Source organism: Staurois parvus, unplaced genomic scaffold (assembly GCF_062004578.1).
Source record: "Staurois parvus isolate SC_StPar_1 unplaced genomic scaffold, SC_StPar_1.0 ptg000333l, whole genome shotgun sequence".
Classification (NCBI taxonomy): Eukaryota; Metazoa; Chordata; class Amphibia; order Anura; family Ranidae; genus Staurois; species Staurois parvus.
In genome coordinates, this window is record NW_028318129.1 from 613,387 (window position 1) to 667,959 (window position 54,573).

At 56.1% G+C, this 54,573-nt stretch overlaps 17 non-coding genes and 1 pseudogene across 17 annotated transcripts; all 18 read right to left on the minus strand.

Annotated features, from left to right (window-relative positions):
- Positions 1-5,223: 5,223 nt before the first annotated feature.
- On the minus strand, positions 5,224-5,342 carry LOC149457183 (5S ribosomal RNA). Its single transcript, XR_016313701.1, has one exon. It is a non-coding gene; the product is annotated as a 5S ribosomal RNA (ribosomal RNA).
- A 2,762-nt stretch (positions 5,343-8,104) lies between these two features.
- LOC149457184 (5S ribosomal RNA) lies at positions 8,105-8,213 on the minus strand (annotated as a pseudogene).
- Positions 8,214-10,975: 2,762 nt separating this feature from the next.
- Positions 10,976-11,094, minus strand: LOC149457185 (5S ribosomal RNA). Its single transcript, XR_016313702.1, has one exon. It is a non-coding gene; the product is annotated as a 5S ribosomal RNA (ribosomal RNA).
- Positions 11,095-13,856: 2,762 nt separating this feature from the next.
- Positions 13,857-13,975, minus strand: LOC149457186 (5S ribosomal RNA). Its single transcript, XR_016313716.1, has one exon. It is a non-coding gene; the product is annotated as a 5S ribosomal RNA (ribosomal RNA).
- Positions 13,976-16,741: 2,766 nt separating this feature from the next.
- LOC149457187 (5S ribosomal RNA) lies at positions 16,742-16,860 on the minus strand. Its single transcript, XR_016313703.1, has one exon. It is a non-coding gene; the product is annotated as a 5S ribosomal RNA (ribosomal RNA).
- Positions 16,861-19,622: 2,762 nt separating this feature from the next.
- LOC149457188 (5S ribosomal RNA) lies at positions 19,623-19,741 on the minus strand. Its single transcript, XR_016313681.1, has one exon. It is a non-coding gene; the product is annotated as a 5S ribosomal RNA (ribosomal RNA).
- Positions 19,742-22,503: 2,762 nt separating this feature from the next.
- Positions 22,504-22,622, minus strand: LOC149457189 (5S ribosomal RNA). The gene has a single exon (XR_016313704.1). It is a non-coding gene; the product is annotated as a 5S ribosomal RNA (ribosomal RNA).
- A 2,769-nt stretch (positions 22,623-25,391) lies between these two features.
- On the minus strand, positions 25,392-25,510 carry LOC149457190 (5S ribosomal RNA). Its single transcript, XR_016313706.1, has one exon. It is a non-coding gene; the product is annotated as a 5S ribosomal RNA (ribosomal RNA).
- Positions 25,511-28,274: 2,764 nt separating this feature from the next.
- LOC149457191 (5S ribosomal RNA) lies at positions 28,275-28,393 on the minus strand. The gene has a single exon (XR_016313707.1). It is a non-coding gene; the product is annotated as a 5S ribosomal RNA (ribosomal RNA).
- A 2,764-nt stretch (positions 28,394-31,157) lies between these two features.
- Positions 31,158-31,276, minus strand: LOC149457192 (5S ribosomal RNA). The gene has a single exon (XR_016313708.1). It is a non-coding gene; the product is annotated as a 5S ribosomal RNA (ribosomal RNA).
- A 2,762-nt stretch (positions 31,277-34,038) lies between these two features.
- LOC149457193 (5S ribosomal RNA) lies at positions 34,039-34,157 on the minus strand. Its single transcript, XR_016313672.1, has one exon. It is a non-coding gene; the product is annotated as a 5S ribosomal RNA (ribosomal RNA).
- A 2,769-nt stretch (positions 34,158-36,926) lies between these two features.
- Positions 36,927-37,045, minus strand: LOC149457194 (5S ribosomal RNA). Its single transcript, XR_016313709.1, has one exon. It is a non-coding gene; the product is annotated as a 5S ribosomal RNA (ribosomal RNA).
- A 2,764-nt stretch (positions 37,046-39,809) lies between these two features.
- On the minus strand, positions 39,810-39,928 carry LOC149457195 (5S ribosomal RNA). Its single transcript, XR_016313710.1, has one exon. It is a non-coding gene; the product is annotated as a 5S ribosomal RNA (ribosomal RNA).
- A 2,764-nt stretch (positions 39,929-42,692) lies between these two features.
- LOC149457196 (5S ribosomal RNA) lies at positions 42,693-42,811 on the minus strand. The gene has a single exon (XR_016313711.1). It is a non-coding gene; the product is annotated as a 5S ribosomal RNA (ribosomal RNA).
- Positions 42,812-45,573: 2,762 nt separating this feature from the next.
- On the minus strand, positions 45,574-45,692 carry LOC149457197 (5S ribosomal RNA). Its single transcript, XR_016313673.1, has one exon. It is a non-coding gene; the product is annotated as a 5S ribosomal RNA (ribosomal RNA).
- A 2,781-nt stretch (positions 45,693-48,473) lies between these two features.
- LOC149457198 (5S ribosomal RNA) lies at positions 48,474-48,592 on the minus strand. The gene has a single exon (XR_016313734.1). It is a non-coding gene; the product is annotated as a 5S ribosomal RNA (ribosomal RNA).
- A 2,765-nt stretch (positions 48,593-51,357) lies between these two features.
- Positions 51,358-51,476, minus strand: LOC149457199 (5S ribosomal RNA). Its single transcript, XR_016313654.1, has one exon. It is a non-coding gene; the product is annotated as a 5S ribosomal RNA (ribosomal RNA).
- A 2,766-nt stretch (positions 51,477-54,242) lies between these two features.
- Positions 54,243-54,361, minus strand: LOC149457200 (5S ribosomal RNA). Its single transcript, XR_016313727.1, has one exon. It is a non-coding gene; the product is annotated as a 5S ribosomal RNA (ribosomal RNA).
- Positions 54,362-54,573: the final 212 nt, after the last annotated feature.

Genomic DNA, 54,573 nt, shown 5'->3' on the forward strand with positions numbered 1-54,573 from the left:
CGTAATTTATGTGGCTCTCATCACCCACTGTGTTTGGCAGGCCACACCGCACAATGATGAAAGTGGCTTTTCTCTCCCTGCACACAGTAGCTAACACAAGTCAAAACAAAAAGAGGGGTTCTTGGATGTTACTTAGGGGTCACTGGTTGGGCAGAAACCTGCTAACTGACCTTTAGGAAATTTGTGTAAAGAAAAAACTTTCCTAATACACACAGAAAAAAAAAACTCTTTTCAACCTGAAAAACTGTTAAAAAGGACAAAGTGGATCCTTATGAAAAACACGGGACGTTTCACAGTAAAACAATTACACCGAGGTAAACCGAAAAACTGCGCCAAAAGTAACCTTGTTGCTGACGCAAAAATCACTCCTATCAGCACCGCTAAACGATCCACGTTATACACGCAATCTTTACTGCAACCACCTAGAACCGTTTACACAAAAAGTCTGCTGGACGTGAAACACGCGACACAGCAGGTTAAAACAAACCCGCTTTACAATAAGGAACTACTTTTAACAGGAAAAACACAAGAAAAACATAATCACTATACAAGAAATCTATGTGCAAAAACCCAGACTACACCGCGCTCAATAAATGTGGAACACGTGAGGGAAAACTCGCTTAATACACTTTAAATTGGCTGGCAATACGCAAATTTAAAGCTAAAAGCAAACAAATGAAACTGTAAAAAATTTGGATTAAAAACACAATATGGGTCAAATGCATATAGGAAACTTCATGCACATTGCATAGAGATTACTGCACATTTGGTAGCCAACGAAATGGCCACCAAACAAAAGGAGTCCATGTGGTTTAGTCAAGAAAATGACCCCCCACAGAGGAGCACATGGCAGATACTAGAATGACCCCCCACAGGGAAGCACATGGTAACACTAGAATGGCCCCCCACAGGGAAGCACACGGCAGCCTCTAGCCTCAAAATTGCCTCTTACATAAAACAGACGTTTGGACAGAACATACACTGGACAATTACACAACAATATGAAGTACACATACAACACAATTTGGGCACAATCACAGAACGGACATAAAACACCAACATATCACACTAACATGCACATGTAACAGAAAGGACCCCCTGCTGCATGCTTGCTGGGAGCAGTAGTTCCACAAAACATTGTACACAGATCTTACAACAGTTAACAATTAACCTAAGCCTTTCAGCACTGTAATAATTACCTCACGTGGAGGGGGGTAAAGCAATCACCACAGTACCTACAGCCCACAAATACTTACCTAACACTATGCAACAACTTTTACCCACTAAAACATATACCCGTTTAATTTTTGGTTGGAAGATTTTTAAACTTGACCAAATCCAGCCAACCAAACCCACCCCTCTGCTGCTCTCCGCAGAGACAAACCCTCGTCTTTCACCCACAAATCAAGAGTTTAGGACAAAAAACGAGGTCCTTGTTAAGCGGTATTTCTTGTTAGCTAACAGAGAGCGAAATCAGCCACACGAACACGCAAAAAGCGATCCTCTTAATGGCAGAGAGACCTGAAATGTGCCGGCATACTTTTTGCTAGTTCATGATGGCTCATTCCCCCCTCGTTCTTGGTTAGCTACGCAAGAATACGCGTTAGTATCCACCAGGCTCGCCAAACTGTCTTGGAAATTCGCTTTAACGAATTTCTCCTTACCGTGAGTACTCGCAGTTGGATGCGCAGAAATCCCCCATAAAGCTGTGCGAATCTCGCTTACCACGACTGCAGCCAAACTACACGATTCCTGCCCATCCAAATACTTTGGTCCTGTTGAATTTGTGGGTGATTGGAGCTCCGCTACCCTAGAATGATCACACGACACTCTAAGGCTGGTGTTGCAATCCACATAAGGGCTGATTTTAGGCTCAGCTCTCTGTTTTATTAAGAATACACACATGCCCCCCACATGAATAAAGTCAATCCCTCCCACCGAACAATGCAATGGGGAGTACCTATACAGAGGATATACATTCCAATTGGAGCATAGCCTTTGCTATTATCTATCACTGGTCCTCCCCCATGAACCTTCTGAGGTCAGCAGACTTCCTCCCCTTCCCCCCTATGAGCCATCTGAGGTCATATTTCCTGTCCTACTAGCTTCTATTGGTATGTAAAATTCTCTGCACAAGGACTCCCTAAAAATATCAGTCTGTACCTGGATGGGCCCGATACGATCTTTATTAAAACACATCCATCCGAGATACAGTTCAGATTAGTAATGGGTTGTAAGATATGCACAAGCCTACACGTGGAGTTCACACCGCTTGCGCATTGCGTTATGAAGCCCACGTGGTACCATGCTGCTGATATGTGGATACAGGCCCACGGTCTACTGACAGCAGCATTCGCATGGAATGCCGTGGTGGTATACACGCCGGTCTATAAGCGCAGATCTGCCATCTCATCCATTACCAAGCCGAGTACTGTAATACATACATTGTACATGCGCATGGCCCAATTGCAGCCTTCAGAGCTTTAATTAAGCCACACGAGAGACATATGAATAACACGAATACATGACACATTTAAAGTTCGACCAACAATACAAAATTTCCATGACACTTTTCACCCACCGGCACAACTGACACACACCGCCCCGTCTCTCCTCTCTCACTCACTCTCCTCAAACCCCTGCCTCCCTCCCTCCCGCTGCTTTGCTCCCTCTTTAACCTCTTCCTGACCGCACCTCCTCACGCACAAGCACACCACACCAGCCTGGCCTCAACCGCTCCTCCTTCTCCTTCCCGCCTTCCCCTGGCCTGACTTCAAGCCTTTGGCTCGCAGGGCTGAGCAGCACACCAGCCGCAGGGAGCAAGCTTTGGACACAGCAGCCGCAAAGCGCACCGCAAAGCAAGGGGCCAAGCTCGCTTGCCAGCCAGACCTCTCGGGGCGCCGCACAGCGCTCCCGCCTCCCTGCCCCTGACCCAAACCAAGGCTAGGGACCCTGCTGGCACCGGGGCCTACAAACGCCAGTTCCTTGCGCTCCGGCCCTCGCTCTTTTTCACCGCCCCAGTGGCCGGCTCCCCCTTGCGCACACCACAGGGCCCTGACGCTCAGGCCCCTGCCTCCAGCAGCGGGCCCAGCGCTCTAACCGCCTCAGGGAGCAGGTATCGTGGCCTTCGGCGGCTCTGTTGCTTCTGGCTGGCTTGGGGGGCCGGCGCGCGTGCCTTCCCCGCTGCTGTCCCCCGGCCTGGGGAGCGCAGCGGAATGTGTCGGCGCAAGGCGACTGGAGAGCAGGCGTGAGAGCGCCAAAGCGGCTGAGGAGAGCGCTGGCAAAGGGCTGGGCCGTGGAGCCTAAGCGGGATGCAGGACGGGGCTAGCTGGCTGGGGGGTGGCGTCTGAGCGTTGCTCCGCTGCCGGAGGGGACTGGATGCGTGGCCAGCTCCTGAGGGACACAGAGAAGAAAGCCAGCGTGTTTTGAAAAGAGCGGGCCGCAAAAGGGAAGCGGGCTCACAAAAGCCTAGGCTGGCCTGAGGACTTTGGGGGAGCTACAGTGAAGGAAAGGAGTATTTCACCCCCTGCTGATTTTGAATCTTTGCCCGCTCACAAACAAATGATCGATCGGTCTAAAAATCCAATGCTAGGTGTATTGACTGAGAGACAGACTAGCAAGAAAACATTCAAAAGCACTGCATGTCTAACCAATGATGCGCTGATTCGCATGTTCCTGAGGGAAAGAAGTATTCCATCCCCTATCATTCAGCAGCATTTCTGGCTCCCAGGTGTCTTTCACACAGGTAACAAGCTGAGATTAGAAGCAGCCTCTTAAAGGGAGAGATGCTAATCTCATTTTCTTACCTGTATAAAAGACACCTGTCCACAGGAGCAATCAAACCATCAGATTCCAAACCCTCCACCACGGCAAAGACCAAAGAGCTGTCCAGGGATGTCAGCAACAGGATCGAAGACCTACACAAGGCTGGACTGGGCTACCAAACTATGGCCAAGCAGCTTAGTGAGAAGGTGACAACAGTCGGTGCAATCATTCGCAAATGGAAGAAACACAAAGCAACTGTCAGTCTCCCTAGGACCGGTGCACCGAGCAAGATCTCCCCTCGTGGAGTGTCAATGATCATGACAACAGTGAGGCATCATCCCAGAACTACGAGTGAGGATCTTGTCAATGATCTCCGGCCAGCTGGGACCGCAGTCACCAAGAGAACAATGGGTTACACACTACGCCGACGAGGATTGAAATCCCGCAGTGCCCACAAGGTCCCTCTGCTCAAGAGAGCACATGTCCAGGCCCGTCTGAAGTTTGCCACTGAACATCTGAATGAGGCAGAGCAGGACTGGTTGAAAGTGTCCTGGTCAGATGAGACCACCAAAATGGAGCTCTTTGGCATCAACTCAACTCGCCGCGTTTGGAGGAGGAGGAGGAGGACGAGGAATGCTGCCTATGACCCCAAGAACACCATCCCAACTGTCAAACATGGCGGTGGAAATATGCTGCTTTGGGGGTGTTTTTCTGCTAAGGGGACAGGACAACTGCACCGCATCAAGGGGACCATGGACGGGGCAACGGAGCGGCAAATCTTGGGCGAGAACCTTCTCCCCTCAGCCAGGGCATTGAAAATGAATGGCGGGTGGCTGTTCCAGCATGACAAGGAGCCAAAACACGCGGCCAAGGCAACAAAGCAGCGGCTGGAGAAGAAGCACGTTAAGCTCCTGGAGTGGCCTAGCCAGTCTCCAGACCTTCATCCGGCTGACAATATCTCTGTGGAGGGAGCTGAAAGTTGGAGTTGCCAAATGTCAGCCGCCAAACCTTCATGATTTGGAGAGGATCTGCCAAGAGGAGTGGGCCAAAATCCCTCCTGAGATGTGTGCAAAGCTGGTGGCCAACTCCAGGTAACGCCTGACCTCTGGGATTGCCAAGAAGGGATTTGCCAGCAAGCACTAGGCCCTGTTTGGTGAAGGGGGTGAGATACCTGTGTTCCCTGGTGAAGCTGCAAATGAGCGCCTGATTTGTTAGCCATGCATTTCTTGTGAGTTTTTTCTTGCTCTTCTGTCTGTGAGTGTTCCGATGCAGCAGCTAGCATTGTATTTTGAGAGGGCTGATTTGTTTGTGAGTGGGCCGAGCTGGCAAACGAGCAGGGGATGAAAAGGTTGTTTGCTTGAGTGCAGGTGTGCAGCAGGAGGGCTTGGAGAGCGGGGAGGTAAAAGCGAATGTGAAAGAGCCATGGAGGAGAGTGACCCCTGCTGGAGGAAAAGCAAAAGCCTACAGCACCTGGTATTCCCAGGCGGTCTCCCATCCAAGTACTAACCAGGCCCGACCCTGCTTAGCTTCCGAGATCAGACGAGATCGGGCGCGTTCAGGGTGGTGTGGCCGTAGGCAGTACTCAGGCTCTCCTTCAAGCCTCTTCTACTTGTCACGGGCAGCCTGGCCTCCGCCTTTCCTCGGCTCTACTACCCAGGACAAGCCGCCTGCTGCTAATGCTGTTTCCTTTTCACCCACCGGCACAACTGACACACACCGCCCCGTCTCTCCTCTCTCACTCACTCTCCTCAAACCCCTGCCTCCCTCCCGCTGCTTTGCTCCCTCTTTAACCTCTTCCTGACCGCACCTCCTCAGGCACAAGCACACCACACCAGCCTGGCCTCAACCGCTCCTCCTTCTCCTTCCCGCCTTCCCCTGGCCTGACTTCAAGCCTTTGGCTCGCAGGGCTGAGCAGCACACCAGCCGCAGGGAGCAAGCTTTGGACACAGCATCCGCAAAGCGCACCGCAAAGCAAGGGGCCAAGCTCGCTTGCCAGCCAGACCTCTCGGGGCGCCGCACAGCGCTCCCGCCTCCCTGCCCCTGACCCAAACCAAGGCTAGGGACCCTGCTGGCACCGGGGCCTACAAACGCCAGTTCCTTGCGCTCCGGCCCTCGCTCTTTTTCACCGCCCCAGTGGCCGGCTCCCCCTTGCGCACACCACAGGGCCCTGACGCTCAGGCCCCTGCCTCCAGCAGCGGGCCCAGCGCTCTAACCGCCTCAGGGCGCAGGTATCGTGGCCTTCGGCGGCTCTGTTGCTTCTGGCTGGCTTGGGGGGCCGGCGCGCTTGCCTTCCCCGCTGCTGTCCCCCGGCCTGGGGAGCGCAGCGGAATGTGTCGGCGCAAGGCGACTGGAGAGCAGGCGTGAGAGCGCCAAAGCGGCTGAGGAGAGCGCTGGCAAAGGGCTGGGCAATGGAGCCTAAGCGGGATGCAGGACGGGGCTAGCTGGCTGGGGGGTGGCGTCTGAGCGTTGCTCCGCTGCCGGAGGGGACTGGATGCGTGGCCAGCTCCTGAGGGACACAGAGAAGAAAGCCAGCGTGTTTTGAAAAGAGCGGGCCGCAAAAGGGAAGCGGGCTCACAAAAGCCTAGGCTGGCCTGAGGACTTTGGGGGAGCTACAGTGAAGGAAAGGAGTATTTCACCCCCTGCTGATTTTGAATCTTTGCCCGCTCACAAACAAATGATCGATCGGTCTAAAAATCCAATGCTAGGTGTATTGACTGAGAGACAGACTAGCAAGAAAACATTCAAAAGCACTGCATGTCTAACCAATGATGCGCTGATTCGCATGTTCCTGAGGGAAATAAGTATTCCATCCCCTATCATTCAGCAGCATTTCTGGCTCCCAGGTGTCTTTCACACAGGTAACAAGCTGAGATTAGAAGCAGCCTCTTAAAGGGAGAGATGCTAATCTCATTTTCTTACCTGTATAAAAGACACCTGTCCACAGGAGCAATCAAACCATCAGATTCCAAACCCTCCACCACGGCAAAGACCAAAGAGCTGTCCAGGGATGTCAGCAACAGGATCGAAGACCTACACAAGGCTGGACTGGGCTACCAAACTATGGCCAAGCAGCTTAGTGAGAAGGTGACAACAGTCGGTGCAATCATTCGCAAATGGAAGAAACACAAAGCAACTGTCAGTCTCCCTAGGACCGGTGCACCGAGCAAGATCTCCCCTCGTGGAGTGTCAATGATCATGACAACAGTGAGGCATCATCCCAGAACTACGAGTGAGGATCTTGTCAATGATCTCCGGCCAGCTGGGACCGCAGTCACCAAGAGAACAATGGGTAACACACTACGCCGACGAGGATTGAAATCCCGCAGTGCCCACAAGGTCACTCTGCTCAAGAGAGCACATGTCCAGGCCCGTCTGAAGTTTGCCACTGAACATCTGAATGAGGCAGAGCAGGACTGGTTGAAAGTGTCCTGGTCAGATGAGACCACCAAAATGGAGCTCTTTGGCATCAACTCAACTCGCCGCGTTTGGAGGAGGAGGAGGAGGACGAGGAATGCTGCCTATGACCCCAAGAACACCATCCCAACTGTCAAACATGGCGGTGGAAATATGCTGCTTTGGGGGTGTTTTTCTGCTAAGGGGACAGGACAACTGCACCGCATCAAGGGGACCATGGACGGGGCAACAGAGCGGCAAATCTTGGGCGAGAACCTTCTCCCCTCAGCCAGGGCATTGAAAATGAATGGCGGGTGGCTGTTCCAGCATGACAAGGAGCCAAAACACGCGGCCAAGGCAACAAAGCAGCGGCTGGAGAAGAAGCACGTTAAGCTCCTGGAGTGGCCTAGCCAGTCTCCAGACCTTCATCCGGCTGACAATATCTCTGTGGAGGGAGCTGAAAGTTGGAGTTGCCAAACGTCAGCCGCCAAACCTTCATGATTTGGAGAGGATCTGCCAAGAGGAGTGGGCCAAAATCCCTCCTGAGATGTGTGCAAAGCTGGTGGCCAACTCCAGGTAACGCCTGACCTCTGGGATTGCCAAGAAGGGATTTGCCAGCAAGCACTAAGCCCTGTTTGGTGAAGGGGGTGAGATACCTGTGTTCCCTGGTGAAGCTGCAAATGAGCGCCTGATTTGTTAGCCATGCATTTCTTGTGAGTTTTTTCTTGCTCTTCTGTCTGTGAGTGTTCCGATGCAGCAGCTAGCATTGTATTTTGAGAGGGCTGATTTGTTTGTGAGTGGGCCGAGCTGGCAAACGAGCAGGGGATGAAAAGGTTGTTTGCTTGAGTGCAGGTGTGCAGCAGGAGGGCTTGGAGAGCGGGGAGGTAAAAGCGAATGTGAAAGAGCCATGGAGGAGGAGAGTGACCCCTGCTGGAGGAAAAGCAAAAGCCTACAGCACCTGGTATTCCCAGGCGGTCTCCCATCCAAGTACTAACCAGGCCCGACCCTGCTTAGCTTCCGAGATCGGGCGCGTTCAGGGTGGTGTGGCCATAGGCAGTACTCAGGCTCTCCTTCAAGCCTCTTCTACTTGTCACGGGCAGCCTGGCCTCCGCCTTTCCTCGGCTCTACTACCCAGGACAAGCCGCCTGCTGCTACTGCTGTTTCCTTTTCACCCACCGGCACAACTGACACACACCGCCCCGTCTCTCCTCTCTCACTCACTCTCCTCAAACCCCTGCCTCCCTCCCGCTGCTTTGCTCCCTCTTTAACCTCTTCCTGACCGCACCTCCTCACGCACAAGCACACCACACCAGCCTGGCCTCAACCGCTCCTCCTTCTCCTTCCCGCCTTCCCCTGGCCTGACTTCAAGCCTTTGGCTCGCAGGGCTGAGCAGCACACCAGCCGCAGGGAGCAAGCTTTGGACACAGCAGCCGCAAAGCGCACCGCAAAGCAAGGGGCCAAGCTCGCTTGCCAGCCAGACCTCTCGGGGCGCCGCACAGCGCTCCCGCCTCCCTGCCCCTGACCCAAACCAAGGCTAGGGACCCTGCTGGCACCGGGGCCTACAAACGCCAGTTCCTTGCGCTCCGGCCCTCGCTCTTTTTCACCGCCCCAGTGGCCGGCTCCCCCTTGCGCACACCACAGGGCCCTGACGCTCAGGCCCCTGCCTCCAGCAGCGGGCCCAGCGCTCTAACCGCCTCAGGGCGCAGGTATCGTGGCCTTCGGCGGCTCTGTTGCTTCTGGCTGGCTTGGGGGGCCGGCGCGCGTGCCTTCCCCGCTGCTGTCCCCCGGCCTGGGGAGCGCAGCGGAATGTGTCGGCGCAAGGCGACTGGAGAGCAGGCGTGAGAGCGCCAAAGCGGCTGAGGAGAGCGCTGGCAAAGGGCTGGGCCGTGGAGCCTAAGCGGGATGCAGGACGGGGCTAGCTGGCTGGGGGGTGGCGTCTGAGCGTTGCTCCGCTGACGGAGGGGGCTGGATGCGTGGCCAGCTCCTGAGGGACACAGAGAAGAAAGCCAGCGTGTTTTGAAAAGAGCGGGCCGCAAAAGGGAAGCGGGCTCACAAAAGCCTAGGCTGGCCTGAGGACTTTGGGGGAGCTACAGTGAAGGAAAGGAGTATTTCACCCCCTGCTGATTTTGAATCTTTGCCCGCTCACAAACAAATGATCGATCGGTCTAAAAATCCAATGCTAGGTGTATTGACTGAGAGACAGACTAGCAAGAAAACATTCAAAAGCACTGCATGTCTAACCAATGATGCGCTGATTCGCATGTTCCTGAGGGAAAGAAGTATTCCATCCCCTATCATTCAGCAGCATTTCTGGCTCCCAGGTGTCTTTCACACAGGTAACAAGCTGAGATTAGAAGCAGCCTCTTAAAGGGAGAGATGCTAATCTCATTTTCTTACCTGTATAAAAGACACCTGTCCACAGGAGCAATCAAACCATCAGATTCCAAACCCTCCACCACGGCAAAGACCAAAGAGCTGTCCAGGGATGTCAGCAACAGGATCGAAGACCTACACAAGGCTGGACTGGGCTACCAAACTATGGCCAAGCAGCTTAGTGAGAAGGTGACAACAGTCGGTGCAATCATTCGCAAATGGAAGAAACACAAAGCAACTGTCAGTCTCCCTAGGACCGGTGCACCGAGCAAGATCTCCCCTCGTGGAGTGTCAATGATCATGACAACAGTGAGGCATCACCCCAGAACTACGAGTGAGGATCTTGTCAATGATCTCCGGCCAGCTGGGACCGCAGTCACCAAGAGAACAATGGGTAACACACTACGCCGACGAGGATTGAAATCCCGCAGTGCCCGCAAGGTCCCTCTGCTCAAGAGAGCACATGTCCAGGCCCGTCTGAAGTTTGCCACTGAACATCTGAATGAGGCAGAGCAGGACTGGTTGAAAGTGTCCTGGTCAGATGAGACCACCAAAATGGAGCTCTTTGGCATCAACTCAACTCGCCGCGTTTGGAGGAGGAGGAGGAGGACGAGGAATGCTGCCTATGACCCCAAGAACACCATCCCAACTGTCAAACATGGCGGTGGAAATATGCTGCTTTGGGGGTGTTTTTCTGCTAAGGGGACAGGACAACTGCACCGCATCAAGGGGACCATGGACGGGGCAACGGAGCGGCAAATCTTGGGCGAGAACCTTCTCCCCTCAGCCAGGGCATTGAAAATGAATGGCGGGTGGCTGTTCCAGCATGACAAGGAGCCAAAACACGCGGCCAAGGCAACAAAGCAGCGGCTGGAGAAGAAGCACGTTAAGCTCCTGGAGTGGCCTAGCCAGTCTCCAGACCTTCATCCGGCTGACAATATCTCTGTGGAGGGAGCTGAAAGTTGGAGTTGCCAAACGTCAGCCGCCAAACCTTCATGATTTGGAGAGGATCTGCCAAGAGGAGTGGGCCAAAATCCCTCCTGAGATGTGTGCAAAGCTGGTGGCCAACTCCAGGTAACGCCTGACCTCTGGGATTGCCAAGAAGGGATTTGCCAGCAAGCACTAGGCCCTGTTTGGTGAAGGGGGTGAGATACCTGTGTTCCCTGGTGAAGCTGCAAATGAGCGCCTGATTTGTTAGCCATGCATTTCTTGTGAGTTTTTTCTTGCTCTTCTGTCTGTGAGTGTTCCGATGCAGCAGCTAGCATTGTATTTTGAGAGGGCTGATTTGTTTGTGAGTGGGCCGAGCTGGCAAACGAGCAGGGGATGAAAAGGTTGTTTGCTTGAGTGCAGGTGTGCAGCAGGAGGGCTTGGAGAGCGGGGAGGTAAAAGCGAATGTGAAAGAGCCATGGAGGAAGAGAGTGACCCCTGCTGGAGGAAAAGCAAAAGCCTACAGCACCTGGTATTCCCAGGCGGTCTCCCATCCAAGTACTAACCAGGCCCGACCCTGCTTAGCTTCCGAGATCAGACGAGATCGGGCGCGTTCAGGGTGGTGTGGCCGTAGGCAGTACTCAGGCTCTCCTTCAAGCCTCTTCTACTTGTCACGGGCAGCCTGGCCTCCGCCTTTCCTCGGCTCTACTACCCAGGACAAGCCGCCTGCTGCTAATGCTGTTTCCTTTTCACCCACCGGCACAACTGACACACACCGCCCCGTCTCTCCTCTCTCACTCACTCTCCTCAAACCCCTGCCTCCCTCCCGCTGCTTTGCTCCCTCTTTAACCTCTTCCTGACCGCACCTCCTCACGCACAAGCACACCACACCAGCCTGGCTTCAACCGCTCCTCCTTCTCCTTCCCGCCTTCCCCTGGCCTGACTTCAAGCCTTTGGCTCGCAGGGCTGAGCAGCACACCAGCCGCAGGGAGCAAGCTTTGGACACAGCATCCGCAAAACGCACCGCAAAGCAAGGGGCCAAGCTCGCTTGCCAGCCAGACCTCTCGGGGCGCCGCACAGCGCTCCCGCCTCCCTGCCCCTGACCCAAACCAAGGCTAGGGACCCTGCTGGCACCGGGGCCTACAAACGCCAGTTCCTTGCGCTCCGGCCCTCGCTCTTTTTCACCGCCCCAGTGGCCGGCTCCCCCTTGCGCACACCACAGGGCCCTGACGCTCAGGCCCCTGCCTCCAGCAGCGGGCCCAGCGCTCTAACCGCCTCAGGGCGCAGGTATCGTGGCCTTCGGCGGCTCTGTTGCTTCTGGCTGGCTTGGGGGGCCGGCGCGCTTGCCTTCCCCGCTGCTGTCCCCCGGCCTGGGGAGCGCAGCGGAATGTGTCGGCGCAAGGCGACTGGAGAGCAGGCGTGAGAGCGCCAAAGCGGCTGAGGAGAGCGCTGGCAAAGGGCTGGGCCGTGGAGCCTAAGCGGGATGCAGGACGGGGCTAGCTGGCTGGGGGGTGGCGTCTGAGCGTTGCTCCGCTGCCGGAGGGGACTGGATGCGTGGCCAGCTCCTGAGGGACACAGAGAAGAAAGCCAGCGTGTTTTGAAAAGAGCGGGCCGCAAAAGGGAAGCGGGCTCACAAAAGCCTAGGCTGGCCTGAGGACTTTGGGGGAGCTACAGTGAAGGAAAGGAGTATTTCACCCCCTGCTGATTTTGAATCTTTGCCCGCTCACAAACAAATGATCGATCGGTCTAAAAATCCAATGCTAGGTGTATTGACTGAGAGACAGACTAGCAAGAAAACATTCAAAAGCACTGCATGTCTAACCAATGATGCGCTGATTCGCATGTTCCTGAGGGAAAGAAATATTCCATCCCCTATCATTCAGCAGCATTTCTGGCTCCCAGGTGTCTTTCACACAGGTAACAAGCTGAGATTAGAAGCAGCCTCTTAAAGGGAGAGATGCTAATCTCATTTTCTTACCTGTATAAAAGACACCTGTCCACAGGAGCAATCAAACCATCAGATTCCAAACCCTCCACCACGGCAAAGACCAAAGAGCTGTCCAGGGATGTCAGCAACAGGATCGAAGACCTACACAAGGCTGGACTGGGCTACCAAACTATGGCCAAGCAGCTTAGTGAGAAGGTGACAACAGTCGGTGCAATCATTCGCAAATGGAAGAAACACAAAGCAACTGTCAGTCTCCCTAGGACCGGTGCACCGAGCAAGATCTCCCCTCGTGGAGTGTCAATGATCATGACAACAGTGAGGCATCATCCCAGAACTACGAGTGAGGATCTTGTCAATGATCTCCGGCCAGCTGGGACCGCAGTCACCAAGAGAACAATGGGTAACACACTACGCCGACGAGGATTGAAATCCCGCAGTGCCCACAAGGTCACTCTGCTCAAGAGAGCACATGTCCAGGCCCGTCTGAAGTTTGCCACTGAACATCTGAATGAGGCAGAGCAGGACTGGTTGAAAGTGTCCTGGTCAGATGAGACCACCAAAATGGAGCTCTTTGGCATCAACTCAACTCGCCGCGTTTGGAGGAGGAGGAGGAGGACGAGGAATGCTGCCTATGACCCCAAGAACACCATCCCAACTGTCAAACATGGCGGTGGAAATATGCTGCTTTGGGGGTGTTTTTCTGCTAAGGGGACAGGACAACTGCACCGCATCAAGGGGACCATGGACGGGGCAACAGAGCGGCAAATCTTGGGCGAGAACCTTCTCCCCTCAGCCAGGGCATTGAAAATGAATGGCGGGTGGCTGTTCCAGCATGACAAGGAGCCAAAACACGCGGCCAAGGCAACAAAGCAGCGGCTGGAGAAGAAGCACGTTAAGCTCCTGGAGTGGCCTAGCCAGTCTCCAGACCTTCATCCGGCTGACAATATCTCTGTGGAGGGAGCTGAAAGTTGGAGTTGCCAAACGTCAGCCGCCAAACCTTCATGATTTGGAGAGGATCTGCCAAGAGGAGTGGGCCAAAATCCCTCCTGAGATGTGTGCAAAGCTGGTGGCCAACTCCAGGTAACGCCTGACCTCTGGGATTGCCAAGAAGGGATTTGCCAGCAAGCACTAAGCCCTGTTTGGTGAAGGGGGTGAGATACCTGTGTTCCCTGGTGAAGCTGCAAATGAGCGCCTGATTTGTTAGCCATGCATTTCTTGTGAGTTTTTTCTTGCTCTTCTGTCTGTGAGTGTTCCGATGCAGCAGCTAGCATTGTATTTTGAGAGGGCTGATTTGTTTGTGAGTGGGCCGAGCTGGCAAACGAGCAGGGGATGAAAAGGTTGTTTGCTTGAGTGCAGGTGTGCAGCAGGAGGGCTTGGAGAGCGGGGAGGTAAAAGCGAATGTGAAAGAGCCATGGAGGAGGAGAGTGACCCCTGCTGGAGGAAAAGCAAAAGCCTACAGCACCTGGTATTCCCAGGCGGTCTCCCATCCAAGTACTAACCAGGCCCGACCCTGCTTAGCTTCCGAGATCAGATGAGATCGGGCGCGTTCAGGGTGGTGTGGCCGTAGGCAGTACTCAGGCTCTCCTTCAAGCCTCTTCTACTTGTCACGGGCAGCCTGGCCTCCGCCTTTCCTCGGCTCTACTACCCAGGACAAGCCGCCTGCTGCTACTGCTGTTTCCTTTTCACCCACCGGCACAACTGACACACACCGCCCCGTCTCTCCTCTCTCACTCACTCTCCTCAAACCCCTGCCTCCCTCCCTCCCGCTGCTTTGCTCCCTCTTTAACCTCTTCCTGACCGCACCTCCTCACGCACAAGCACACCACACCAGCCTGGCCTCAACCGCTCCTCCTTCTCCTTCCCGCCTTCCCCTGGCCTGACTTCAAGCCTTTGGCTCGCAGGGCTGAGCAGCACACCAGCCGCAGGGAGCAAGCTTTGGACACAGCAGCCGCAAAGCGCACCGCAAAGCAAGGGGCCAAGCTCGCTTGCCAGCCAGACCTCTCGGGGCGCCGCACAGCGCTCCCGCCTCCCTGCCCCTGACCCAAACCAAGGCTAGGGACCCTGCTGGCACCGGGGCCTACAAACGCCAGTTCCTTGCGCTCCGGCCCTCGCTCTTTTTCACCGCCCCAGTGGCCGGCTCCCCCTTGCGCACACCACAGGGCCCTGACGCTCAGGCCCCTGCCTCCAGCAGCGGGCCCAGCGCTCTAACCGCCTCAGGGAGCAGGTATCGTGGCCTTCGGCGGCTCTGTTGCTTCTGGCTGGCTTGGGGGGCCGGCGCGCGTGCCTTCCCCGCTGCTGTCCCCCGGCCTGGGGAGCGCAGCGGAATGTGTCGGCGCAAGGCGACTGGAGAGCAGGCGTGAGAGCGCCAAAGCGGCTGAGGAGAGCGCTGGCAAAGGGCTGGGCCGTGGAGCCTAAGCGGGATGCAGGACGGGGCTAGCTGGCTGGGGGGTGGCGTCTGAGCGTTGCTCCGCTGCCGGAGGGGACTGGATGCGTGGCCAGCTCCTGAGCGACACAGAGAAGAAAGCCAGCGTGTTTTGAAAAGAGCGGGCCGCAAAAGGGAAGCGGGCTCACAAAAGCCTAGGCTGGCCTGAGGACTTTGGGGGAGCTACAGTGAAGGAAAGGAGTATTTCACCCCCTGCTGATTTTGAATCTTTGCCCGCTCACAAACAAATGATCGATCGGTCTAAAAATCCAATGCTAGGTGTATTGACTGAGAGACAGACTAGCAAGAAAACATTCAAAAGCACTGCATGTCTAACCAATGATGCACTGATTCGCATGTTCCTGAGGGAAATAAGTATTCCATCCCCTATCATTCAGCAGCATTTCTGGCTCCCAGGTGTCTTTCACACAGGTAACAAGCTGAGATTAGAAGCAGCCTCTTAAAGGGAGAGATGCTAATCTCATTTTCTTACCTGTATAAAAGACACCTGTCCACAGGAGCAATCAAACCATCAGATTCCAAACCCTCCACCACGGCAAAGACCAAAGAGCTGTCCAGGGATGTCAGCAACAGGATCGAAGACCTACACAAGGCTGGACTGGGCTACCAAACTATGGCCAAGCAGCTTAGTGAGAAGGTGACAACAGTCGGTGCAATCATTCGCAAATGGAAGAAACACAAAGCAACTGTCAGTCTCCCTAGGACCGGTGCACCGAGCAAGATCTCCCCTCGTGGAGTGTCAATGATCATGACAACAGTGAGGCATCATCCCAGAACTACGAGTGAGGATCTTGTCAATGATCTCCGGCCAGCTGGGACCGCAGTCACCAAGAGAACAATGGGTAACACACTACGCCGACGAGGATTGAAATCCCGCAGTGCCCGCAAGGTCCCTCTGCTCAAGAGAGCACATGTCCAGGCCCGTCTGAAGTTTGCCACTGAACATCTGAATGAGGCAGAGCAGGACTGGTTGAAAGTGTCCTGGTCAAATGAGACCACCAAAATGGAGCTCTTTGGCATCAACTCAACTCGCCGCGTTTGGAGGAGGAGGAGGAGGACGAGGAATGCTGCCTATGACCCCAAGAACACCATCCCAACTGTCAAACATGGCGGTGGAAATATGCTGCTTTGGGGGTGTTTTTCTGCTAAGGGGACAGGACAACTGCACCGCATCAAGGGGACCATGGACGGGGCAACAGAGCGGCAAATCTTGGGCGAGAACCTTCTCCCCTCAGCCAGGGCATTGAAAATGAATGGCGGGTGGCTGTTCCAGCATGACAAGGAGCCAAAACACGCGGCCAAGGCAACAAAGCAGCGGCTGGAGAAGAAGCACGTTAAGCTCCTGGAGTGGCCTAGCCAGTCTCCAGACCTTCATCCGGCTGACAATATCTCTGTGGAGGGAGCTGAAAGTTGGAGTTGCCAAACGTCAGCCGCCAAACCTTCATGATTTGGAGAGGATCTGCCAAGAGGAGTGGGCCAAAATCCCTCCTGAGATGTGTGCAAAGCTGGTGGCCAACTCCAGGTAACGCCTGACCTCTGGGATTGCCAAGAAGGGATTTGCCAGCAAGCACTAAGCCCTGTTTGGTGAAGGGGGTGAGATACCTGTGTTCCCTGGTGAAGCTGCAAATGAGCGCCTGATTTGTTAGCCATGCATTTCTTGTGAGTTTTTTCTTGCTCTTCTGTCTGTGAGTGTTCCGATGCAGCAGCTAGCATTGTATTTTGAGAGGGCTGATTTGTTTGTGAGTGGGCCGAGCTGGCAAACGAGCAGGGGATGAAAAGGTTGTTTGCTTGAGTGCAGGTGTGCAGCAGGAGGGCTTGGAGAGCGGGGAGGTAAAAGCGAATGTGAAAGAGCCATGGAGGAGGAGAGTGACCCCTGCTGGAGGAAAAGCAAAAGCCTACAGCACCTGGTATTCCCAGGCGGTCTCCCATCCAAGTACTAACCAGGCCCGACCCTGCTTAGCTTCCGAGATCAGACGAGATCGGGCGCGTTCAGGGTGGTGTGGCCGTAGGCAGTACTCAGGCTCTCCTTCAAGCCTCTTCTACTTGTCACGGGCAGCCTGGCCTCCGCCTTTCCTCGGCTCTACTACCCAGGACAAGCCGCCTGCTGCTACTGCTGTTTCCTTTTCACCCACCGGCAAAACTGACACACACCGCCCCGTCTCTCCTCTCTCACTCACTCTCCTCAAACCCCTGCCTCCCTCCCGCTGCTTTGCTCCCTCTTTAACCTCTTCCTGACCGCACCTCCTCACGCACAAGCACACCACACCAGCCTGGCCTCAACCGCTCCTCCTTCTCCTTCCCGCCTTCCCCTGGCCTGACTTCAAGCCTTTGGCTCGCAGGGCTGAGCAGCACACCAGCCGCAGGGAGCAAGCTTTGGACACAGCATCCGCAAAGCGCACCGCAAAGCAAGGGGCCAAGCTCGCTTGCCAGCCACACCTCTCGGGGCGCCGCACAGCGCTCCCGCCTCCCTGCCCCTGACCCAAACCAAGGCTAGGGACCCTGCTGGCACCGGGGCCTACAAACGCCAGTTCCTTGCGCTCCGGCCCTCGCTCTTTTTCACCGCCCCAGTGGCCGGCTCCCCCTTGCGCACACCACAGGGCCCTGACGCTCAGGCCCCTGCCTCCAGCAGCGGGCCCAGCGCTCTAACCGCCTCAGGGCGCAGGTATCGTGGCCTTCGGCGGCTCTGTTGCTTCTGGCTGGCTTGGGGGGCCGGCGCGCTTGCCTTCCCCGCTGCTGTCCCCCGGCCTGGGGAGCGCAGCGGAATGTGTCGGCGCAAGGCGACTGGAGAGCAGGCGTGAGAGCGCCAAAGCGGCTGAGGAGAGCGCTGGCAAAGGGCTGGGCCGTGGAGCCTAAGCGGGATGCAGGACGGGGCTAGCTGGCTGGGGGGTGGCGTCTGAGCGTTGCTCCGCTGCCGGAGGGGACTGGATGCGTGGCCAGCTCCTGAGGGACACAGAGAAGAAAGCCAGCGTGTTTTGAAAAGAGCGGGCCGCAAAAGGGAAGCGGGCTCACAAAAGCCTAGGCTGGCCTGAGGACTTTGGGGGAGCTACAGTGAAGGAAAGGAGTATTTCACCCCCTGCTGATTTTGAATCTTTGCCCGCTCACAAACAAATGATCGATCGGTCTAAAAATCCAATGCTAGGTGTATTGACTGAGAGACAGACTAGCAAGAAAACATTCAAAAGCACTGCATGTCTAACCAATGATGCGCTGATTCGCATGTTCCTGAGGGAAAGAAGTATTCCATCCCCTATCATTCAGCAGCATTTCTGGCTCCCAGGTGTCTTTCACACAGGTAACAAGCTGAGATTAGAAGCAGCCTCTTAAAGGGAGAGATGCTAATCTCATTTTCTTACCTGTATAAAAGACACCTGTCCACAGGAGCAATCAAACCATCAGATTCCAAACCCTCCACCACGGCAAAGACCAAAGAGCTGTCCAGGGATGTCAGCAACAGGATCGAAGACCTACACAAGGCTGGACTGGGCTACCAAACTATGGCCAAGCAGCTTAGTGAGAAGGTGACAACAGTCGGTGCAATCATTCGCAAATGGAAGAAACACAAAGCAACTGTCAGTCTCCCTAGGACCGGTGCACCGAGCAAGATCTCCCCTCGTGGAGTGTCAATGATCATGACAACAGTGAGGCATCATCCCAGAACTACGAGTGAGGATCTTGTCAATGATCTCCGGCCAGCTGGGACCGCAGTCACCAAGAGAACAATGGGTAACACACTACGCCGACGAGGATTGAAATCCCGCAGTGCCCACAAGGTCACTCTGCTCAAGAGAGCACATGTCCAGGCCCGTCTGAAGTTTGCCACTGAACATCTGAATGAGGCAGAGCAGGACTGGTTGAAAGTGTCCTGGTCAGATGAGACCACCAAAATGGAGCTCTTTGGCATCAACTCAACTCGCCGCGTTTGGAGGAGGAGGAGGAGGACGAGGAATGCTGCCTATGACCCCAAGAACACCATCCCAACTGTCAAACATGGCGGTGGAAATATGCTGCTTTGGGGGTGTTTTTCTGCTAAGGGGACAGGACAACTGCACCGCATCAAGGGGACCATGGACGGGGCAACAGAGCGGCAAATCTTGGGCGAGAACCTTCTCCCCTCAGCCAGGGCATTGAAAATGAATGGCGGGTGGCTGTTCCAGCATGACAAGGAGCCAAAACACGCGGCCAAGGCAACAAAGCAGCGGCTGGAGAAGAAGCACGTTAAGCTCCTGGAGTGGCCTAGCCAGTCTCCAGACCTTCATCCGGCTGACAATATCTCTGTGGAGGGAGCTGAAAGTTGGAGTTGCCAAACGTCAGCCGCCAAACCTTCATGATTTGGAGAGGATCTGCCAAGAGGAGTGGGCCAAAATCCCTCCTGAGATGTGTGCAAAGCTGGTGGCCAACTCCAGGTAACGCCTGACCTCTGGGATTGCCAAGAAGGGATTTGCCAGCAAGCACTAAGCCCTGTTTGGTGAAGGGGGTGAGATACCTGTGTTCCCTGGTGAAGCTGCAAATGAGCGCCTGATTTGTTAGCCATGCATTTCTTGTGAGTTTTTTCTTGCTCTTCTGTCTGTGAGTGTTCCGATGCAGCAGCTAGCATTGTATTTTGAGAGGGCTGATTTGTTTGTGAGTGGGCCGAGCTGGCAAACGAGCAGGGGATGAAAAGGTTGTTTGCTTGAGTGCAGGTGTGCAGCAGGAGGGCTTGGAGAGCGGGGAGGTAAAAGCGAATGTGAAAGAGCCATGGAGGAGGAGAGTGACCCCTGCTGGAGGAAAAGCAAAAGCCTACAGCACCTGGTATTCCCAGGCGGTCTCCCATCCAAGTACTAACCAGGCCTGACCCTGCTTAGCTTCCGAGATCAGACGAGATCGGGCGCGTTCAGGGTGGTGTGGCCGTAGGCAGTACTCAGGCTCTCCTTCAAGCCTCTTCTACTTGTCACGGGCAGCCTGGCCTCCGCCTTTCCTCGGCTCTACTACCCAGGACAAGCCGCCTGCTGCTACTGCTGTTTCCTTTTCACCCACCGGCACAACTGACACACACCGCCCCGTCTCTCCTCTCTCACTCACTCTCCTCAAACCCCTGCCTCCCTCCCGCTGCTTTGCTCCCTCTTTAACCTCTTCCTGACCGCACCTCCTCACGCACAAGCACACCACACCAGCCTGGCCTCAACCGCTCCTCCTTCTCCTTCCCGCCTTCCCCTGGCCTGACTTCAAGCCTTTGGCTCGCAGGGCTGAGCAGCACACCAGCCGCAGGGAGCAAGCTTTGGACACAGCATCCGCAAAGCGCACCGCAAAGCAAGGGGCCAAGCTCGCTTGCCAGCCAGACCTCTCGGGGCGCCGCACAGCGCTCCCGCCTCCCTGCCCCTGACCCAAACCAAGGCTAGGGACCCTGCTGGCACCGGGGCCTACAAACGCCAGTTCCTTGCGCTCCGGCCCTCGCTCTTTTTCACCGCCCCAGTGGCCGGCTCCCCCTTGCGCACACCACAGGGCCCTGACGCTCAGGCCCCTGCCTCCAGCAGCGGGCCCAGCGCTCTAACCGCCTCAGGGCGCAGGTATCGTGGCCTTCGGCGGCTCTGTTGCTTCTGGCTGGCTTGGGGGGCCGGCGCGCTTGCCTTCCCCGCTGCTGTCCCCCGGCCTGGGGAGCGCAGCGGAATGTGTCGGCGCAAGGCGACTGGAGAGCAGGCGTGAGAGCGCCAAAGCGGCTGAGGAGAGCGCTGGCAAAGGGCTGGGCCGTGGAGCCTAAGCGGGATGCAGGACGGGGCTAGCTGGCTGGGGGGTGGCGTCTGAGCGTTGCTCCGCTGCCGGAGGGGACTGGATGCGTGGCCAGCTCCTGAGGGACACAGAGAAGAAAGCCAGCGTGTTTTGAAAAGAGCGGGCCGCAAAAGGGAAGCGGGCTCACAAAAGCCTAGGCTGGCCTGAGGACTTTGGGGGAGCTACAGTGAAGGAAAGGAGTATTTCACCCCCTGCTGATTTTGAATCTTTGCCCGCTCACAAACAAATGATCGATCGGTCTAAAAATCCAATGCTAGGTGTATTGACTGAGAGACAGACTAGCAAGAAAACATTCAAAAGCACTGCATGTCTAACCAATGATGCGCTGATTCGCATGTTCCTGAGGGAAAGAAGTATTCCATCCCCTATCATTCAGCAGCATTTCTGGCTCCCAGGTGTCTTTCACACAGGTAACAAGCTGAGATTAGAAGCAGCCTCTTAAAGGGAGAGATGCTAATCTCATTTTCTTACCTGTATAAAAGACACCTGTCCACAGGAGCAATCAAACCATCAGATTCCAAACCCTCCACCACGGCAAAGACCAAAGAGCTGTCCAGGGATGTCAGCAACAGGATCGAAGACCTACACAAGGCTGGACTGGGCTACCAAACTATGGCCAAGCAGCTTAGTGAGAAGGTGACAACAGTCGGTGCAATCATTCGCAAATGGAAGAAACACAAAGCAACTGTCAGTCTCCCTAGGACCGGTGCACCGAGCAAGATCTCCCCTCGTGGAGTGTCAATGATCATGACAACAGTGAGGCATCATCCCAGAACTACGAGTGAGGATCTTGTCAATGATCTCCGGCCAGCTGGGACCGCAGTCACCAAGAGAACAATGGGTAACACACTACGCCGACGAGGATTGAAATCCCGCAGTGCCCACAAGGTCACTCTGCTCAAGAGAGCACATGTCCAGGCCCGTCTGAAGTTTGCCACTGAACATCTGAATGAGGCAGAGCAGGACTGGTTGAAAGTGTCCTGGTCAGATGAGACCACCAAAATGGAGCTCTTTGGCATCAACTCAACTCGCCGCGTTTGGAGGAGGAGGAGGAGGACGAGGAATGCTGCCTATGACCCCAAGAACACCATCCCAACTGTCAAACATGGCGGTGGAAATATGCTGCTTTGGGGGTGTTTTTCTGCTAAGGGGACAGGACAACTGCACCGCATCAAGGGGACCATGGACGGGGCAACAGAGCGGCAAATCTTGGGCGAGAACCTTCTCCCCTCAGCCAGGGCATTGAAAATGAATGGCGGGTGGCTGTTCCAGCATGACAAGGAGCCAAAACACGCGGCCAAGGCAACAAAGCAGCGGCTGGAGAAGAAGCACGTTAAGCTCCTGGAGTGGCCTAGCCAGTCTCCAGACCTTCATCCGGCTGACAATATCTCTGTGGAGGGAGCTGAAAGTTGGAGTTGCCAAACGTCAGCCGCCAAACCTTCATGATTTGGAGAGGATCTGCCAAGAGGAGTGGGCCAAAATCCCTCCTGAGATGTGTGCAAAGCTGGTGGCCAACTCCAGGTAACGCCTGACCTCTGGGATTGCCAAGAAGGGATTTGCCAGCAAGCACTAAGCCCTGTTTGGTGAAGGGGGTGAGATACCTGTGTTCCCTGGTGAAGCTGCAAATGAGCGCCTGATTTGTTAGCCTTGCATTTCTTGTGAGTTTTTTCTTGCTCTTCTGTCTGTGAGTGTTCCGATGCAGCAGCTAGCATTGTATTTTGAGAGGGCTGATTTGTTTGTGAGTGGGCCGAGCTGGCAAACGAGCAGGGGATGAAAAGGTTGTTTGCTTGAGTGCAGGTGTGCAGCAGGAGGGCTTGGAGAGCGGGGAGGTAAAAGCGAATGTGAAAGAGCCATGGAGGAGGAGAGTGACCCCTGCTGGAGGAAAAGCAAAAGCCTACAGCACCTGGTATTCCCAGGCGGTCTCCCATCCAAGTACTAACCAGGCCCGACCCTGCTTAGCTTCCGAGATCAGACGAGATCGGGCGCGTTCAGGGTGGTGTGGCCGTAGGCAGTACTCAGGCTCTCCTTCAAGCCTCTTCTACTTGTCACGGGCAGCCTGGCCTCCGCCTTTCCTCGGCTCTACTACCCAGGACAAGCCGCCTGCTGCTACTGCTGTTTCCTTTTCACCCACCGGCACAACTGACACACACCGCCCCGTCTCTCCTCTCTCACTCACTCTCCTCAAACCCCTGCCTCCCTCCCTCCCGCTGCTTTGCTCCCTCTTTAACCTCTTCCTGACCGCACCTCCTCACGCACAAGCACACCACACCAGCCTGGCCTCAACCGCTCCTCCTTCTCCTTCCCGCCTTCCCCTGGCCTGACTTCAAGCCTTTGGCTCGCAGGGCTGAGCAGCACACCAGCCGCAGGGAGCAAGCTTTGGACACAGCAGCCGCAAAGCGCACCGCAAAGCAAGGGGCCAAGCTCGCTTGCCAGCCAGACCTCTCGGGGCGCCGCACAGCGCTCCCGCCTCCCTGCCCCTGACCCAAACCAAGGCTAGGGACCCTGCTGGCACCGGGGCCTACAAACGCCAGTTCCTTGCGCTCCGGCCCTCGCTCTTTTTCACCGCCCCAGTGGCCGGCTCCCCCTTGCGCACACCACAGGGCCCTGACGCTCAGGCCCCTGCCTCCAGCAGCGGGCCCAGCGCTCTAACCGCCTCAGGGAGCAGGTATCGTGGCCTTCGGCGGCTCTGTTGCTTCTGGCTGGCTTGGGGGGCCGGCGCGCGTGCCTTCCCCGCTGCTGTCCCCCGGCCTGGGGAGCGCAGCGGAATGTGTCGGCGCAAGGCGACTGGAGAGCAGGCGTGAGAGCGCCAAAGCGGCTGAGGAGAGCGCTGGCAAAGGGCTGGGCCGTGGAGCCTAAGCGGGATGCAGGACGGGGCTAGCTGGCTGGGGGGTGGCGTCTGAGCGTTGCTCCGCTGCCGGAGGGGGCTGGATGCGTGGCCAGCTCCTGAGGGACACAGAGAAGAAAGCCAGCGTGTTTTGAAAAGAGCGGGCCGCAAAAGGGAAGCGGGCTCACAAAAGCCTAGGCTGGCCTGAGGACTTTGGGGGAGCTACAGTGAAGGAAAGGAGTATTTCACCCCCTGCTGATTTTGAATCTTTGCCCGCTCACAAACAAATGATCGATCGGTCTAAAAATCCAATGCTAGGTGTATTGACTGAGAGACAGACTAGCAAGAAAACATTCAAAAGCACTGCATGTCTAACCAATGATGCGCTGATTCGCATGTTCCTGAGGGAAATAAGTATTCCACCCCCTATCATTCAGCAGCATTTCTGGCTCCCAGGTGTCTTTCACACAGGTAACAAGCTGAGATTAGAAGCAGCCTCTTAAAGGGAGAGATGCTAATCTCATTTTCTTACCTGTATAAAAGACACCTGTCCACAGGAGCAATCAAACCATCAGATTCCAAACCCTCCACCACGGCAAAGACCAAAGAGCTGTCCAGGGATGTCAGCAACAGGATCGAAGACCTACACAAGGCTGGACTGGGCTACCAAACTATGGCCAAGCAGCTTAGTGAGAAGGTGACAACAGTCGGTGCAATCATTCGCAAATGGAAGAAACACAAAGCAACTGTCAGTCTCCCTAGGACCGGTGCACCGAGCAAGATCTCCCCTCGTGGAGTGTCAATGATCATGACAACAGTGAGACATCATCCCAGAACTACGAGTGAGGATCTTGTCAATGATCTCCGGCCAGCTGGGACCGCAGTCACCAAGAGAACAATGGGTAACACACTACGCCGACGAGGATTGAAATCCCGCAGTGCCCGCAAGGTCCCTCTGCTCAAGAGAGCACATGTCCAGGCCCGTCTGAAGTTTGCCACTGAACATCTGAATGAGGCAGAGCAGGACTGGTTGAAAGTGTCCTGGTCAGATGAGACCACCAAAATGGAGCTCTTTGGCATCAACTCAACTCGCCGCGTTTGGAGGAGGAGGAGGAGGACGAGGAATGCTGCCTATGACCCCAAGAACACCATCCCAACTGTCAAACATGGCGGTGGAAATATGCTGCTTTGGGGGTGTTTTTCTGCTAAGGGGACAGGACAACTGCACCGCATCAAGGGGACCATGGACGGGGCAACGGAGCGGCAAATCTTGGGCGAGAACCTTCTCCCCTCAGCCAGGGCATTGAAAATGAATGGCGGGTGGCTGTTCCAGCATGACAAGGAGCCAAAACACGCGGCCAAGGCAACAAAGCAGCGGCTGGAGAAGAAGCACATTAAGCTCCTGGAGTGGCCTAGCCAGTCTCCAGACCTTCATCCGGCTGACAATATCTCTGTGGAGGGAGCTGAAAGTTGGAGTTGCCAAACGTCAGCCGCCAAACCTTCATGATTTGGAGAGGATCTGCCAAGAGGAGTGGGCCAAAATCCCTCCTGAGATGTGTGCAAAGCTGGTGGCCAACTCCAGGTAACGCCTGACCTCTGGGATTGCCAAGAAGGGATTTGCCAGCAAGCACTAAGCCCTGTTTGGTGAAGGGGGTGAGATACCTGTGTTCCCTGGTGAAGCTGCAAATGAGCGCCTGATTTGTTAGCCTTGCATTTCTTGTGAGTTTTTTCTTGCTCTTCTGTCTGTGAGTGTTCCGATGCAGCAGCTAGCATTGTATTTTGAGAGGGCTGATTTGTTTGTGAGTGGGCCGAGCTGGCAAACGAGCAGGGGATGAAAAGGTTGTTTGCTTGAGTGCAGGTGTGCAGCAGGAGGGCTTGGAGAGCGGGGAGGTAAAAGTGAATGTGAAAGAGGAGCCATGGAGGAGGAGAGTGACCCCTGCTGGAGGAAAAGCAAAAGCCTACAGCACCTGGTATTCCCAGGCGGTCTCCCATCCAAGTACTAACCAGGCCCGACCCTGCTTAGCTTCCGAGATCAGACGAGATCGGGCGCGTTCAGGGTGGTGTGGCCGTAGGCAGTACTCAGGCTCTCCTTCAAGCCTCTTCTACTTGTCACGGGCAGCCTGGCCTCCGCCTTTCCTCCGTTCTACTACCCAGGACAAGCCGCCTGCTGCTACTGCTGTTTCCTTTTCACCCACCGGCACAACTGACACACCGCCCCGTCTCTCCTCTCTCACTCACTCTCCTCAAACCCCTGCCTCCCTCCCTCCCGCTGCTTTGCTCCCTCTTTAACCTCTTCCTGACCTCACCTCCTCACGCACAAGCACACCACACCAGCCTGGCCTCAACCGCTCCTCCTTCTCCTACCCGCCTTCCCCTGGCCTGACTTCAAGCCTTTGGCTCGCAGGGCTGAGCAGCACACCAGCCGCAGGGAGCAAGCTTTGGACACAGCAGCCGCAAAGCGCACCGCAAAGCAAGGGGCCTACGCTCGCTTGCCAGCCACACCTCTCGGGGCGCCGGACAGCGCTCCCGCCTCCCTGCCCCTGACCCAAACCAAGGCTAGGGACCCTGCTGGCACCGGGGCCTACAAACGCCAGTTCCTTGCGCTCCGGCCCTCGCTCTTTTTCACCGCCCCAGTGGCCGGCTCCCCCTTGCGCACACCACAGGGCCCTGACGCTCAGGCCCCTGCCTCCAGCAGCGGGCCCAGCGCTCTAACCGCCTCAGGGCGCAGGTATCGTGGCCTTCGGCGGCTCTGTTGCTTCTGGCTGGCTTGGGGGGCCGGCGCGCATGCCTTCCCCGCTGCTGTCCCCCGGCCTGGGGAGCGCAGCGGAATGTGTCGGCGCAAGGCGACGGGAGAGCAGGCGTGAGAGCGCCAAAGCGGCTGAGGAGAGCGCTGGCAAAGGGCTGGGCCGTGAAGCCTAAGCGGGACGCAGGACGGGGCTAGCTGGCTGGGGGTGGCGTCTGAGCGTTGCTCCGCTGCCGGAGGGGGCTGGATGCGTGGCCAGCTCCTGAGGGACACAGAGAAGAAAGCCAGCGTGTTTTGAAAAGAGCGGGCCGCAAAAGGGAAGCGGGCTCACAAAAGCCTAGGCTGGCCTGGGGACTTTGGGGGAGCTACAGTGAAGGAAAGGAGTATTTCACCCCCTGCTGATTTTGAATCTTTGCCCGCTCACAAACAAATGATCGATCGGTCTAAAAATCCAATGCTAGGTGTATTGACTGAGAGACAGACTAGCAAGAAAACATTCAAAAGAACTGCATGTCTAACCAATGATTCGCTGATTCGCATGTTCCTGAGGGAAATAAGTATTCCATCCCCTATCATTCAGCAGCATTTCTGGCTCCCAGGTGTCTTTCACACAGGTAACAAGCTGAGATTAGAAGCAGCCTCTTAAAGGGAGAGATGCTAATCTCATTTTCTTACCTGTATAAAAGACACCTGTCCACAGGAGCAATCAAACCATCAGATTCCAAACCCTCCACCACGGCAAAGACCAAAGAGCTGTCCAGGGATGTCAGCAACAGGATCGAAGACCTACACAAGGCTGGACTGGGCTACCAAACTATGGCCAAGCAGCTTGGTGAGAAGGTGACAACAGTCGGTGCAATCATTCGCAAATGGAAGAAACACAAAGCAACTGTCAGTCTCCCTAGGACCGGTGCACCGTGCAAGATCTCCCCTCGTGGAGTGTCAATGATCATGACAACAGTGAGGCATCATCCCAGAACTACGAGTGAGGATCTTGTCAATGATCTCCGGCCAGCTGGGACCGCAGTCACCAAGAGAACAATGGGTAACACACTACGCCGACGAGGATTGAAATCCCGCAGTGCCCGCAAGGTCCCTCTGCTCAAGAGAGCACATGTCCAGGCCCGTCTGAAGTTTGCCACTGAACATCTGAATGAGGCAGAGCAGGACTGGTTGAAAGTGTCCTGGTCAGATGAGACCACCAAAATGGAGCTCTTTGGCATCAACTCAACTCGCCGCGTTTGGAGGAGGAGGAGGAGGACGAGGAATGCTGCCTATGACCCCAAGAACACCATCCCAACTGTCAAACATGGCGGTGGAAATATGCTGCTTTGGGGGTGTTTTTCTGCTAAGGGGACAGGACAACTGCACCGCATCAAGGGGACCATGGACGGGGCAACGGAGCGGCAAATCTTGGGCGAGAACCTTCTCCCCTCAGCCAGGGCATTGAAAATGAATGGCGGGTGGCTGTTCCAGCATGACAAGGAGCCAAAACACGCGGCCAAGGCAACAAAGCAGCGGCTGGAGAAGAAGCACGTTAAGCTCCTGGAGTGGCCTAGCCAGTCTCCAGACCTTCATCCGGCTGACAATATCTCTGTGGAGGGAGCTGAAAGTTGGAGTTGCCAAACGTCAGCCGCCAAACCTTCATGATTTGGAGAGGATCTGCCAAGAGGAGTGGGCCAAAATCCCTCCTGAGATGTGTGCAAAGCTGGTGGCCAACTCCAGGTAACGCCTGACCTCTGGGATTGCCAAGAAGGGATTTGCCAGCAAGCACTAAGCCCTGTTTGGTGAAGGGGGTGAGATACCTGTGTTCCCTGGTGAAGCTGCAAATGAGCGCCTGATTTGTTAGCCTTGCATTTCTTGTGAGTTTTTTCTTGCTCTTCTGTCTGTGAGTGTTCCGATGCAGCAGCTAGCATTGTATTTTGAGAGGGCTGATTTGTTTGTGAGTGGGCCGAGCTGGCAAACGAGCAGGGGATGAAAAGGTTGTTTGCTTGAGTGCAGGTGTGCAGCAGGAGGGCTTGGAGAGCGGGGAGGTAAAAGTGAATGTGAAAGAGCCATGGAGGAGGAGAGTGACCCCTGCTGGAGGAAAAGCAAAAGCCTACAGCACCTGGTATTCCCAGGCGGTCTCCCATCCAAGTACTAACCAGGCCCGACCCTGCTTAGCTTCCGAGATCAGACGAGATCGGGCGCGTTCAGGGTGGTGTGGCCGTAGGCAGTACTCAGGCTCTCCTTCAAGCCTCTTCTACTTGTCACGGGCAGCCTGGCCTCCGCCTTTCCTCGGCTCTACTACCCAGGACAAGCCGCCTGCTGCTACTGCTCTTTCCTTTTCACCCACCGGCACAACTGACACACACCGCCCTGTCTCTCCTCTCTCACTCCCTCTCCTCAAACCCCTGCCTCCCTCCCGCTGCTTTGCTCCCTCTTTAACCTCTTCCTGACCGCACCTCCTCACGCACAAGCACACCACACCAGCCTGGCCTCAACCGCTCCTCCTTCTCCTTCCCGCCTTCCCCTGGCCTGACTTCAAGCCTTTGGCTCGCAGGGCTGAGCAGCACACCAGCCGCAGGGAGCAAGCTTTGGACACAGCATCCGCAAAGCGCACCGCAAAGCAAGGGGCCAAGCTCGCTTGCCAGCCAGACCTCTCGGGGCGCCGCACAGCGCTCCCGCCTCCCTGCCCCTGACCCAAACCAAGGCTAGGGACCCTGCTGGCACCGGGGCCTACAAACGCCAGTTCCTTGCGCTCCGGCCCTCGCTCTTTTTCACCGCCCCAGTGGCCGGCTCCCCCTTGCGCACACCACAGGGCCCTGACGCTCAGGCCCCTGCCTCCAGCAGCGGGCCCAGAGCTCTAACCGCCTCAGGGCGCAGGTATCGTGGCCTTCGGCGGCTCTGTTGCTTCTGGCTGGCTTGGGGGGCCGGCGCGCGTGCCTTCCCCGCTGCTGTCCCCCGGCCTGGGGAGCGCAGCGGAATGTGTCGGCGCAAGGCGACGGGAGAGCAGGCGTGAGAGCGCCAAAGCGGCTGAGGAGAGCGCTGGCAAAGGGCTGGGCCGTGGAGCCTAAGCGGGACGCAGGACGGGGCTAGCTGGCTGGGGGTGGCGTCTGAGCGTTGCTCCGCTGCCGGAGGGGGCTGGATGCGTGGCCAGCTCCTGAGGGACACAGAGAAGAAAGCCAGCGTGTTTTGAAAAGAGCGGGCCGCAAAAGGGAAGCGGGCTCACAAAAGCCTAGGCCGGCCTGGGGACTTTGGGGGAGCTACAGTGAAGGAAAGGAGTATTTCACCCCCTGCTGATTTTGAATCTTTGCCCGCTCACAAACAAATGATCGATCGGTCTAAAAATCCAATGCTAGGTGTATTGACTGAGAGACAGACTAGCAAGAAAACATTCAAAAGAACTGCATGTCTAACCAATGATTCGCTGATTCGCATGTTCCTGAGGGAAATAAGTATTCCATCCCCTATCATTCAGCAGCATTTCTGGCTCCCAGGTGTCTTTCACACAGGTAACAAACTGAGATTAGAAGCAGCCTCTTAAAGGGAGAGATGCTAATCTCATTTTCTTACCTGTATAAAAGACACCTGTCCACAGGAGCAATCAAACCATCAGATTCCAAACCCTCCACCACGGCAAAGACCAAAGAGCTGTCCAGGGATGTCAGCAACAGGATCGAAGACCTACACAAGGCTGGACTGGGCTACCAAACTATGGCCAAGCAGCTTGGTGAGAAGGTGACAACAGTCGGTGCAATCATTCGCAAATGGAAGAAACACAAAGCAACTGTCAGTCTCCCTAGGACCGGTGCACCGTGCAAGATCTCCCCTCGTGGAGTGTCAATGATCATGACAACAGTGAGGCATCATCCCAGAACTACGAGTGAGGATCTTGTCAATGATCTCCGGCCAGCTGGGACCGCAGTCACCAAGAGAACAATGGGTAACACACTACGCCGACGAGGATTGAAATCCCGCAGTGCCCGCAAGGTCCCTCTGCTCAAGAGAGCACATGTCCAGGCCCGTCTGAAGTTTGCCACTGAACATCTGAATGAGGCAGAGCAGGACTGGTTGAAAGTGTCCTGGTCAGATGAGACCACCAAAATGGAGCTCTTTGGCATCAACTCAACTCGCCGCGTTTGGAGGAGGAGGAGGAGGACGAGGAATGCTGCCTATGACCCCAAGAACACCATCCCAACTGTCAAACATGGCGGTGGAAATATGCTGCTTTGGGGGTGTTTTTCTGCTAAGGGGACAGGACAACTGCACCGCATCAAGGGGACCATGGACGGGGCAACGGAGCGGCAAATCTTGGGCGAGAACCTTCTCCCCTCAGCCAGGGCATTGAAAATGAATGGCGGGTGGCTGTTCCAGCATGACAAGGAGCCAAAACACGCGGCCAAGGCAACAAAGCAGCGGCTGGAGAAGAAGCACGTTAAGCTCCTGGAGTGGCCTAGCCAGTCTCCAGACCTTCATCCGGCTGACAATATCTCTGTGGAGGGAGCTGAAAGTTGGAGTTGCCAAACGTCAGCCGCCAAACCTTCATGATTTGGAGAGGATCTGCCAAGAGGAGTGGGCCAAAATCCCTCCTGAGATGTGTGCAAAGCTGGTGGCCAACTCCAGGTAACGCCTGACCTCTGGGATTGCCAAGAAGGGATTTGCCAGCAAGCACTAAGCCCTGTTTGGTGAAGGGGGTGAGATACCTGTGTTCCCTGGTGAAGCTGCAAATGAGCGCCTGATTTGTTAGCCTTGCATTTCTTGTGAGTTTTTTCTTGCTCTTCTGTCTGTGAGTGTTCCGATGCAGCAGCTAGCATTGTATTTTGAGAGGGCTGATTTGTTTGTGAGTGGGCCGAGCTGGCAAACGAGCAGGGGATGAAAAGGTTGTTTGCTTGAGTGCAGGTGTGCAGCAGGAGGGCTTGGAGAGCGGGGAGGTAAAAGTGAATGTGAAAGAGGAGCCATGGAGGAGGAGAGTGACCCCTGCTGGAGGAAAAGCAAAAGCCTACAGCACCTGGTATTCCCAGGCGGTCTCCCATCCAAGTACTAACCAGGCCCGACCCTGCTTAGCTTCCGAGATCAGACGAGATCGGGCGCGTTCAGGGTGGTGTGGCCGTAGGCAGTACTCAGGCTCTCCTTCAAGCCTCTTCTACTTGTCACGGGCAGCCTGGCCTCCGCCTTTCCTCCGTTCTACTACCCAGGACAAGCCGCCTGCTGCTACTGCTGTTTCCTTTTCACCCACCGGCACAACTGACACACCGCCCCGTCTCTCCTCTCTCACTCACTCTCCTCAAACCCCTGCCTCCCTCCCTCCCGCTGCTTTGCTCCCTCTTTAACCTCTTCCTGACCTCACCTCCTCACGCACAAGCACACCACACCAGCCTGGCCTCAACCGCTCCTCCTTCTCCTACCCGCCTTCCCCTGGCCTGACTTCAAGCCTTTGGCTCGCAGGGCTGAGCAGCACACCAGCCGCAGGGAGCAAGCTTTGGACACAGCAGCCGCAAAGCGCACCGCAAAGCAAGGGGCCTACGCTCGCTTGCCAGCCACACCTCTCGGGGCGCCGGACAGCGCTCCCGCCTCCCTGCCCCTGACCCAAACCAAGGCTAGGGACCCTGCTGGCACCGGGGCCTACAAACGCCAGTTCCTTGCGCTCCGGCCCTCGCTCTTTTTCACCGCCCCAGTGGCCGGCTCCCCCTTGCGCACACCACAGGGCCCTGACGCTCAGGCCCCTGCCTCCAGCAGCGGGCCCAGCGCTCTAACCGCCTCAGGGAGCAGGTATCGTGGCCTTCGGCGGCTCTGTTGCTTCTGGCTGGCTTGGGGGGCCGGCGCGCGTGCCTTCCCCGCTGCTGTCCCCCGGCCTGGGGAGCGCAGCGGAATGTGTCGGCGCAAGGCGACTGGAGAGCAGGCGTGAGAGCGCCAAAGCGGCTGAGGAGAGCGCTGGCAAAGGGCTGGGCCGTGGAGCCTAAGCGGGATGCAGGACGGGGCTAGCTGGCTGGGGGGTGGCGTCTGAGCGTTGCTCCGCTGCCGGAGGGGACTGGATGCGTGGCCAGCTCCTGAGGGACACAGAGAAGAAAGCCAGCGTGTTTTGAAAAGAGCGGGCCGCAAAAGGGAAGCGGGCTCACAAAAGCCTAGGCTGGCCTGAGGACTTTGGGGGAGCTACAGTGAAGGAAAGGAGTATTTCACCCCCTGCTGATTTTGAATCTTTGCCCGCTCACAAACAAATGATCGATCGGTCTAAAAATCCAATGCTAGGTGTATTGACTGAGAGACAGACTAGCAAGAAAACATTCAAAAGAACTGCATGTCTAACCAATGATGCACTGATTCGCATGTTCCTGAGGGAAATAAGTATTCCATCCCCTATCATTCAGCAGCATTTCTGGCTCCCAGGTGTCTTTCACACAGGTAACAAGCTGAGATTAGAAGCAGCCTCTTAAAGGGAGAGATGCTAATCTCATTTTCTTACCTGTATAAAAGACACCTGTCCACAGGAGCAATCAAACCATCAGATTCCAAACCCTCCACCACGGCAAAGACCAAAGAGCTGTCCAGGGATGTCAGCAACAGGATCGAAGACCTACACAAGGCTGGACTGGGCTACCAAACTATGGCCAAGCAGCTTAGTGAGAAGGTGACAACAGTCGGTGCAATCATTCGCAAATGGAAGAAACACAAAGCAACTGTCAGTCTCCCTAGGACCGGTGCACCGAGCAAGATCTCCCCTCGTGGAGTGTCAATGATCATGACAACAGTGAGGCATCATCCCAGAACTACGAGTGAGGATCTTGTCAATGATCTCCGGCCAGCTGGGACCGCAGTCACCAAGAGAACAATGGGTAACACACTACGCCGACGAGGATTGAAATCCCGCAGTGCCCGCAAGGTCCCTCTGCTCAAGAGAGCACATGTCCAGGCCCGTCTGAAGTTTGCCACTGAACATCTGAATGAGGCAGAGCAGGACTGGTTGAAAGTGTCCTGGTCAAATGAGACCACCAAAATGGAGCTCTTTGGCATCAACTCAACTCGCCGCGTTTGGAGGAGGAGGAGGAGGACGAGGAATGCTGCCTATGACCCCAAGAACACCATCCCAACTGTCAAACATGGCGGTGGAAATATGCTGCTTTGGGGGTGTTTTTCTGCTAAGGGGACAGGACAACTGCACCGCATCAAGGGGACCATGGACGGGGCAACAGAGCGGCAAATCTTGGGCGAGAACCTTCTCCCCTCAGCCAGGGCATTGAAAATGAATGGCGGGTGGCTGTTCCAGCATGACAAGGAGCCAAAACACGCGGCCAAGGCAACAAAGCAGCGGCTGGAGAAGAAGCACGTTAAGCTCCTGGAGTGGCCTAGCCAGTCTCCAGACCTTCATCCGGCTGACAATATCTCTGTGGAGGGAGCTGAAAGTTGGAGTTGCCAAACGTCAGCCGCCAAACCTTCATGATTTGGAGAGGATCTGCCAAGAGGAGTGGGCCAAAATCCCTCCTGAGATGTGTGCAAAGCTGGTGGCCAACTCCAGGTAACGCCTGACCTCTGGGATTGCCAAGAAGGGATTTGCCAGCAAGCACTAAGCCCTGTTTGGTGAAGGGGGTGAGATACCTGTGTTCCCTGGTGAAGCTGCAAATGAGCGCCTGATTTGTTAGCCATGCATTTCTTGTGAGTTTTTTCTTGCTCTTCTGTCTGTGAGTGTTCCGATGCAGCAGCTAGCATTGTATTTTGAGAGGGCTGATTTGTTTGTGAGTGGGCCGAGCTGGCAAACGAGCAGGGGATGAAAAGGTTGTTTGCTTGAGTGCAGGTGTGCAGCAGGAGGGCTTGGAGAGCGGGGAGGTAAAAGCGAATGTGAAAGAGCCATGGAGGAGAGTGACCCCTGCTGGAGGAAAAGCAAAAGCCTACAGCACCTGGTATTCCCAGGCGGTCTCCCATCCAAGTACTAACCAGGCCCAACCCTGCTTAGCTTCCGAGATCAGACAAGATCGGGCGCGTTCAGGGTGGTGTGGCCGTAGGCAGTACTCAGGCTCTCCTTCAAGCCTCTTCTACTTGTCACGGGCAGCCTGGCCTCCGCCTTTCCTCGGCTCTACTACCCAGGACAAGCCGCCTGCTGCTACTGCTGTTTCCTTTTCACCCACCGGCACAACTGACACACACCGCCCCGTCTCTCCTCTCTCACTCACTCTCCTCAAACCCCTGCCTCCCTCCCTCCCGCTGCTTTGCTCCCTCTTTAACCTCTTCCTGACCGCACCTCCTCACGCACAAGCACACCACACCAGCCTGGCCTCAACCGCTCCTCCTTCTCCTTCCCGCCTTCCCCTGGCCTGACTTCAAGCCTTTGGCTCGCAGGGCTGAGCAGCACACCAGCCGCAGGGAGCAAGCTTTGGACACAGCAGCCGCAAAGCGCACCGCAAAGCAAGGGGCCAAGCTCGCTTGCCAGCCAGACCTCTCGGGGCGCCGCACAGCGCTCCCGCCTCCCTGCCCCTGACCCAAACCAAGGCTAGGGACCCTGCTGGCACCGGGGCCTACAAACGCCAGTTCCTTGCGCTCCGGCCCTCGCTCTTTTTCACCGCCCCAGTGGCCGGCTCCCCCTTGCGCACACCACAGGGCCCTGACGCTCAGGCCCCTGCCTCCAGCAGCGGGCCCAGCGCTCTAACCGCCTCAGGGAGCAGGTATCGTGGCCTTCGGCGGCTCTGTTGCTTCTGGCTGGCTTGGGGGGCCGGCGCGCGTGCCTTCCCCGCTGCTGTCCCCCGGCCTGGGGAGCGCAGCGGAATGTGTCGGCGCAAGGCGACTGGAGAGCAGGCGTGAGAGCGCCAAAGCGGCTGAGGAGAGCGCTGGCAAAGGGCTGGGCCGTGGAGCCTAAGCGGGATGCAGGACGGGGCTAGCTGGCTGGGGGGTGGCGTCTGAGCGTTGCTCCGCTGCCGGAGGGGGCTGGATGCGTGGCCAGCTCCTGAGGGACACAGAGAAGAAAGCCAGCGTGTTTTGAAAAGAGCGGGCCGCAAAAGGGAAGCGGGCTCACAAAAGCCTAGGCTGGCCTGAGGACTTTGGGGGAGCTACAGTGAAGGAAAGGAGTATTTCACCCCCTGCTGATTTTGAATCTTTGCCCGCTCACAAACAAATGATCGATCGGTCTAAAAATCCAATGCTAGGTGTATTGACTGAGAGACAGACTAGCAAGAAAACATTCAAAAGCACTGCATGTCTAACCAATGATGCGCTGATTCGCATGTTCCTGAGGGAAATAAGTATTCCACCCCCTATCATTCAGCAGCATTTCTGGCTCCCAGGTGTCTTTCACACAGGTAACAAGCTGAGATTAGAAGCAGCCTCTTAAAGGGAGAGATGCTAATCTCATTTTCTTACCTGTATAAAAGACACCTGTCCACAGGAGCAATCAAACCATCAGATTCCAAACCCTCCACCACGGCAAAGACCAAAGAGCTGTCCAGGGATGTCAGCAACAGGATCGAAGACCTACACAAGGCTGGACTGGGCTACCAAACTATGGCCAAGCAGCTTAGTGAGAAGGTGACAACAGTCGGTGCAATCATTCGCAAATGGAAGAAACACAAAGCAACTGTCAGTCTCCCTAGGACCGGTGCACCGAGCAAGATCTCCCCTTGTGGAGTGTCAATGATCATGACAACAGTGAGACATCATCCCAGAACTACGAGTGAGGATCTTGTCAATGATCTCCGGCCAGCTGGGACCGCAGTCACCAAGAGAACAATGGGTAACACACTACGCCGACGAGGATTGAAATCCCGCAGTGCCCGCAAGGTCCCTCTGCTCAAGAGAGCACATGTCCAGGCCCGTCTGAAGTTTGCCACTGAACATCTGAATGAGGCAGAGCAGGACTGGTTGAAAGTGTCCTGGTCAGATGAGACCACCAAAATGGAGCTCTTTGGCATCAACTCAACTCGCCGCGTTTGGAGGAGGAGGAGGAGGACGAGGAATGCTGCCTATGACCCCAAGAACACCATCCCAACTGTCAAACATGGCGGTGGAAATATGCTGCTTTGGGGGTGTTTTTCTGCTAAGGGGACAGGACAACTGCACCGCATCAAGGGGACCATGGACGGGGCAACGGAGCGGCAAATCTTGGGCGAGAACCTTCTCCCCTCAGCCAGGGCATTGAAAATGAATGGCGGGTGGCTGTTCCAGCATGACAAGGAGCCAAAACACGCGGCCAAGGCAACAAAGCAGCGGCTGGAGAAGAAGCACGTTAAGCTCCTGGAGTGGCCTAGCCAGTCTCCAGACCTTCATCCGGCTGACAATATCTCTGTGGAGGGAGCTGAAAGTTGGAGTTGCCAAACGTCAGCCGCCAAACCTTCATGATTTGGAGAGGATCTGCCAAGAGGAGTGGGCCAAAATCCCTCCTGAGATGTGTGCAAAGCTGGTGGCCAACTCCAGGTAACGCCTGACCTCTGGGATTGCCAAGAAGGGATTTGCCAGCAAGCACTAAGCCCTGTTTGGTGAAGGGGGTGAGATACCTGTGTTCCCTGGTGAAGCTGCAAATGAGCGCCTGATTTGTTAGCCTTGCATTTCTTGTGAGTTTTTTCTTGCTCTTCTGTCTGTGAGTGTTCCGATGCAGCAGCTAGCATTGTATTTTGAGAGGGCTGATTTGTTTGTGAGTGGGCCGAGCTGGCAAACGAGCAGGGGATGAAAAGGTTGTTTGCTTGAGTGCAGGTGTGCAGCAGGAGGGCTTGGAGAGCGGGGAGGTAAAAGTGAATGTGAAAGAGGAGCCATGGAGGAGGAGAGTGACCCCTGCTGGAGGAAAAGCAAAAGCCTACAGCACCTGGTATTCCCAGGCGGTCTCCCATCCAAGTACTAACCAGGCCCGACCCTGCTTAGCTTCCGAGATCAGACGAGATCGGGCGCGTTCAGGGTGGTGTGGCCGTAGGCAGTACTCAGGCTCTCCTTCAAGCCTCTTCTACTTGTCACGGGCAGCCTGGCCTCCGCCTTTCCTCGGCTCTACTACCCAGGACAAGCCGCCTGCTGCTACTGCTCTTTCCTTTTCACCCACCGGCACAACTGACACACACCGCCCTGTCTCTCCTCTCTCACTCCCTCTCCTCAAACCCCTGCCTCCCTCCCGCTGCTTTGCTCCCTCTTTAACCTCTTCCTGACCGCACCTCCTCACGCACAAGCACACCACACCAGCCTGGCCTCAACCGCTCCTCCTTCTCCTTCCCGCCTTCCCCTGGCCTGACTTCAAGCCTTTGGCTCGCAGGGCTGAGCAGCACACCAGCCGCAGGGAGCAAGCTTTGGACACAGCATCCGCAAAGCGCACCGCAAAGCAAGGGGCCAAGCTCGCTTGCCAGCCAGACCTCTCGGGGCGCCGCACAGCGCTCCCGCCTCCCTGCCCCTGACCCAAACCAAGGCTAGGGACCCTGCTGGCACCGGGGCCTACAAACGCCAGTTCCTTGCGCTCCGGCCCTCGCTCTTTTTCACCGCCCCAGTGGCCGGCTCCCCCTTGCGCACACCACAGGGCCCTGACGCTCAGGCCCCTGCCTCCAGCAGCGGGCCCAGAGCTCTAACCGCCTCAGGGCGCAGGTATCGTGGCCTTCGGCGGCTCTGTTGCTTCTGGCTGGCTTGGGGGGCCGGCGCGCGTGCCTTCCCCGCTGCTGTCCCCCGGCCTGGGGAGCGCAGCGGAATGTGTCGGCGCAAGGCGACGGGAGAGCAGGCGTGAGAGCGCCAAAGCGGCTGAGGAGAGCGCTGGCAAAGGGCTGGGCCGTGGAGCCTAAGCGGGACGCAGGACGGGGCTAGCTGGCTGGGGGTGGCGTCTGAGCGTTGCTCCGCTGCCGGAGGGGGCTGGATGCGTGGCCAGCTCCTGAGGGACACAGAGAAGAAAGCCAGCGTGTTTTGAAAAGAGCGGGCCGCAAAAGGGAAGCGGGCTCACAAAAGCCTAGGCCGGCCTGGGGACTTTGGGGGAGCTACAGTGAAGGAAAGGAGTATTTCACCCCCTGCTGATTTTGAATCTTTGCCCGCTCACAAACAAATGATCGATCGGTCTAAAAATCCAATGCTAGGTGTATTGACTGAGAGACAGACTAGCAAGAAAACATTCAAAAGAACTGCATGTCTAACCAATGATGCGCTGATTCGCATGTTCCTGAGGGAAATAAGTATTCCATCCCCTATCATTCAGCAGCATTTCTGGCTCCCAGGTGTCTTTCACACAGGTAACAAGCTGAGATTAGAAGCAGCCTCTTAAAGGGAGAGATGCTAATCTCATTTTCTTACCTGTATAAAAGACACCTGTCCACAGGAGCAATCAAACCATCAGATTCCAAACCCTCCACCACGGCAAAGACCAAAGAGCTGTCCAGGGATGTCAGCAACAGGATCGAAGACCTACACAAGGCTGGACTGGGCTACCAAACTATGGCCAAGCAGCTTGGTGAGAAGGTGACAACAGTCGGTGCAATCATTCGCAAATGGAAGAAACACAAAGCAACTGTCAGTCTCCCTAGGACCGGTGCACCGTGCAAGATCTCCCCTCGTGGAGTGTCAATGATCATGACAACAGTGAGGCATCATCCCAGAACTACGAGTGAGGATCTTGTCAATGATCTCCGGCCAGCTGGGACCGCAGTCACCAAGAGAACAATGGGTAACACACTACGCCGATGAGGATTGAAATCCCGCAGTGCCCGCAAGGTCCCTCTGCTCAAGAGAGCACATGTCCAGGCCCGTCTGAAGTTTGCCACTGAACATCTGAATGAGGCAGAGCAGGACTGGTTGAAAGTGTCCTGGTCAGATGAGACCACCAAAATGGAGCTCTTTGGCATCAACTCAACTCGCCGCGTTTGGAGGAGGAGGAGGAGGACGAGGAATGCTGCCTATGACCCCAAGAACACCATCCCAACTGTCAAACATGGCGGTGGAAATATGCTGCTTTGGGGGTGTTTTTCTGCTAAGGGGACAGGACAACTGCACCGCATCAAGGGGACCATGGACGGGGCAACGGAGCGGCAAATCTTGGGCGAGAACCTTCTCCCCTCAGCCAGGGCATTGAAAATGAATGGCGGGTGGCTGTTCCAGCATGACAAGGAGCCAAAACACGCGGCCAAGGCAACAAAGCAGCGGCTGGAGAAGAAGCACGTTAAGCTCCTGGAGTGGCCTAGCCAGTCTCCAGACCTTCATCCGGCTGACAATATCTCTGTGGAGGGAGCTGAAAGTTGGAGTTGCCAAACGTCAGCCGCCAAACCTTCATGATTTGGAGAGGATCTGCCAAGAGGAGTGGGCCAAAATCCCTCCTGAGATGTGTGCAAAGCTGGTGGCCAACTCCAGGTAACGCCTGACCTCTGGGATTGCCAAGAAGGGATTTGCCAGCAAGCACTAAGCCCTGTTTGGTGAAGGGGGTGAGATACCTGTGTTCCCTGGTGAAGCTGCAAATGAGCGCCTGATTTGTTAGCCTTGCATTTCTTGTGAGTTTTTTCTTGCTCTTCTGTCTGTGAGTGTTCCGATGCAGCAGCTAGCATTGTATTTTGAGAGGGCTGATTTGTTTGTGAGTGGGCCGAGCTGGCAAACGAGCAGGGGATGAAAAGGTTGTTTGCTTGAGTGCAGGTGTGCAGCAGGAGGGCTTGGAGAGCGGGGAGGTAAAAGTGAATGTGAAAGAGGAGCCATGGAGGAGGAGAGTGACCCCTGCTGGAGGAAAAGCAAAAGCCTACAGCACCTGGTATTCCCAGGCGGTCTCCCATCCAAGTACTAACCAGGCCCGACCCTGCTTAGCTTCCGAGATCAGACGAGATCGGGCGCGTTCAGGGTGGTGTGGCCGTAGGCAGTACTCAGGCTCTCCTTCAAGCCTCTTCTACTTGTCACGGGCAGCCTGGCCTCCGCCTTTCCTCGGCTCTACTACCCAGGACAAGCCGCCTGCTGCTACTGCTCTTTCCTTTTCACCCACCGGCACAACTGACACACACCGCCCTGTCTCTCCTCTCTCACTCCCTCTCCTCAAACCCCTGCCTCCCTCCCGCTGCTTTGCTCCCTCTTTAACCTCTTCCTGACCGCACCTCCTCACGCACAAGCACACCACACCAGCCTGGCCTCAACCGCTCCTCCTTCTCCTTCCCGCCTTCCCCTGGCCTGACTTCAAGCCTTTGGCTCGCAGGGCTGAGCAGCACACCAGCCGCAGGGAGCAAGCTTTGGACACAGCATCCGCAAAGCGCACCGCAAAGCAAGGGGCCAAGCTCGCTTGCCAGCCAGACCTCTCGGGGCGCCGCACAGCGCTCCCGCCTCCCTGCCCCTGACCCAAACCAAGGCTAGGGACCCTGCTGGCACCGGGGCCTACAAACGCCAGTTCCTTGCGCTCCGGCCCTCGCTCTTTTTCACCGCCCCAGTGGCCGGCTCCCCCTTGCGCACACCACAGGGCCCTGACGCTCAGGCCCCTGCCTCCAGCAGCGGGCCCAGAGCTCTAACCGCCTCAGGGCGCAGGTATCGTGGCCTTCGGCGGCTCTGTTGCTTCTGGCTGGCTTGGGGGGCCGGCGCGCGTGCCTTCCCCGCTGCTGTCCCCCGGCCTGGGGAGCGCAGCGGAATGTGTCGGCGCAAGGCGACGGGAGAGCAGGCGTGAGAGCGCCAAAGCGGCTGAGGAGAGCGCTGGCAAAGGGCTGGGCCGTGGAGCCTAAGCGGGACGCAGGACGGGGCTAGCTGGCTGGGGGTGGCGTCTGAGCGTTGCTCCGCTGCCGGAGGGGGCTGGATGCGTGGCCAGCTCCTGAGGGACACAGAGAAGAAAGCCAGCGTGTTTTGAAAAGAGCGGGCCGCAAAAGGGAAGCGGGCTCACAAAAGCCTAGGCCGGCCTGGGGACTTTGGGGGAGCTACAGTGAAGGAAAGGAGTATTTCACCCCCTGCTGATTTTGAATCTTTGCCCGCTCACAAACAAATGATCGATCGGTCTAAAAATCCAATGCTAGGTGTATTGACTGAGAGACAGACTAGCAAGAAAACATTCAAAAGAACTGCATGTCTAACCAATGATGCGCTGATTCGCATGTTCCTGAGGGAAATAAGTATTCCATCCCCTATCATTCAGCAGCATTTCTGGCTCCCAGGTGTCTTTCACACAGGTAACAAGCTGAGATTAGAAGCAGCCTCTTAAAGGGAGAGATGCTAATCTCATTTTCTTACCTGTATAAAAGACACCTGTCCACAGGAGCAATCAAACCATCAGATTCCAAACCCTCCACCACGGCAAAGACCAAAGAGCTGTCCAGGGATGTCAGCAACAGGATCGAAGACCTACACAAGGCTGGACTGGGCTACCAAACTATGGCCAAGCAGCTTGGTGAGAAGGTGACAACAGTCGGTGCAATCATTCGCAAATGGAAGAAACACAAAGCAACTGTCAGTCTCCCTAGGACCGGTGCACCGTGCAAGATCTCCCCTCGTGGAGTGTCAATGATCATGACAACAGTGAGGCATCATCCCAGAACTACGAGTGAGGATCTTGTCAATGATCTCCGGCCAGCTGGGACCGCAGTCACCAAGAGAACAATGGGTAACACACTACGCCGATGAGGATTGAAATCCCGCAGTGCCCGCAAGGTCCCTCTGCTCAAGAGAGCACATGTCCAGGCCCGTCTGAAGTTTGCCACTGAACATCTGAATGAGGCAGAGCAGGACTGGTTGAAAGTGTCCTGGTCAGATGAGACCACCAAAATGGAGCTCTTTGGCATCAACTCAACTCGCCGCGTTTGGAGGAGGAGGAGGAGGACGAGGAATGCTGCCTATGACCCCAAGAACACCATCCCAACTGTCAAACATGGCGGTGGAAATATGCTGCTTTGGGGGTGTTTTTCTGCTAAGGGGACAGGACAACTGCACCGCATCAAGGGGACCATGGACGGGGCAACGGAGCGGCAAATCTTGGGCGAGAACCTTCTCCCCTCAGCCAGGGCATTGAAAATGAATGGCGGGTGGCTGTTCCAGCATGACAAGGAGCCAAAACACGCGGCCAAGGCAACAAAGCAGCGGCTGGAGAAGAAGCACGTTAAGCTCCTGGAGTGGCCTAGCCAGTCTCCAGACCTTCATCCGGCTGACAATATCTCTGTGGAGGGAGCTGAAAGTTGGAGTTGCCAAACGTCAGCCGCCAAACCTTCATGATTTGGAGAGGATCTGCCAAGAGGAGTGGGCCAAAATCCCTCCTGAGATGTGTGCAAAGCTGGTGGCCAACTCCAGGTAACGCCTGACCTCTGGGATTGCCAAGAAGGGATTTGCCAGCAAGCACTAAGCCCTGTTTGGTGAAGGGGGTGAGATACCTGTGTTCCCTGGTGAAGCTGCAAATGAGCGCCTGATTTGTTAGCCTTGCATTTCTTGTGAGTTTTTTCTTGCTCTTCTGTCTGTGAGTGTTCCGATGCAGCAGCTAGCATTGTATTTTGAGAGGGCTGATTTGTTTGTGAGTGGGCCGAGCTGGCAAACGAGCAGGGGATGAAAAGGTTGTTTGCTTGAGTGCAGGTGTGCAGCAGGAGGGCTTGGAGAGCGGGGAGGTAAAAGTGAATGTGAAAGAGGAGCCATGGAGGAGGAGAGTGACCCCTGCTGGAGGAAAAGCAAAAGCCTACAGCACCTGGTATTCCCAGGCGGTCTCCCATCCAAGTACTAACCAGGCCCGACCCTGCTTAGCTTCCGAGATCAGACGAGATCGGGCGCGTTCAGGGTGGTGTGGCCGTAGGCAGTACTCAGGCTCTCCTTCAAGCCTCTTCTACTTGTCACGGGCAGCCTGGCCTCCGCCTTTCCTCCGTTCTACTACCCAGGACAAGCCGCCTGCTGCTACTGCTGTTTCCTTTTCACCCACCGGCACAACTGACACACCGCCCCGTCTCTCCTCTCTCACTCACTCTCCTCAAACCCCTGCCTCCCTCCCTCCCGCTGCTTTGCTCCCTCTTTAACCTCTTCCTGACCTCACCTCCTCACGCACAAGCACACCACACCAGCCTGGCCTCAACCGCTCCTCCTTCTCCTACCCGCCTTCCCCTGGCCTGACTTCAAGCCTTTGGCTCGCAGGGCTGAGCAGCACACCAGCCGCAGGGAGCAAGCTTTGGACACAGCAGCCGCAAAGCGCACCGCAAAGCAAGGGGCCTACGCTCGCTTGCCAGCCACACCTCTCGGGGCGCCGGACAGCGCTCCCGCCTCCCTGCCCCTGACCCAAACCAAGGCTAGGGACCCTGCTGGCACCGGGGCCTACAAACGCCAGTTCCTTGCGCTCCGGCCCTCGCTCTTTTTCACCGCCCCAGTGGCCGGCTCCCCCTTGCGCACACCACAGGGCCCTGACGCTCAGGCCCCTGCCTCCAGCAGCGGGCCCAGCGCTCTAACCGCCTCAGGGAGCAGGTATCGTGGCCTTCGGCGGCTCTGTTGCTTCTGGCTGGCTTGGGGGGCCGGCGCGCGTGCCTTCCCCGCTGCTGTCCCCCGGCCTGGGGAGCGCAGCGGAATGTGTCGGCGCAAGGCGACTGGAGAGCAGGCGTGAGAGCGCCAAAGCGGCTGAGGAGAGCGCTGGCAAAGGGCTGGGCCGTGGAGCCTAAGCGGGATGCAGGACGGGGCTAGCTGGCTGGGGGGTGGCGTCTGAGCGTTGCTCCGCTGCCGGAGGGGACTGGATGCGTGGCCAGCTCCTGAGGGACACAGAGAAGAAAGCCAGCGTGTTTTGAAAAGAGCGGGCCGCAAAAGGGAAGCGGGCTCACAAAAGCCTAGGCTGGCCTGAGGACTTTGGGGGAGCTACAGTGAAGGAAAGGAGTATTTCACCCCCTGCTGATTTTGAATCTTTGCCCGCTCACAAACAAATGATCGATCGGTCTAAAAATCCAATGCTAGGTGTATTGACTGAGAGACAGACTAGCAAGAAAACATTCAAAAGAACTGCATGTCTAACCAATGATGCACTGATTCGCATGTTCCTGAGGGAAATAAGTATTCCATCCCCTATCATTCAGCAGCATTTCTGGCTTCCAGGTGTCTTTCACACAGGTAACAAGCTGAGATTAGAAGCAGCCTCTTAAAGGGAGAGATGCTAATCTCATTTTCTTACCTGTATAAAAGACACCTGTCCACAGGAGCAATCAAACCATCAGATTCCAAACCCTCCACCACGGCAAAGACCAAAGAGCTGTCCAGGGATGTCAGCAACAGGATCGAAGACCTACACAAGGCTGGACTGGGCTACCAAACTATGGCCAAGCAGCTTAGTGAGAAGGTGACAACAGTCGGTGCAATCATTCGCAAATGGAAGAAACACAAAGCAACTGTCAGTCTCCCTAGGACCGGTGCACCGAGCAAGATCTCCCCTCGTGGAGTGTCAATGATCATGACAACAGTGAGGCATCATCCCAGAACTACGAGTGAGGATCTTGTCAATGATCTCCGGCCAGCTGGGACCGCAGTCACCAAGAGAACAATGGGTAACACACTACGCCGACGAGGATTGAAATCCCGCAGTGCCCGCAAGGTCCCTCTGCTCAAGAGAGCACATGTCCAGGCCCGTCTGAAGTTTGCCACTGAACATCTGAATGAGGCAGAGCAGGACTGGTTGAAAGTGTCCTGGTCAAATGAGACCACCAAAATGGAGCTCTTTGGCATCAACTCAACTCGCCGCGTTTGGAGGAGGAGGAGGAGGACGAGGAATGCTGCCTATGACCCCAAGAACACCATCCCAACTGTCAAACATGGCGGTGGAAATATGCTGCTTTGGGGGTGTTTTTCTGCTAAGGGGACAGGACAACTGCACCGCATCAAGGGGACCATGGACGGGGCAACAGAGCGGCAAATCTTGGGCGAGAACCTTCTCCCCTCAGCCAGGGCATTGAAAATGAATGGCGGGTGGCTGTTCCAGCATGACAAGGAGCCAAAACACGCGGCCAAGGCAACAAAGCAGCGGCTGGAGAAGAAGCACGTTAAGCTCCTGGAGTGGCCTAGCCAGTCTCCAGACCTTCATCCGGCTGACAATATCTCTGTGGAGGGAGCTGAAAGTTGGAGTTGCCAAACGTCAGCCGCCAAACCTTCATGATTTGGAGAGGATCTGCCAAGAGGAGTGGGCCAAAATCCCTCCTGAGATGTGTGCAAAGCTGGTGGCCAACTCCAGGTAACGCCTGACCTCTGGGATTGCCAAGAAGGGATTTGCCAGCAAGCACTAAGCCCTGTTTGGTGAAGGGGGTGAGATACCTGTGTTCCCTGGTGAAGCTGCAAATGAGCGCCTGATTTGTTAGCCATGCATTTCTTGTGAGTTTTTTCTTGCTCTTCTGTCTGTGAGTGTTCCGATGCAGCAGCTAGCATTGTATTTTGAGAGGGCTGATTTGTTTGTGAGTGGGCCGAGCTGGCAAACGAGCAGGGGATGAAAAGGTTGTTTGCTTGAGTGCAGGTGTGCAGCAGGAGGGCTTGGAGAGCGGGGAGGTAAAAGCGAATGTGAAAGAGCCATGGAGGAGAGTGACCCCTGCTGGAGGAAAAGCAAAAGCCTACAGCACCTGGTATTCCCAGGCGGTCTCCCATCCAAGTACTAACCAGGCCCAACCCTGCTTAGCTTCCGAGATCAGACAAGATCGGGCGCGTTCAGGGTGGTGTGGCCGTAGGCAGTACTCAGGCTCTCCTTCAAGCCTCTTCTACTTGTCACGGGCAGCCTGGCCTCCGCCTTTCCTCGGCTCTACTACCCAGGACAAGCCGCCTGCTGCTACTGCTGTTTCCTTTTCACCCACCGGCACAACTGACACACACCGCCCCGTCTCTCCTCTCTCACTCACTCTCCTCAAACCCCTGCCTCCCTCCCTCCCGCTGCTTTGCTCCCTCTTTAACCTCTTCCTGACCGCACCTCCTCACGCACAAGCACACCACACCAGCCTGGCCTCAACCGCTCCTCCTTCTCCTTCCCGCCTTCCCCTGGCCTGACTTCAAGCCTTTGGCTCGCAGGGCTGAGCAGCACACCAGCCGCAGGGAGCAAGCTTTGGACACAGCAGCCGCAAAGCGCACCGCAAAGCAAGGGGCCAAGCTCGCTTGCCAGCCAGACCTCTCGGGGCGCCGCACAGCGCTCCCGCCTCCCTGCCCCTGACCCAAACCAAGGCTAGGGACCCTGCTGGCACCGGGGCCTACAAACGCCAGTTCCTTGCGCTCCGGCCCTCGCTCTTTTTCACCGCCCCAGTGGCCGGCTCCCCCTTGCGCACACCACAGGGCCCTGACGCTCAGGCCCCTGCCTCCAGCAGCGGGCCCAGCGCTCTAACCGCCTCAGGGAGCAGGTATCGTGGCCTTCGGCGGCTCTGTTGCTTCTGGCTGGCTTGGGGGGCCGGCGCGCGTGCCTTCCCCGCTGCTGTCCCCCGGCCTGGGGAGCGCAGCGGAATGTGTCGGCGCAAGGCGACTGGAGAGCAGGCGTGAGAGCGCCAAAGCGGCTGAGGAGAGCGCTGGCAAAGGGCTGGGCCGTGGAGCCTAAGCGGGATGCAGGACGGGGCTAGCTGGCTGGGGGGTGGCGTCTGAGCGTTGCTCCGCTGCCGGAGGGGGCTGGATGCGTGGCCAGCTCCTGAGGGACACAGAGAAGAAAGCCAGCGTGTTTTGAAAAGAGCGGGCCGCAAAAGGGAAGCGGGCTCACAAAAGCCTAGGCTGGCCTGAGGACTTTGGGGGAGCTACAGTGAAGGAAAGGAGTATTTCACCCCCTGCTGATTTTGAATCTTTGCCCGCTCACAAACAAATGATCGATCGGTCTAAAAATCCAATGCTAGGTGTATTGACTGAGAGACAGACTAGCAAGAAAACATTCAAAAGCACTGCATGTCTAACCAATGATGCGCTGATTCGCATGTTCCTGAGGGAAATAAGTATTCCACCCCCTATCATTCAGCAGCATTTCTGGCTCCCAGGTGTCTTTCACACAGGTAACAAGCTGAGATTAGAAGCAGCCTCTTAAAGGGAGAGATGCTAATCTCATTTTCTTACCTGTATAAAAGACACCTGTCCACAGGAGCAATCAAACCATCAGATTCCAAACCCTCCACCACGGCAAAGACCAAAGAGCTGTCCAGGGATGTCAGCAACAGGATCGAAGACCTACACAAGGCTGGACTGGGCTACCAAACTATGGCCAAGCAGCTTAGTGAGAAGGTGACAACAGTCGGTGCAATCATTCGCAAATGGAAGAAACACAAAGCAACTGTCAGTCTCCCTAGGACCGGTGCACCGAGCAAGATCTCCCCTTGTGGAGTGTCAATGATCATGACAACAGTGAGACATCATCCCAGAACTACGAGTGAGGATCTTGTCAATGATCTCCGGCCAGCTGGGACCGCAGTCACCAAGAGAACAATGGGTAACACACTACGCCGACGAGGATTGAAATCCCGCAGTGCCCGCAAGGTCCCTCTGCTCAAGAGAGCACATGTCCAGGCCCGTCTGAAGTTTGCCACTGAACATCTGAATGAGGCAGAGCAGGACTGGTTGAAAGTGTCCTGGTCAGATGAGACCACCAAAATGGAGCTCTTTGGCATCAACTCAACTCGCCGCGTTTGGAGGAGGAGGAGGAGGACGAGGAATGCTGCCTATGACCCCAAGAACACCATCCCAACTGTCAAACATGGCGGTGGAAATATGCTGCTTTGGGGGTGTTTTTCTGCTAAGGGGACAGGACAACTGCACCGCATCAAGGGGACCATGGACGGGGCAACGGAGCGGCAAATCTTGGGCGAGAACCTTCTCCCCTCAGCCAGGGCATTGAAAATGAATGGCGGGTGGCTGTTCCAGCATGACAAGGAGCCAAAACACGCGGCCAAGGCAACAAAGCAGCGGCTGGAGAAGAAGCACGTTAAGCTCCTGGAGTGGCCTAGCCAGTCTCCAGACCTTCATCCGGCTGACAATATCTCTGTGGAGGGAGCTGAAAGTTGGAGTTGCCAAACGTCAGCCGCCAAACCTTCATGATTTGGAGAGGATCTGCCAAGAGGAGTGGGCCAAAATCCCTCCTGAGATGTGTGCAAAGCTGGTGGCCAACTCCAGGTAACGCCTGACCTCTGGGATTGCCAAGAAGGGATTTGCCAGCAAGCACTAAGCCCTGTTTGGTGAAGGGGGTGAGATACCTGTGTTCCCTGGTGAAGCTGCAAATGAGCGCCTGATTTGTTAGCCATGCATTTCTTGTGAGTTTTTTCTTGCTCTTCTGTCTGTGAGTGTTCCGATGCAGCAGCTAGCATTGTATTTTGAGAGGGCTGATTTGTTTGTGAGTGGGCCAAGCTGGCAAACGAGCAGGGGATGAAAAGGTTGTTTGCTTGAGTGCAGGTGTGCAGCAGGAGGGCTTGGAGAGCGGGGAGGTAAAAGTGAATGTGAAAGAGGAGCCATGGAGGAGGAGAGTGACCCCTGCTGCAAAAAAAAAAAAAAAAAAAGCAAAAGCCTACAGCACCTGGTATTCCCAGGCGGTCTCCCATCCAAGTACTAACCAGGCCCGACCCTGCTTAGCTTCCGAGATCAGACGAGATCGGGCGTGTTCAGGGTGGTGTGGCCGTAGGCAGTACTCAGGCTCTCCTTCAAGCCTCTTCTACTTGTCACGGGCAGCCTGGCCTCCGCCTTTCCTCGGCTCTACTACCCAGGACAAGCCGCCTGCTGCTACTGCTGTTTCCTTTTCACCCACCGGCACAACTGACACACACCGCCCTGTCTCTCCTCTCTCACTCACTCTCCTCAAACCCCTGCCTCCCTCCCTCCCGCTGCTTTGCTCCCTCTTTAACCTCTTCCTGACCGCACCTCCTCACGCACAAGCACACCACACCAGCCTGGCCTCAACCGCTCCTCCTTCTCCTTCCCGCCTTCCCCTGGCCTGACTTCAAGCCTTTGGCTCGCAGGGCTGAGCAGCACACCAGCCGCAGGGAGCAAGCTTTGGACACAGCATCCGCAAAGCGCACCGCAAAGCAAGGGGCCAAGCTCGCTTGCCAGCCAGACCTCTCGGGGTGCCGCACAGCGCTCCCGCCTCCCTGCCCCTGACCCAAACCAAGGCTAGGGACCCTGCTGGCACCGGGGCCTACAAACGCCAGTTCCTTGCGCTCCGGCCCTCGCTCTTTTTCACCGCCCCAGTGGCCGGCTCCCCCTTGCGCACACCACAGGGCCCTGACGCTCAGGCCCCTGCCTCCAGCAGCGGGCCCAGATCTCTAACCGCCTCAGGGCGCAGGTATCGTGGCCTTCGGCGGCTCTGTTGCTTCTGGCTGGCTTGGGGGGCCGGCGCGCGTGCCTTCCCCGCTGCTGTCCCCCGGCCTGGGGAGCGCAGCGGAATGTGTCGGCGCAAGGCGACGGGAGAGCAGGCGTGAGAGCGCCAAAGCGGCTGAGGAGAGCGCTGGCAAAGGGCTGGGCCGTGGAGCCTAAGCGGGACGCAGGACGGGGCTAGCTGGCTGGGGGTGGCGTCTGAGCGTTGCTCCGCTGCCGGAGGGGGCTGGATGCGTGGCCAGCTCCTGAGGGACACAGAGAAGAAAGCCAGCGTGTTTTGAAAAGAGCGGGCCGCAAAAGGGAAGCGGGCTCACAAAAGCCTAGGCCGGCCTGGGGACTTTGGGGGAGCTACAGTGAAGGAAAGGAGTATTTCACCCCCTGCTGATTTTGAATCTTTGCCCGCTCACAAACAAATGATCGATCGGTCTAAAAATCCAATGCTAGGTGTATTGACTGAGAGACAGACTAGCAAGAAAACATTCAAAAGAACTGCATGTCTAACCAATGATGCGCTGATTCGCATGTTCCTGAGGGAAATAAGTATTCCATCCCCTATCATTCAGCAGCATTTCTGGCTCCCAAGTGTCTTTCACACAGGTAACAAGCTGAGATTAGAAGCAGCCTCTTAAAGGGAGAGATGCTAATCTCATTTTCTTACCTGTATAAAAGACACCTGTCCACAGGAGCAATCAAACCATCAGATTCCAAACCCTCCACCACGGCAAAGACCAAAGAGCTGTCCAGGGATGTCAGCAACAGGATCGAAGACCTACACAAGGCTGGACTGGGCTACCAAACTATGGCCAAGCAGCTTGGTGAGAAGGTGACAACAGTCGGTGCAATCATTCGCAAATGGAAGAAACACAAAGCAACTGTCAGTCTCCCTAGGACCGGTGCACCGTGCAAGATCTCCCCTCGTGGAGTGTCAATGATCATGACAACAGTGAGGCATCATCCCAGAACTACGAGTGAGGATCTTGTCAATGATCTCCGGCCAGCTGGGACCGCAGTCACCAAGAGAACAATGGGTAACACACTACGCCGACGAGGATTGAAATCCCGCAGTGCCCGCAAGGTCCCTCTGCTCAAGAGAGCACATGTCCAGGCCCGTCTGAAGTTTGCCACTGAACATCTGAATGAGGCAGAGCAGGACTGGTTGAAAGTGTCCTGGTCAGATGAGACCACCAAAATGGAGCTCTTTGGCATCAACTCAACTCGCCGCGTTTGGAGGAGGAGGAGGAGGACGAGGAATGCTGCCTATGACCCCAAGAACACCATCCCAACTGTCAAACATGGCGGTGGAAATATGCTGCTTTGGGGGTGTTTTTCTGCTAAGGGGACAGGACAACTGCACCGCATCAAGGGGACCATGGACGGGGCAACGGAGCGGCAAATCTTGGGCGAGAACCTTCTCCCCTCAGCCAGGGCATTGAAAATGAATGGCGGGTGGCTGTTCCAGCATGACAAGGAGCCAAAACACGCGGCCAAGGCAACAAAGCAGCGGCTGGAGAAGAAGCACGTTAAGCTCCTGGAGTGGCCTAGCCAGTCTCCAGACCTTCATCCGGCTGACAATATCTCTGTGGAGGGAGCTGAAAGTTGGAGTTGCCAAACGTCAGCCGCCAAACCTTCATGATTTGGAGAGGATCTGCCAAGAGGAGTGGGCCAAAATCCCTCCTGAGATGTGTGCAAAGCTGGTGGCCAACTCCAGGTAACGCCTGACCTCTGGGATTGCCAAGAAGGGATTTGCCAGCAAGCACTAAGCCCTGTTTGGTGAAGGGGGTGAGATACCTGTGTTCCCTGGTGAAGCTGCAAATGAGCGCCTGATTTGTTAGCCTTGCATTTCTTGTGAGTTTTTTCTTGCTCTTCTGTCTGTGAGTGTTCCGATGCAGCAGCTAGCATTGTATTTTGAGAGGGCTGATTTGTTTGTGAATGGGCCGAGCTGGCAAACGAGCAGGGGATGAAAAGGTTGTTTGCTTGAGTGCAGGTGTGCAGCAGGAGGGCTTGGAGAGCGGGGAGGTAAAAGTGAATGTGAAAGAGCCATGGAGGAGGAGAGTGACCCCTGCTGGAGGAAAAGCAAAAGCCTACAGCACCTGGTATTCCCAGGCGGTCTCCCATCCAAGTACTAACCAGGCCCGACCCTGCTTAGCTTCCGAGATCAGACGAGATCGGGTGCGTTCAGGGTGGTGTGGCCGTAGGCAGTACTCAGGCTCTCCTTCAAGCCTCTTCTACTTGTCACGGGCAGCCTGGCCTCCGCCTTTCTTCTGCTCTACTACCCAGGACAAGCCGCCTGCTGCTACTGCTGTTTCCTTTTCACCCACCGGCACAACTGACACACACCGCCCCGTCTCTCCTCTCTCACTCACTCTCCTCAAACCCCTGCCTCCCTCCCTCCCGCTGCTTTGCTCCCTCTTTAACCTCTTCCTGACCGCACCTCCTCACGCACAAGCACACCACACCAGCCTGGCCTCAACTGCTCCTCCTTCTCCTACCCGCCTTCCCCTGGCCTGACTTCAAGCCTTTGGCTCGCAGGGCTGAGCAGCACACCAGCCGCAGGGAGCAAGCATTGGACACAGCAGCCGCAAAGCGCACCGCAAAGCAAGGGGCCTACACCCGCTTGCCAGCCACACCTCTCGGGGCGCCGCACAGCGCTCCCGCCTCCCTGCCCCTGACCCAAACCAAGGCTAGGGACCCTGCTGGCACCGGGGCCTACAAACGCCAGTTCCTTGCGCTCCGGCCCTCGCTCTTTTTCACCGCCCCAGTGGCCGGCTCCCCCTTGCGCACACCACAGGGCCCTGACGCTCAGGCCCCTGCCTCCAGCAGTGGGCCCAGCGCTCTAACCGCCTCAGGGCGCAGGTATCGTGACCTTCGGCGGCTCTGTTGCTTCTGGCTGGCTTGGGGGGCCGGCGCGCGTGCCTTCCCCGCTGCTGTCCCCTGGCCTGGGGAGCGCAGCGGAATGTGTCGGCGCAAGGCGACTGGAGAGCAGGCGTGAGAGTGCCAAAGCGGCTGAGGAGAGCGCTGGCAAAGGGCTGGGCCGTGGAGCCTAAGCGGGATGCAGGACGGGGCTAGCTGGCTGGGGGTGGCGTCTGAGCGTTGCTCCGCTGCCGGAGGGGGCTGGATGCGTGGCCAGCTCCTGAGGGACACAGAGAAGAAAGCCAGCGTGTTTTGAAAAGAGCGGCCCGCAAAAGGGAAGCGGGCTCACAAAAGCCTAGGCTGGCCTGGGGACTTTGGGGGAGCTACAGTGAAGGAAAGGAGTATTTCACCCCCTGCTGATTTTGAATCTTTGCCCGCTCACAAACAAATGATCGATCGGTCTAAAAATCCAATGCTAGGTGTATTGACTGAGAGACAGACTAGCAAGAAAACATTCAAAAGCACTGCATGTCTAACCAATGATGCGCTGATTCGCATGTTCCTGAGGGAAAGAAGTATTCCATCCCCTATCATTCAGCAGCATTTCTGGCTCCCAGGTGTCTTTCACACAGGTAACAAGCTGAGATTAGAAGCAGCCTCTTAAAGGGAGAGATGCTAATCTCATTTTCTTACCTGTATAAAAGACACCTGTCCACAGGAGCAATCAAACCATCAGATTCCAAACCCTCCACCACAGCAAAGACCAAAGAGCTGTCCAGGGATGTCAGCAACAGGATCGAAGACCTACACAAGGCTGGACTGGGCTACCAAACTATGGCCAAGCAGCTTGGTGAGAAGGTGACAACAGCCGGTGCAATCATTCGCAAATGGAAGAAACACAAAGCAACTGTCAGTCTCCCTAGGACCGGTGCACCGTGCAAGATCTCCCCTCGTGGAGTGTTAATGATCATGACAACAGTGAGGCATCATCCCAGAACTACGAGTGAGGATCTTGTCAATGATCTCCGGCCAGCTGGGACCGCAGTCACCAAGAGAACAATGGGTAACACACTACGCCGACGAGGATTGAAATCCCGCAGTGCCCGCAAGGTCCCTCTGCTCAAGAGAGCACATGTCCAGGCCCGTCTGAAGTTTGCCACTGAACATCTGAATGAGGCAGAGCAGGACTGGTTGAAAGTGTCCTGGTCAGATGAGACCACCAAAATGGAGCTCTTTGGCATCAACTCAACTCGCCGCGTTTGGAGGAGGAGGAGGAGGACGAGGAATGCTGCCTATGACCCCAAGAACACCATCCCAACTGTCAAACATGGCGGTGGAAATATGCTGCTTTGGGGGTGTTTTTCTGCTAAGGGGACAGGACAACTGCACCGCATCAAGGGGACCATGGACGGGGCAACGGAGCGGCAAATCTTGGGCGAGAACCTTCTCCCCTCAGCCAGGGCATTGAAAATGAATGGCGGGTGGCTGTTCCAGCATGACAAGGAGCCAAAACACGCGGCCAAGGCAACAAAGCAGCGGCTGGAGAAGAAGCACGTTAAGCTCCTGGAGTGGCCTAGCCAGTCTCCAGACCTTCATCCGGCTGACAATATCTCTGTGGAGGGAGCTGAAAGTTGGAGTTGCCAAACGTCAGCCGCCAAACCTTCATGATTTGGAGAGGATCTGCCAAGAGGAGTGGGCCAAAATCCCTCCTGAGATGTGTGCAAAGCTGGTGGCCAACTCCAGGTAACGCCTGACCTCTGGGATTGCCAAGAAGGGATTTGCCAGCAAGCACTAAGCCCTGTTTGGTGAAGGGGGTGAGATACCTGTGTTCCCTGGTGAAGCTGCAAATGAGCGCCTGATTTGTTAGCCTTGCATTTCTTGTGAGTTTTTTCTTGCTCTTCTGTCTGTGAGTGTTCCGATGCAGCAGCTAGCATTGTATTTTGAGAGGGCTGATTTGTTTGTGAGTGGGCCGAGCTGGCAAACGAGCAGGGGATGAAAAGGTTGTTTGCTTGAGTGCAGGTGTGCAGCAGGAGGGCTTGGAGAGCGGGGAGGTAAAAGCGAATGTGAAAGAGCCATGGAGGAGGAGAGTGACCCCTGCTGGAGGAAAAGCAAAAGCCTACAGCACCTGGTATTCCCAGGCGGTCTCCCATCCAAGTACTAACCAGGCCCGACCCTGCTTAGCTTCCGAGATCAGATGAGATCGGGCGCGTTCAGGGTGGTGTGGCCGTAGGCAGTACTCAGGCTCTCCTTCAAGCCTCTTCTACTTGTCACGGGCAGCCTGGCCTCCGCCTTTCCTCGGCTCTACTACCCAGGACAAGCCGCCTGCTGCTACTGCTGTTTCCTTTTCACCCACCGGCACAACTGACACACACCGCCCCGTCTCTCCTCTCTCACTCACTCTCCTCAAACCCCTGCCTCCCTCCCGCTGCTTTGCTCCCTCTTTA